This window comes from Pecten maximus, chromosome 12 (assembly GCF_902652985.1).
Source record: "Pecten maximus chromosome 12, xPecMax1.1, whole genome shotgun sequence".
Lineage (NCBI taxonomy): Eukaryota > Metazoa > Mollusca > Bivalvia > Pectinida > Pectinidae > Pecten > Pecten maximus.
Genome location: NC_047026.1, coordinates 7,851,053 through 7,913,671, shown reverse-complemented (window position 1 = coordinate 7,913,671; position 62,619 = coordinate 7,851,053). Strand labels below are relative to the sequence as shown.

General features: G+C 37.0%; 1 protein-coding gene across 2 annotated transcripts; it reads right to left on the bottom strand.

Moving 5' to 3' along the window:
• Window positions 1-19,072: 19,072 nt before the first annotated feature.
• Window positions 19,073-28,404, bottom strand: LOC117340033 (uracil-DNA glycosylase-like). Of its 2 annotated transcripts, none has more exons than XM_033901782.1 (7): window positions 28,121-28,404; window positions 25,737-25,985; window positions 25,443-25,538; window positions 22,725-22,779; window positions 21,571-21,613; window positions 20,875-20,963; window positions 19,073-19,769 (listed from the first exon to the last, which is right to left on the bottom strand). In XM_033901782.1, the coding sequence occupies exons 2-7, from the start codon at window positions 25,959-25,961 to the stop codon at window positions 19,426-19,428; spliced, it is 852 nt and encodes a 283-aa protein (XP_033757673.1). In that variant the 5' UTR covers window positions 25,962-25,985; window positions 28,121-28,404; the 3' UTR covers window positions 19,073-19,425. The 2 variants fall into 2 exon arrangements, with proteins under 2 accessions (XP_033757673.1, XP_033757672.1); XM_033901781.1 differs by having other exon boundaries at window positions 19,074-19,769; window positions 28,086-28,403.
• Window positions 28,405-62,619: the final 34,215 nt, after the last annotated feature.

Here is a 62,619-nt window from a genome sequence, read left to right as displayed (position 1 = left end):
GTTATATGAATAAACACGATGTTTTGGAAATATTTATCAAAAGAAATTTATAATATGTTGCGAATTACAATTTCGAGATAGCCTTCTTTTATTTACGACCTTATGTCTTTGATGCTCAAAATGACAACTTTATAAAAATGCATTTTCACTGACATTATGAAATCAGGGTGTCGGAAAGGTGTAAAATTATTTTTCGGAAAAGAAACAAGAGGCCAATGGGCCTTAACGGTCATCTGACAAACACTTACACTTACAGCAGGGACACACCCCTCAATCCAGCATTATTATCATAAATTATTTATCGCAGCCAGTTATGTTTTAGATCAAATTTGGTTTTTATCCATTTAGCTTGTCCAGGAAGAGCAGCATCATAAAGCAAAATTTTAGCCAAGTTCCCATTTTTGGGGCATGCCCCTCTGTCCCAATGGGTCAGACAAGACTCATTTATATCAATTAGGATTGCCTTTCCCCAATGATGTTTCATACTAAATATGGTTCTAATCAATTAAGGCATTAAGGAGGAATTGCATTTTTAAGAAATGTTTAACCTAAGCGCTTCTTTTGCCCCATCTTTTTTTCCCCAGGGGTCAAACCTGTCTCATTAAAAAATATGATTGCCGTCACCTTATGTTTCACATCAAATTAGGTTGTAATCCACCAAAAGGTTAGGGAGGATTAGGATTTAAAAGTAAATATTCACCAAAGTTCCCCTTTTGGGGCCCTGCCCCTCAGGCCCCAGGGGGTCACACTAGCCTCGTTTATATAAAATATGACCACCCTTCCCAAAGGATGTTTCACACCATATTTCGTATTAATCCACCCAAGGGTTAGAGAGAAGTAGGATTTATAGCAAAAATTCACGAAAAGTTCCCCTTTTGGGGACCCGCCCCTCTGGCCCTAGGGGTCAAACCAGCCTCATTTATATAAAATATGATTGTCCTCCCCAAATGATGTTTGACACAATATCTGGTTGAAATCCACTAAAGGGTAAAGGATGAGTAGGATTTTATAGCAAATATCCACCAAAGTTCCCTTTTTTGGGCCCGTCACTCTGGCCCCAGGGCTCACACCAGCCTCATTTATATAAAATATGACCACCCTCCCCCAATGATGTTTCACACCAAATTTAGTTGTTATCCACCAAAGGGTAAAGGAGGAGTAGGATTTTATAGCAAATATCCACCAAAGTTCCCTATTTGGGGCCCGGCCCCTCTGGCCCCAGGGCTCACATCAGCCTCGATTATATAAAATATGATTGTCCTCCTCCAACGATGTTCCACACCAAATTTTGTAATAATCTATTTTTGGGTTTGGGGGGGAGTAGTATTTTAAAGCAAAATTTCATCAAAGTTGCCCTTTTGGGGCCCCGCACCTCTGGCCCCAGGGGTCACACTAGCCTCATTTATATAAAATATGACCGCCCTCCCCAAATGATGTTTCACAACATATCTAGTTGAAATCCACTAAAGGGTTAAGGAGGAGTAGGATTTTATAGCAAAATTTCATCAAAGTTCCCCTTTGGGGCCCGGCCCCTCAGGCCCTACGGGTCACACCAGCCTCATTTATATAAAATATGACTGCCCTCCCCAAATGATGTTTCACAACATATCTGGTTGAAATCCACTAAAGGGTTAAGGAGGAGTAGTATTTTATAGCAAAATTTCATCAAAGTTCCCCTTTTGGGGCCCCGCCCCTCAGGCCCCAGGGGTCACACTAGCTTCATTTATATAAAATATGACCGCCCTCCCCAAATGATGTTTCACAACATATCTGGTTGAAATCCACTAAAGGGTTAGGAAGAGTAGGATTTTATAGCAAAATTTCATCAAAGTTCCCCTTTGGGGCCCCGCCCCTCAGGCCCCAGGGGTCACACTAGCCTCATTTATATAAAATATGACCGCCCTCCCCAAATGATGTTTCACAACATATCTGGTTGAAATCCACTAAAGGGTTAAGGAGGAGTAGGATTTCATAGCAAAATTTCATCAAAGTTCCCCATTTGGGGCCCCGCCCCTCAGGCCCCAGGGGTCACACTAGCTTCATTTATATAAAATATGACCGCCCTCCCCAAATGATGTTTCACAACATATCTGGCTGAAATCCACTAAAGGGTTAGGAAGAGTAGGATTTTATAGCAAAATTTCATCAAAGTTCCCCTTTGGGGCCCCGCCCCTCAGGCCCCAGGGGTCACACTAGCCTCATTTATATAAAATATGACCGCCCTCCCCAAATGATGTTTCACAACATATCTGGTTGAAATCCACTAAAGGGTTAAGGAGGAGTAGGATTTCATAGCAAATATCCACCAAAGTTCCCTTTTTTGGGCCCGTCACTCTGGCCCCAGGGCTCACACCAGCCTCATTTATATAAAATATGACCACCCTCCCCCAATGATGTTTCACACCAAATTTAGTTGTTATCCACCAAAGGGTAAAGGAGGAGTAGGATTTTATAGCAAATATCCACCAAAGTTCCCTATTTGGGGCCCGGCCCCTCTGGCCCCAGGGCTCACATCAGCCTCGATTATATAAAATATGATTGTCCTCCTCCAACGATGTTCCACACCAAATTTTGTAATAATCTATTTTTGGGTTTGGGGGGGAGTAGTATTTTAAAGCAAAATTTCATCAAAGTTGCCCTTTTGGGGCCCCGCACCTCTGGCCCCAGGGGTCACACTAGCCTCATTTATATAAAATATGACCGCCCTCCCCAAATGATGTTTCACAACATATCTAGTTGAAATCCACTAAAGGGTTAAGGAGGAGTAGGATTTTATAGCAAAATTTCATCAAAGTTCCCCTTTGGGGCCCGGCCCCTCAGGCCCTACGGGTCACACCAGCCTCATTTATATAAAATATGACTGCCCTCCCCAAATGATGTTTCACAACATATCTGGTTGAAATCCACTAAAGGGTTAAGGAGGAGTAGTATTTTATAGCAAAATTTCATCAAAGTTCCCCTTTTGGGGCCCCGCCCCTCAGGCCCCAGGGGTCACACTAGCTTCATTTATATAAAATATGACCGCCCTCCCCAAATGATGTTTCACAACATATCTGGTTGAAATCCACTAAAGGGTTAGGAAGAGTAGGATTTTATAGCAAAATTTCATCAAAGTTCCCCTTTGGGGCCCCGCCCCTCAGGCCCCAGGGGTCACACTAGCCTCATTTATATAAAATATGACCGCCCTCCCCAAATGATGTTTCACAACATATCTGGTTGAAATCCACTAAAGGGTTAAGGAGGAGTAGGATTTCATAGCAAAATTTCATCAAAGTTCCCCATTTGGGGCCCCGCCCCTCAGGCCCCAGGGGTCACACTAGCTTCATTTATATAAAATATGACCGCCCTCCCCAAATGATGTTTCACAACATATCTGGCTGAAATCCACTAAAGGGTTAGGAAGAGTAGGATTTTATAGCAAAATTTCATCAAAGTTCCCCTTTGGGGCCCCGCCCCTCAGGCCCCAGGGGTCACACTAGCCTCATTTATATAAAATATGACCGCCCTCCCCAAATGATGTTTCACAACATATCTGGTTGAAATCCACTAAAGGGTTAAGGAGGAGTAGGATTTCATAGCAAAATTTCATCAAAGTTCCCCATTTGGGGCCCCGCCCCTCAGGCCCTAGGGGTCACACCAGCCTCATTTATATAAGATATGATCACCCTCCCCAAATGATGTTTCACATCAAATTTAGTTGTAATCCACCAGAGGGTAAAGGAGGAGTAGGATTTTATAGCAATATTCACCTAAGTTCCCTTTTTGGCGCCCCGCCCTTCTGGCCCCAGGGGTCAGACCAGCCTCATTTATATAAAATATGATTGCCCTCCCCCAATAATGCTTCAAACCAAATTTGGAAGTAATCCACCCAAGTGTTAAGGAGGAGTAGAATTTTGAAAGAAAAAGTTTACGGACGGCGCACGACGCACGATGCACGACGCACGGCGGACGACGACGGACGGAGCACGATGACTATAAAAAACTGTAGTTGAGCTAGATAAGAAATTATACGGGGGCAGGCTCCTAAGGAGAATTAACATTACTGGAAACAGGCCCTTTGCACAAATAGTGCATGCACATTTTCTTTGACTGTGCCCTATAGCAGATACAAACATTTGCCAGTCAGATACATATGCCATGAAAGTTATTAGAGATTTGGTATTTCCTTGAAATCATATATCTATTTATCAGCAATTATAAGAATTTATATTTGTCAGTATTCAAAATCAGTTTGTCAATGTTTTCTCCCAAATTCACAATGGCATGTTTTAGAGTTTTCATTCCTTTTGTCCTTGTTGCACATGAATCAAGCAATGTATGTATTTAATTTGCTATTGATTGAATTTGCCAAATTAGCTAACTCTGAATCTTAAATCAAAGCTACCTCAGGGGTAGAAATTAAGATGAATACTATGGTGTTTCAGATGGAATACCATAATACAATGACCTGGTATTCAGTCTGAAAATTTAGTGTTCCGTCTGTGTTCAATTATCAGTTCTGAAGAATTAACTTTCCCTTCCAAATACCAGTAGATTAATGTACATTTGAAATTTGATTTAATTTTATTTACAATAATTGATTGTATTTGAATTAAATGTTAAGTTGAAATTAATTAAGAAATAATCAAAATTCATTTCAACATTTCATGGAATTATTTGGATTTCAAATTTCATTTTCCCTACTGGGTACCTCGATCTTTAACAAATCAAACAAATATTAATTTATCTGAATCAATATGATGCATCACTTGTTTACTTATTTTCCTCCTATACAGCCATTACCAAAGCAATGAAATGATTTTCACTTTCGCAAAAATACCCAGAATTAGCCTGCCGTATAACTTACTGTAGGAGCTATATGTACACTGTGTAAGGTAGTTATATATAGATCAATGTACCCTTATTATACACCGGGACACAATATCAGTGCATGTTTATACACACCTACACACGACACGTGTGGACTAGGTCAAATTCGTCACGGTTGATCAACAGACAGGTAAGACATTGTATCTCTTTTAATGGTGACAGGGACACCAGTATCATGACTACCCTGTAATAGTTTGAAGCTGCATTTCAATGCTGTATACCGGTGTCATGTGGGATTTGTATCCCCCATAGGATAAGTACCCGGATACCAAAAAAGGCCATAGGATTAGTATCCGGGTACAATATTTGGCCATAGGATAAGTATCCGGATACAATAAATGGCCATAGGATAAGTATCCCCCCCATAGGAATTGTATCCCCCCCTAAAATTTATCATAAGGTAACAATGTAAGAATTTTGGAAATGTTTTTTTTTACCGTTAAATTGCTTTAAAAGGTTGGACAATAAAGTATTATCATATAATTTCATTTTTTTTTCTCTTTCACTATTCAATAAAATTGATGAATTATTTCAAAACTGTTAAAAATCATTTGAATTGTTGATCAACCCTGATATAGTCACTGAAGCAGTAATAATTGAAACTTATACTGAATATAAAGTCTGCCCTGTACGTGTCACCTGGGGAAAGGTAAACCTGTTAGATGGCCCCAGGGAATATCTGTCATAGTGGACAGAGTGTTGTTTTAATCATTATTACCTATCACCTGTTCACCTATGTAGATGTTGGAGTGGGGTAAAAGAATATATCATTAAGTCATTCTTAAAAAGAACCTAAAACAACCAACATGAATTTGAATTCATCAACCAAATCACAGATTTTCTTCTGGGTCCCACTGAAAAGAGGAAATAAATCATGATCTATGTGCTGTATAAAGATGTGTGCTTTTAAATCACTCAAGTGATCATTACTTTAAATTTTGAGTTTCATTTCTAGTGAATTAAAGAATTGACTTGTTATTATGTATTTAGGACATTTTCAAATGACACAAATATAGGTTCTATCCAAAATTGTTAAAAATGTTCAAAGTCTGAAGAATTGCATATAGATGCAATATGAAATAGTGATAACACATGTTATCAAGTTTTTCTTTTTCTTTAAGTATTACTTCGTTCGTTAGGATCGTATTCAACAATTTCATCATATATGTAATAATGAATCAAAGTTAAACATACATTGCACACTTTATTTGTTTCATTGTGCTGACTGTTGAATTTATCTAGAAAAAAATAAATGAAAAGTCGGTGATAGGAACAGAAATCATCAAAAACTGCATTAACAGCTGATTTCTGTCTTCAAATGGAATAGTTTATTGTTTTCAATCAGACAATCATCAGTTAGAACAAAGATTTTATCAACATATATGTGAATGAATAAGTGTGTCTGAATACATACAGTTAATATTCAACCTAATCAATATTTTATTAGAATTTGTATCACCCCAACTTTATGTCATTTAGGCTGATTTCTATAGCCGTAGGATTTGTATCACCCCAACTTTATGTCATTTAGGCTGATTTCTATAGCCGTAGGATTTGTATCCCCCCATACTTTATGTCATTTAATCTGTTTTTCTATAGCCGTAGGACTTGTATTCCCCCTACTTTATGTCATTTAATCTGATTTCTATAGCCGCAGGATTTGTATCCCCCCTACTTTATGTCAGTTAAGCTGATTTCTATAGCCGTAGGATTTGTATCCCCCCTACTTTATGTCATTTAAGCTGATTTCTATAGCCGTAGGATTTGTATCCCCCCTACTTTATGGCATTTAAGCTGATTTCTATAGCCATAGGATTTGTATCCCCCCCCTACTTTATGTCAGTTAAGCTGATTTCTATAGCCGTAGGAATTGTATCCCCCCTACTTTATGTCATTTAATCTGATTTCTATAGCCGTAGGAATTGTATCCCCCCCCCTACTTTATGTCAGTTAAGCTGATTTCTATAGCCGTAGGATTTGTATCCCCCCTACTTTATGTCATTTAAGCTGATTTCTATAGCCGTAGGATTTGTATCCCCCCTACTTTATGGCATTTAAGCTGATTTCTATAGCCATAGGATTTGTATCCCCCCCACATTTATGTCATTTAGGCTGATTTCTATAGCCGTAGGAATTGTATCCCCCCTACTTTATGTCATTTAATCTGATTTCTATAGCCGTAGGAATTGTATCCCCCCTAATTTATGTCATATTAGTTGATTTCTATACCGTAGGATTTGTATCCCCCCTACTTTATGTCATTTAATCTGATTTCTATAGCCATAGGAATTGTATCCCCCCCTACTTTATGTCATTTAATCTGATTTCTATAGCCATAGAATTTGTATCCCCCCTACTTTATGTCATTTAATCTGATTTCTATAGCCGTACGAATTGTATCCCCCCTACTTTATGTCATTTAAGCTGATTTCTATAGCCATAGGATTTGTATCCCCCCACATTTATGTCATTTAGGCTGATTTCTGTAGCCATAGGATTTGTATCCCCAATTATGTCATTTAATCTGATTTCTATAGCCGTAGGATTTGTATCCCCCCCCCCCCTACTTTATGTCAGTTAAGCTGATTTCTATAGCCGTAGGATTTGTATCCCCCAAACTTTATGTCCGTCCGTCCGTTGTCTGTAGACGCATTTTGTCTGGACAACTCCTCCTAAACCGATGGGCCGATTTCATTGAAACTTCACACAAATATAGAGGACCATGTATAGATGTGCATGCCACTTTATTTTTCTCAAAATTACGGTTGCTATGGCAACTGGTCACTATAAACAGGTTTTCTGATAAGAACCATAACTTTAAGTGTGTCCGGACAACTCCTCCTAAACTAAATGGCCAATTTCAATGAATCTTCACACAAATATAGAGGACCATGTGTAGATGTGCATGCCAATTTATTTTTCTCAAAATTATGGTTGCTATGGCAACTGGTCACTATAAACAGGTTTTCCGATATAAGAACCATATCTTTAAGTTTGTCCAGACAACTCCTCCTAACCGATAGGCCAATTCAATGAAACTTCACACAAATATAGAGGACCATGTGTAGATGTGCATGCCACTTTTTTTTTTTTTTTTTTTTAATTATGGTTGCTATGGCAACTGGTCACTATATTACTGGGTTATCTTAATAAGCCTCTAATTAACAGTTCCAATTCACCAGTGACTTGTGCAGATTGCGGGGGTATTAATCAGCCATTCTGGAGACAGTTCTAGTTCAAATTCTGTTTCCCTTCTTCCAAGGATGTTCCTGACCAAATTTGGTTCAAATTCATTTATAACTTTATGACTAGTAGCGATTTAAAGGATTAACCCTATTTTCCCTATTTGCCCCGCCCCTCAGGCCCCTGGGGGTTCATAGTAAAAATTTATACAAACTCTATTCCCCTTCCCACAAGGATGTTCCTGACAGAATCTGGTTAAAATCCATTAAAAACTTTATGACTAGTAGCAATTTAAAGACTAATCTCTATTTCCCCTATTGGGCCCCTGGGGGGGCTAGACCAACCGTTTATACAAAATTGGTTCCCCTTCACCCAAGGATGTTTCAGACCAAATATGGATCAATTCCCTTTATTCCTACAGAAGAAGAAGGATTTCAAAGAATTTGCTATATTTCCCCTATTGGGCCCCGCCCCTTAGGCCCCTGGGAGGCCAGACCCACCGTTTATACAAAATTGGTTCCCCTTCACCCAAAGATGCTTCAGACCAAATATGGATCAAAATCCACCGAGTAGTTTAGGACTAGTAGCGATTTAAAGGAAAAGTTGACGGACAGACGACGCACCATGCCATAAGCTCACTGGCACTTCGGGCCAGGTGAGCTAAAAATAGTAACCAAAGATAATTTGCCAGTCCCAATTACAGAAACAGTGAACAAACATGTAGAATCAAGTGATGTGAAGTACAAAATACATGTATGTAAGCAAGTACGACGTCTTCCGGGTGATTATCCAGGATCTTCGGGATCAGACCTTCTGCGCTTAAATTAACTAAATCGTCGTCTAGAAGGTATTGTTAATAAGTCCGAGTTCAACTACAATATTAGTGTTCAGCGGGTTTTTTGTGTGTGAAATGTTGGTGTTTTGTGATATAAAAATACACTCTAGATATATACTTTAATGGCGATGTCTGTTCACCAAATAAAGATTACGATAGATTCAAAATGGACACCACTTATTATTGTCATTCTTATATAAATATTCGTGAGGGATTTGAATTTGCGTTTGACTCTCCTCGCGAATTAACAGGAAAATAAATCCCACGCAAAATGTAAGTGATTTACAGTACTCATATTGCCAATATTCCATGTATAATTCTATACTGAAACCACGTAAGGGTCACATCTTTTGTTGTGCAAAAAATAACATTTTGTTATCTTTATCTATAATATTATCTATATTGCCTTTTGTTATACTAATACTATCAAAACATGTAAACTAGCTATCTTGTTACTTCGATAGAATATGAGTTTACCCACCCGTTACTGTTAGACCTTGTTTGTACCTATCTTGTTACTTTGATAGAACATGAGTATGCCCAACCGTTACTGTTAGACCATGTTTGTACCTATCTTGTTACTTTGATAGAACATGAGTATGCCCACCCGTTACTGTTAGACCATGTTTGTACCTATCTTGTTACTTTGATAGAACATGAGTATGCCCACCCGTTACTGTTAGACCATGTTTGTACCTATCTTGTTACTTTGATAGAACATGAGTATGCCCACCAGTTACTGTTAGACCATGTTTGTACCTATCTTGTTACTTTGATAGAACATGAGTATGCCCACCCGTTACTGTTAGACCTTGTTTGTACCTATCTTGTTACTTTGATAGAACATGAGTATGCCCAACCGTTACTGTTAGACCATGTTTGTACCTATCTTGTTACTTTGATAGAACATGAGTATGCCCACCCGTTACTGTTAGACCATGTTTGTACCTATCTTGTTACTTTGATAGAACATGAGTATGCCCACCCGTTACTGTTAGACCTTGTTTGTACCTATCTTGTTACTTTGATAGAACATGAGTATGCCCACCAGTTACTGTTAGACCATGTTTGTACCTATCTTGTTACTTTGATAGAACATGAGTATGCCCACCCGTTACTGTTAGACCATGTTTGTACCTATCTTGTTACTTTGATAGAACATGAGTATGTCCACCCGTTACTGTTAGACCATGTTTGTACCTATCTTGTTACTTTGATAGAACATGAGTATGCCCACCAGTTACTGTTAGACCATGTTTGTACCTATCTTGTTACTTCGATAGAATATGAGTATACCCCGTATAGACCATGTGTAGATGTGCATGCCTCTTTCTTTTTCTCAAAATTATGGTTGCTATGGCAACCGGTCACTATAAACAGGTTTTCCAATAAGAACCATAATTTTAATGACATACTTAAGTTGGGGGGATACAATTCCTACGACTATAGAAATCAGCTTAAATGCCATAATGTAGGGGGATACAAATCCTACGGCTATAGAAATCAACTAATATGACATAAAGTAGAGGGGGATACAAATCCTATGGCTATAGAAATCAGATTAAATGACATAAAGTAGGGGGGATACAATTCCTATGGCTATAGAAATCAACTTACCCTGGTATATGACATAAAGTTGGGAGATACAATTCCTACGGCTATAGAAATAAGCCTTAATGACATAAAGTAGGGGGGATACAAATCCTATGGCTATAGAAATCAGCCTAAATGACATAAAGTAGGGGGGATGCAATTCCTACGGCTATAGAAAACAGATTAAATGACATAAAGTAGGGGGGATACAAATCCTATGGCTATAGAAATCAGCTTTAATGACAAAGTAGGGGGGATACAATTCTTATGGCTATAGAAATCAGCTTAAATGACATAAAGTAGGGGGATACAAATCCTACGGCTATAAAAATAAGCTTAACTGACATAAAGTAGGGGGGGATACAAATCCTATGGCTATAGAAATCAGCTTTAATGACATAAAGTAGGGGAGCTACAAATCCTACTGTTATAGAAATTAACTTAATTAATTAACAAATGAGGGGATACAAATGCTATGGCTATAGAAAGCATACTGAAATGACATAAGTTGGGGGGGATACAATTCCTATGGCTATAGAAATCAACTTACCCTGGTATATGACATGGGAGATACAAATCCTATGGCTATAGAAATAAGCCTTAATGACATAAAGTAGGGGGGATACAAATCCTATGGCTATATAAATAAGCCTTATTGACATAAAGTAGGGGGGATACAATTCCTATGGCTATAGAAATCAACTTACCCTGGTATATGACATAAAGTTGGGAGATACAAATCCTATGGCTATAGAAATAAGCTTAACTGACATAAAGTAGGGGGGGGGAATACAAATCCTATGGCTATAGAAATCAGCTTTAATGACATAAAGTAGGGGAGCTACAAATCCTACTGTTATAGAAATTAACTTAATTAATTAGCAAATGAGGGGATACAAATACTATGGCTATAGAAATCATACTGAAATGACATAAGTTGGGGGGGATACAATTCCTATGGCTATAGAAATCAACTTACCCTGGTATATGACATGGGAGATACAAATCCTATGGCTATAGAAATAAGCCTTAATGACATAAAGTAGGGAGGATACAAATCCTATGGCTATAGAAATAAGCCTTATTGACATAAAGTAGGGGGGATACAATTCCTATGGCTATAGAAATCAACTTACCCTGGTATATGACATAAAGTTGGGAGATACAAATCCTATGGCTATAGAAATAAGCCTCAATGACATAAAGTTGGGGGGGATACAATTCCTACGGCTATATAAATCAGATTAAATGACATAAAGTAGGGGGGATACAATTCCTACGGCTATAGAAAACAGATTAAATGACATAAAGTAGGGGGGATACAAATCCTATGGCTATAGAAATCAGCTTTAATGACATAAAGTAGGGGGGATACAAATCCTATGGCTATAGAAATCAACTAATATGACATAAAGTAGGGGGGGGGATACAAATCCTATGGCTATAGAAATCAGCTTAAATGCCATAAAGTAGGGGGGATACAAATCCTATGGCTATAGAAATCAACTAATATGACATAAAGTAGGGGGGGGATACAAATCCTATGGCTATAGAAATCATACTGAAATGACATTAGTTGGGGGGATACAATTCCTATGGCTATACAAATCAACTTACCCTGGTATATGATATAAAGTAGGGGGGATACAAATCACATGGCTATAGAAATAAGCCTTAATGACATAAAGTTGGGGGATACAATTCCTACGGCTATAGAAATCAGATAAAATGACATAAAGTAGGGGGGATACAAATCCTATGGTATAGAAATCAACTAATATGACATAAATTAGGGGGGGTACAATTCCTACGGCTATAGAAAACAGATTAAATGACATAAAGTAGGGGGGATACAAATCCTATGGCTATAGAAATCAGCTTTAATGACATAAAGTAGGGGGGTACAATTCCTATGGCTATAGAAATCAGATTAAATGACATTAAGTAGAGGGGATACAATTCCTATGGCTATAGAAATCAGCCTAAATGACATAAAGTGGGGGGATACAATTCCTACGGCTATATAAATCAATATGACATAAAGTAGGGGGGGGGGGGTGGGGGGGGGATACAAATCCTATGGCTATAGAAATCAACTAATATGACATAAAGTAGGGGGGGATACAAATCCTATGGCTATAGAAATCATACTGAAATGACATTAGTTGGGGGGATACAATTCCTATGGCTATACAAATCAACTTACCCTGGTATATGATATAAAGTAGGGGGGATACAAATCCTATGGCTATAGAAATAAGCCTTAATGACATAAAGTTGGGGGATACAATTCCTACGGCTATAGAAATCAGATAAAATGACATAAAGTAGGGGGGATACAAATCCTATGGTATAGTAATCAACTAATATGACATAAATTAGGGGGGATACAATTCCTACGGCTATAGAAAACAGATTAAATGACATAAAGTAGGGGGGATACAAATCATATGGCTATAGAAATCAGCTTTAATGACATAAAGTAGGGGGGTACAATTCCTATGGCTATAGAAATCAGATTAAATGACATTAAGTAGGGGGGATACAAATCCTATGGCTATAGAAATCAGATTAAATGACATAAAGTAGGGGGGATACAATTCCTATGGCTATAGAAATCAGATTAAATGACATAAAGTAGGGGAGCTACAAATCCTACTGTTATAGAAATTAACTTAATTAATTAAGAAATGAGGGGATACAAATGCTATGGCTATAGAAATCAGCATATTTATGTTAAAGAAAGGATGTTAAAAGATAGATTATATTTGTTTTGTTAATATTGTATGTCAAGTTGTGAATGGAGAAAACCATATTGAAACGAACCAGCAAAAACTTAATTTTTTTTTAATTGTTAATGTAAAAATCCATGTCTTTCTGGAAATTGGAAAAAATGGTATGTATATATATATATACCTTTTATAAATCAAAGCCATTATTAAATATTCATTTATATCACACAGTACTAGGTAATAACTTATAATTATAGATTATATATAATAATAATTAATACTAAAGAAATATGGACAATATAATAATAGTAACAAATGTTTAAATAAAAAAAAAAAACCTAAATCTCTATGAGCTATTTTCTTTAAACCAAACCAAATCCTAATATTTGTAAGTTTAAGAATTAAAAAAAAAAAATGCTTGTCATAACACACATCATCCACAATAAATTCACACCTGTCAAGTCCATGGCCATCCTGCTGATTGTGTGTACATCACACCCTGACCCCATGCATGACTGCTCACCACCCCCTCCCTAATTGTCTTTGATGACAACCATTATATACACCTAGGTTAAGAGTCACCAGTTATGCAGAGATGAACACATATATAAAAGTGAACAGGGAACCACTGCAAATTGTTTATATCATATTTGCTGTCACTTAAATTGACATGTCATGATTAAATAGATAAGTCTGTATATAAAACATACACCCCTGCAGTCCATTCTCCCAATATCTTAAAAACTCCTTTAATCCTCCAATTATCAAAAAAAGAGTTCATTAATACTTTCTAGTATATAAATTCATTGTATTGAACACCCGTATACAGATAAGGTTTCGTATGAATAGGGGGGATACTTTTCCTATGGGGGGGATACAAATCCTATGGCCAGTTTTAGTATCCGGATACAAATCCTATGGGGGATACTAATCTTATATGACACCGGTACTTTATTTTGTACATGTAGTTGTCACAGGTAGTTGCTGTTTAACATATAAATATAATTACTTCCTTATAATGGCTGATGACAGATCACTACTTAACCAGTTTATAAGAAACTGTACATGTACATGATAATGCAGGATGCATGGCCGACCTACAAATCTAATGATCTGTCTTTAAGGATTGTTTAATGTAAAACTGTAAAGGATGGCAAATAGAACATGCTAGGTGATACTATGGAATTTAACTAGCTTAGTTGTAGGAGTAGAATGAAAATACTGGAATTTTTGTTTTGAATCTAATTCCATTTTGTTGCAGATTATTTTTAGAAAGTGACAATTATGGCACAGAGTTCGTGGCCGGACAACATTGAGAAGATCTCCATACTGCTATCTATCTACCTGGACAGAAAGGTGACTGGGAGTCGGGACGAAATCAACAACAGGAGACAAGTTATGGTCACCGAGGAACGGATACACAATAGGGGCCAAAACAACAGTACGTTTCTGTACGGGAGTGCTTCCGAGGGATTCAACCTGCCAGATTCGGACACAGACATTGTGATAATTGACAATCGTGTCATGGTTACGTACCCTGGACAGAGAGTTCCGTCAGTAGACAGGACTGTGTTGTATATAAATGAGGCAGGCTGCCGACCTGGTCATGTGACCTTAAAACTCATCCAAACTGGACCATTGTGCAGCACAGTGCTACACAATTCAATCATACCAGTGGGGGATGATCAGTTTGTGTCCAGCGACATCTTCCAAGAATTAATGGAGAAGAAATACAGAGAGATGGGATTACCGAGTCAATCTATCGGGCCGAGATATAATTTTGATAAATTTAACTTTGTACACAGCTTCCACTGTGACAGTTGGCCTAGGGAGGCTAGTGAATGGGCGAGCCGGACACGACTTCATGGATGACCGCCACAAACATTGGTAGCAAAAATCGTACAAAAAGGTTGTCATCTTGTCCCAATTAAAGATCGAAGTTAAAAGGAAAAATCACAACAATGGAAGATATCGTTCGCAACAGCAGAAAGAGCCTTAGTTTACTCTTTCAGCCAAGTCCAATTAAAAGTTTATTGCTTGCTGAAATATTTCTTTCAAGAAATCAGAGATGTACTGACAAAAAGCACTGGAGTCGACAATATTTTATCATCAGATTTCTTAAGAACAGTCATGTTTTTCATAATAGAAAACTCGTATCAAAATATTTGGCAAGAACAAAATTTATTTTTCTGTTTCTGGTTTTGCGTCAATACTCTGATAACTCATGTTAAGACAGGGCACTTGCCGAACTACTTCATTCCAGCGAACAACATGTTCCTTGGAGAAGCCATCAACAAATATCGAAAAAGACTTTACCACATTCTAAATTATTTTCATAAAAATAAATTACTTTGCCTATCTTTTGGAAAAATGTTTCAACCATCTTTTTTTGAAAGGATTTGTGATGTAACCATACAAACGGAACTTAAGTACCCACAAACTGCTAGAGAGATTGAGTATCAAAGGGACATGAGCATTATATTTGGGTCGGCATCTATTTGTAATCGGCCCGCTTCCATGACGACATCAATGACTTTACTAATGAAATCGCAATCCGAGGTCGGGCAAGTAATCGGTTACGGATATACATTGAAGAATATTTCCGTATTTGCCCAGCGAAATTATCGACACCATGTGACTAGATCTACAGGTAACAAGAGCAGGTACAAGATGACGAGAAAGTCCAGACACCAGATAAAAATATGCTCCTCCATGGGAACCTGTACTGAAATCTTGTACTTAGCCACCTTTTATTTCCTGACAGGGAGCTACAGTAAGACCCTACAGTTATGTACACTCGTCATGTCACAGCCATCCTATTACACCGAGGGTCTAAACGATCTGCCACCGAAACAAAAAACATCATACCTACACGATTTCTGTGGGAAGGGCTATACATTGATTCACAAGCTGAAGAAAACACAGACAAAATCTATCTGTTTTGTAAAGGAATGTCTATTTCTACCGCAGCTTCAACCAGAGGTGGTAAAAAGCCCGTCCGGTTTGTTTGTTCCTCCGCTTCCGTATGCTGTGTTTCTTTCCTTTCTCTGCTGTCACGAGCTGGGAGATACAAAAGGACGTGAAGCAGCACTGCGTTACCTGATAGTGGTCAAGTATGACGACCTACAGGGGGCACAGAAACACTGGGTCGTTCACAATCTCCTGGGGATATGCTACGAAACTTTAAGTGACAATCGTCGAGCAATCCGAGCTTACTTTGAGTCTGCTCAAACAAAGACGATGTACCATGACTTCAATCCTGCCTTGGAGAGGATTGAGGCTCTACAGAGTTCAGACAGAACTGGAAGTTTAAACTACTAATGATCACTGATCAGATGCCAGTTAGACCCTGTAAGGCTGTAGTTCGTTTTTAGCCGCGACATGGTAGTAAACGTATATATTTATAGCTAGTTTTCCGTACATCAGGATAGTGCCAGTGGTATAATGATTGTTTATTATAAGTACAACTTTTGGAATTGTTGTAAGCAATTAATTTAAAAGCTTCGGCCGTTATCGATAGATGTAGCATTCTGTCAGACTGACGGGGAGGATTTCAGGTTTCATGGTAGGGTAAACATGTAGTTAGTAGACATATAGAAATAACATGAAGTTTATTATATAGGAATTATTTCGGTGGTATTTTAGAGTTTACTCTCCACATTTCATATATAAATATTATAAATTCTAGTGACATTGGTCTCAGTTGTAAAACTTTTTTTTTATATATGCTGTCCATACTCTACAATGGCAACAACGCTTACAATTGTTTTGTTTTCAACGTTGATTTACTATTGTTATTAAATACTGGAACTGTTACTTCCGACTCTGGTTTTCATTCCTCTCACCACCAGCCTGATGGAAAAGAACATGGTGGAAGATCAGAGTGATAATGAGGTGTCTGTACATACGAGATTACAAAATTAAACACAACGCAAAGTACACAATCCAGGGATTTTTCTCTCTGGTTTGGGATGGGGCCATTTTGTCCAATTTTGGGAAGAAAATTGGTGAATTGGGAAAGATATTTTCAAGAAGAAAAGATTAAAATTTGGGGAAATTAGCTTAAATCTAAAAATTTCAATCGGGAATGGGGCCCATTAAAGGCCCCAAAAAGCCTCAGAAAAGCTCTGTAATCACATCTGCTATATCCGGGATCGACACCTATTCAACAGAAATTCCACTTCTACAGTTCATCAAGGAACAGCCAGGAACTTTTACCCTTAATGTACATATTACAACAATAAAGTAGAGAAGATTTCAATATGGCCTTGTACATATGCATTCTAATTATATCTAGATGGTCATTATCACTACCTTAAATGAACATCTAACGACATCGCACAAGAGGTCACGTTCTGGTGACCTTTGTTATCTCAATATTTCACTTAAAGGTTGAATTGTCAATTTTTCGATGTCACTGATCTCACCCATTCGCCATATCATGCATCTGAAGCTAACCATTTCGGTACAGCATGTATATAGCTATATGCTTTGTTAGACAAAATGCCTTGAAACAGATTGACAGATTATGTAAGCTGTACACTCTAGTCATGCTATTTCTACATACGGAATTCACTTCCAAGATTCTGTAAGTAATAATTTGATTGGTCAATCCAAAAGGTCATCCTGACATGACCCCTTATGCAATGTCGTTAGATGTTCATATAACGTAGTAATAATGACCATCTAGATTTTGATTAGATTGGTACATATAATACAACAAGTAAGATATGACATATCGGATAATATTTATACAGGTTTTTCCTGTCATCAAATCTATTTGTATTTTTTTTATATATGCAACAAGCTTACAGTTAGTGTTGCATGCAACATTTGGCCTCTGCTGTCAATTAAATTTTCTAAGCAACATAGACTTTGATAACAATGAACAGATGCCTCATGTTAACAATCATTTCTAGAAACTCTATCAAAAGTTATCATCTGGAAGCCAAAAAACTGATGATAAAAGTATGTTTTTAGTAAATCCCACTGTGTATTACCCTAAGAGCTAACATTGTAATAAATTTCAACCAAAGCAATCAGTCCTTTCTGTAGAAGTGGGAACTTGAAAATGGTGATAAATATCTATTCTAGTAAGTGACCTTCACAGTTGACCTTTTGACCCCATCTCAATCCCATCCTATATATTTTATAGTAATATTGGATATGTCAAGTTTCAATACAACTGGTCAACTCTATCACAAGTTATTATCTGAAAAGAAAAATTTGATGAAAATATATCTATTTTTAGCAACTAACCTTCATAATTGACCTTTCAACCCCAAACTCAATACCACTCTGTATTACTTCACAACCTAACTTTAAATGAAGTTTCAAATCTGTCCATCTTTTTTTTTAAGTAATCGTCTGGAAATCAACACCCGGACGGACAGACAGACAGACAAATACCATAGCCCCCTCCAGTTTCTTGTTTAATCAAAATCAATACATGCAGATGCAGTTTCTCTCGCATTTCTGTAAACCCATTTAAAACTAAAAATTTGTACATAATTATATCCCCCTAATTAGCTAATAATAACAATATATGTAATATATCATCATAATAATAAATATAACCAGACATACCACATTTGAATACTGTCAAATTTTAATGGGCGCATACAAAGAGGTCCAATGGGCATGCATTGCTTACCTGCTATTCACTGATTTTATCATTCTCTGCCTTTCAGTCAATCAAAAGAAGTTGCTTGAATGTTATCGAAATTGACACTTTAACTTTGATTATGGCTCAAGGTAAATTAATAATTTCACAATGTTTATAGGCTATCATTCCAGGAACCTACCAGCCAAACATCTAGATTTTAGGTCTTTTGGTTAATGAGAAGAAGTCATTCGAGTTCTTTATAACTATTAACATGGGATATGGAATATGGGTCAAGGTCATCATTTTTACAAACTTTGTCATGATTCATAACAGCAACCTGTAGCTACCAGCCAATAATTAGATTCTTAGTTCACCAGAAGAATGTTTTCACACAATGCGAGATGGACACTGGGCAATCAACAAATGGGTGGTCGGGTGACACAGTGGTAACATTCGCCTTTCACCTAGGCGGACGGGGGTTAAAATCCCCGCCTGGACATGAAAAGGTATGGAGTCACCTGCCCGACCACGTGGGTTTTCCCCAACTACTCTGGTTTCCTCCCATAGTAAGACCCCTCGCACGCTTCCATCCAGGCCAACAAGCATGATTAACATAATTTGATATAACTTGTTTTGCACCTGTTGTAAAATAAATAAAGTTTACATTTATAACAAAAGTCCACACCACGGCACAAGATAACTTGATTTTCTGACAGATGAGCCAATAACCACTTACAGTACCTGTGGATTATAGAATTATATTTCCATCTCACCTGATCTATACAAGCTCCCTTTTTCTGTGCGTATGACCCCCACAGTATAAACACCAGTCCCGTTCTGTTTTTGTTGAGATATGATATGACAGCGTCTGTGAGTTTCTCCCAGCCTTTGTCTTTGTGAGAGTTAGCTTGGTGTTGTCTCACCGTGAGACAGGAGTTCAACAAGAGGACACCTAAAACAAATAAATTACTCTGTAACAACACAAAGTTACCGCAATGTCGGCAAGGGCCACAAAATGTGTCCATCTCTGAACTTGAACGTTTCCCGAATTTTACACTGACATTGCATTACAACTTATTAGCTACAAATGTACAAATTACAACTTATATATATATATATAACAACAGAGCACATGATTAATTAAATCTAAACCACCTGCCTCCTCTACGGATCGAACCCGGGACATGTGGCTTACTAGTCTTGAGCTCAACCCATCAAGCTAAAGATCAGAGAAGATCTCCCTAGCCGAGCGGTATGTTGCGGCTAGTATTTATCAGGATAACATACTCTCCCTACAGAGAAGAACTCATCCTCAAGTTCCCAGAGGTTACAACAATGCTTTCTCAAGTAAAACTAAGTATAGTTTCCCAGTCCCTACATGAGCATCAATATGACAGAGAGCATGATTAATTCAATTCCTCTGCCTGGGATCGAACCCATGACCTCTGGCTTACTAGCTTAGTATAGTCTTACACTTAACCAACCTCTGGCTTTCTAGTGTTACGCTTAACCAATCGAGCTGAAGAGAAGATCTCTCTACTAAACCAGAGGTACATTAATATTGCAGCTGGTATTTTACCAGGGTTACATTTTTTTGATATTATGAACATATATATATATTACATTATGATTATGTGCAGGAAATCGATCGAGTTGTTGATGTATCTTGGTCACTTTGGAAATTATGGAATAAATGATAACAAAGCCTGGTTATTTTTACTGTGAAACAGAGCATACAAACCTGAATGTCAAATTTTTGAAGTCATTTCCATAAAGTTCAAAATCATTCAATCCTTTCAAGGGAATTTTTGTACAGAATAAAAGCACTTTTATAGTTTTCACAATGTTTTATTCAACACTTTTCATCTGTGATTTTCTGGGCCGATTCATATTTAAAGACCAGTTCAGACCATGATTCAGAGCTTTTCAAGTTCAAAAGCATTAAAGTAAACTTTTCAAGACTGCAGTCCTGTCAAGTATTTATCAATCAGTAAATTTTGTTAAAGATCCCCGGATTAATATGGTTATGTGTGTTCCACAGTGTCCATCATAATTACCTTGTTCAGCCCAGCCAATCAGTGTGCCATGTCCAGGGTGTTTGAATCCTTCTATATCACTCGACAGCTCCTTGAACATATTCTCTAAACTATAACAAAATGTCAGATTAATCCACTATTTTCATATCTAGTGCTATATATACAGGCCATGGGGGATAATTAGCAGCTTTTAATAATTTCACTATTTGCCACTATGTGACACGACTGTATTGTCAACAAATGTGACGAATGTTGGATATATATCTTATATTCTACTAGTGGAATATGACCTTACAGTCTTTTGATTGGTCAAGAATTTGAACTTTGACCCAAGCTGCAATCATTATTCACATCATCAATAATCGAATGACGTCACATCACCCGGGTCCCGGATGCCACCTGTACACCTTATTTGCATACGCGAAATTAGATTTGGTCATGTTTCCCTTTGATTCAAGCCGATATTATTGCGGTAGAAAAAGGTCACACGACTAGTGATTTTTGGATATGGAGTTTATTTCGTAAGTTATTTTCTAAAAGTTGCCAAAGACTCTCACTAAAGCTCCTGACTTTTGTTACTGTTAAAAAAATAACGTTCTCGTGTGAAGTAAATTCCATACCCAACAACCACCATTGTTTAACCCCTATATCCCATCAGTAGACATCAACATGAGACTGACAACCTTTGTGGTAAACAGGCATTGTCTATATCCTTACCTAGGTGGAGGCTTCACCCCTTTCTGTACACTGAAACACAGACCTGGAAATAAACCGATGATATGGCTGTAACCCTCAATCATACACAAATCAAAGTTATGGAATGTATGTGTGCGTGAGAGAGCGTGTGTTATGATTACGTCTTGTACATACTGTATTGTTTTATGTGTTGAGGAGAGCATCTTGTAGCCCTAGGGCTGTTTGTGATCCTCATTAAACAAATAAAGAATTAGAACAAAGAATTCAGGGCTCAAAGTAGATATTTTTACCAGGTGGCCTATTTGGCTACCAAGTCATAAAATCTTGGCACCAATTGGTAAAGTTAGTTGTCCTGCAATCTTTGAAAGATTAACCAAATCACAAATTTACACAATTTTTTAGTGGCCATGCAGGCGCCTTATACGTCAATAACTGGTCGTCAATGGTAAATTTAAGGCGCCATGGCCACTAAAATAGGCGCAACTTTGAGCCCTGAGAATTTGTATATATGTACCAACAAGCATCTTCTCAAAAGTTACTCATTCTCAAAAAAGATCGGGCAGGTGGTATAGCAACATCTGTACACTTGTAAGCATTTTTGGATATCTGTGTAATTGTCAGTATATTCCCTACATACATATTTGAGGCAGATATTCGACTCCATTCTTGATAGGAAAAGGTAGAGAATTTTTTTCCATATTTAGAAATCAAATTACCAATTTTATTTTTTGAACTTTAAAAGTCTGGCAAGATTGTGCTCATAGCTCTTTTTTTCAATTTCTAATAAACAAACCCTACAAAATTTTCCCCAATCCTATAAGTACCACTGAATTAATTGATAATATTGACATGTTGACGAGTGTGATGTCATTAGAAATGACATTAAACATTAAATAGCCCCCCCCCCCCCCCCCTACGAACTCCGTACTTAGCTTTTTTTTGTCGTATTTGTTACTGAACTACAATAGACAAGCATCAATTTTAATATATCTTCATTGCTGGATATATGATATATAACAAAGTAACAGAAAAGTAAAAAGAAGAAAAATATTTCATGACGTGTGCCCTGACCGGGCCTCAAACTCATGATCTACGATACCTAATCGCCTAGCTAAAAACTCCCCAGCTTCTCCAGGACTTGGACCATTCTTTACATTCTTTTTCTAGACACTCACCATGAGCTTGTTTTGGTCCATGGTATGGATCCTGTCCCAATATCACCACCTTCACCTGTAAAAAAGTATTGTCCATTGAAATAGTTGTGGTGGAAAATTGACACAAAAGGCTTAACTTTGACTGAATCAAACTTGTAAAATTACTTGATAAACTGATGAAAGCACTAAGCAAACTAAAACTATGGCAAAAAAATCCATGTTTTTAGATCTGTATATGCCAACACATTCAATACGAAATTACCTGTGAACAGTCGGGGAGAGGATACTTAATGTCTAATTATGCGAGACACATTTCATCAGACTAACAATCACGTCGTTTCATTAAGCATGCATCACAGGACTTTTTCTCACTAGTTTGGGATGGGGCCTTTATGTCTCATTTTGGGAAGAAAATGCCTGAATTGGGAAAATTAAGGCTTTTCAGGTGTAAACTGCAAATTTTGAGAATTCGGCTTCAAGATGAAACAATTTAATTAGGAATGGAACCTATATTAACAGCCCCAAAGAGCCCTCAGAAAAATTCCTGTTTCAGCACTACAAAAGGCGTGTAGAATAATTACGTGTACCTGTCAACGGTAGTGTTAAATGGACACCGGTCAACGCCTGTGTTAAATGGACAATGGTCAACGCCTGTGTTAAATGTATACCGTTCAACGGTAGTGTTAAATGTATACCGGTCAAAGGTTGTGTTAAATGTATACTGGTCAACGGTTGTGTTAAATGTATACCGGTCAATGGTAGTGTTAAATGTATACCCGCCAGCTCTAGTGTTAAATGTATATATACCCGTCAGCGCTAGTGTTAAATGTATATCGGTCAACGGTAGTGTTAAATGTATACCGGTCAACGGTGGTGTTAAATGTATACCGTTCAACGGTAGTGTAAAATGTATATCGGTCAACGGTAGTGTAAAATGTCTACCGGTCAACGGTGGTGTTAAATGCACAATTAGCATTTAAATGGATAACAGTAAAAGGTTTCGTCAAATTTAATATTACGCATTTTCATAACGCAATTAATTTGATCATTGAATGCAACATCTATGTGTTTGTATACTTCATTGGTTATCAGCAAACTACTCCCCTGTTAAGTTATTGGCTCGTTCTGGTTAATTACAACACAAGACCCGTATCCAACTATTATTGTCATGTTATCATATGACATAATTCCTGACTAACAATTTTGATTCATGTTTTGTATATACAACCAAATGGTGACGCACAAAATAAGGCCTACTTTCAGAGAAAGCATCAATTCTAACTTAAATGTGAACAAACGAAAAACTCAAAAAGAATGGAGGTAGGGAAGATGAGAGGGAAATGGTGACACACCTGTCACAGGAGAATGAATTCCTCAGTAGGCTAGCTTCAATTTCTACAAAACTTTATTGACTTTCAATATGTCAAATGGATTGGCCATCAGGTTAAACCTATGTATTAAGTCATTTCTAAATCATTACTAAATTACTAAATATTGAAATTTGCATTTACGTACATTATTCTGCAGGCCAGTGGTATTCACGTTTACAAGTGAAGGGAGATAACTCAAATTTATTTTAGAATGTTAAGAAATTATCAATTTTCGCCATACCATTGATGCAGATTTACTGATGAGCTGCCACGCACTAATTCTGTGGGAAACACGTCATAAAGTACATGTGTACGAGGACTGATTGACAAGTTGCGAGAATCGTATTAAAGGATTTGAATTTTGCCAGACATATTGTATCATTTTTCAACATAATCCCATTCAGTATCTATACACTTTTGCCAGCAGTGTTTAAGGGCCTCAATGCCACTTTTATTGAACTCATTTTCTTGGCAGTTCAGAATGTTATCCACTGTATGTTAGGGTTAGGGTGTCTGAAATAGCTGTTTTCAGTTTTGGAAATAGATGAAAGTCTGATGGAGCAGGCTTAGGTGAATAAGGCGGATGCTCCATCAATTTAATGCCACAATCATGAATGGCAGCCATGGCAATGACACTTTTTCACCATAACCCTAACCAATTTTGTCCATTTTGCAAAAGCTGCTTGCATTTGTCTTGTTTATTTTAGAGTGCTACCTCGTCGATATAAACTAACCAAATGAGACCAGTCCTTGGGTACACAGCCCTATATAGTCAAAGAATAGCAAGACTTAAAAAAATATCCTTGAGTACCTCCTTCAATGCGAGGCTCACAACTTATCAATCATCCCTTGTAAAAATACACTGACAGCTATCCAACTGGTACACGGTAAATGATAGGCTAGCTTCCGGCACAGAGATGTCCCCTTCATGTACAATTATTATATTAATCTGAAATAAAATTCTATAGATTTTACACACCTAACCATGAACTTACAAATGTCTGCCTTACCACTGTGTTTTGTTTAGCGTTTCAGTCTTGTCACTTTGTTTATAATTTTCTTTGTTATCAGGGGCCACGGTGGCCGAGTGGTTAAGGTGTCATGGCACTTTATCACTAGCCCTCCACCTCTGGGTTGCGGGTTCGAAACCTATGTGGGGCAGTTGCCAGGGACTGACTGTAGGCCGGTGGTTTTTCTCCCGGTACTCCGGCTTTCCTCCACCTCCAAAACCTGGTACGTCCTTAAATGACCCTGGCTGTTAATGGGACGTTAAGCAAAAATAAACCAAACCAAACCCCTTCATGTACAATTATCATATATGATCTGAAATAAAATTCTACAGACTTTACACACCTAACCCTGAACTTACTGAGTCCAGAGAACAGTACTGTGTCCACGAAAACACCTGATGAGCTGGTGGATATATTGTCCCTTTTGCTCTCTCAGCCTCCACAAATTTGGTCAGCTGAAAAGACAAAATATAAAATTATGTCTATGATTTCGAAGCATGTATATTTATATTAATTTTACTAATTATTTGTTCATGCAGATGTTCTACAATGTGTAATTGATTATCATTTCTGTGAGATGACCCTGAAAAAGGGCTTCATTGTATGGCAAATTGCCACTAGACGTATCCAAATTTGATTTCTATTAAAATTACCCCCTGGAAATAATCCTTTGAAAATTCTTTCTCCAGTGCCTTTTTCCATGTGTCTCCAAAGTTGACTACAAGCCCTTCAGAGTTCGAGTTGTTAGAGTGAAGTTTTGCCATGGCCTTCATTCGGTTTTGTTCCATTCGTGCTTTCTGTTCAGGCGACAAAGCTGAGGAGACCGTCAAACCGTCTGTATTACATTTAGTTTCTGGAGTTAATTCTTGCTTATCCATTCTGGCCTTCTTGGGTGGTGTATTCTAAAATTCAAACATTTTGCAATTACATAATATATTGTAGCGGTGTAACGATTCACTGATGTATTGGATCGCAGTGTGGTGCATCAATGCATCATTTATCTTTGATTTATATCTCGATATTTGAAAATGTGTAGCTATATCACTTGACCAACGTTAGATTACATTTTGTAGTAAACAACGTGGCGGAAAAGGCCTTTCTAGCGGCTTATAAAGCTGCCTGTTAAGAGCTCTTTCAAATCCAAATTATCTAAATTCAAGAACGCTTTGAGGGACGAGATGTAAAAGAGAGATGTAAACTTTATCTATTTTACAACCATTGCGAAACAAGTTATATTAACTTATATTAATCACGCTTGTTGGCCCGGATAGAAGTGCGAGGGGTCTTACTGTGGGAGGAAACCGGAGTACCCGGGGAAAAACCCACGTGGTCGGGCAGGTGACCCCATACATTTTCACGTCCGATCGGGGAATCGAACCCTGGCCGCCTAAGTGAAAGGCAATGTGTTACCACTGTGCCACCCGACCACCTACCACATTTCATTTTAGCTATATAGCTGGAAATTTAAGTATTATACGACAGTCTGGCAGAGGGTAACATGTAGCTGGCCAGCTCGTCTTTCTCTTTTATAGAGTCAGGTATGTAATATATTTCGGACTTAGACCTCTAAATTATCCAGGGTTGGGTGGTATTTTTCTCTCGATTATGTGCATGATATACTCAGTAATTCTGTTGTTATTTCGGGTGGTCTTTTCCCGTTGTAGGCATGTTATAGTCGTGGTATTTTTGTGTACTTTTATCCCTAGGGAGGGACAGGGGTGGATATTTTTCATACGAGATATGGACCGGACGCAAGGTTAGATTACGTGAGCATTGTGTATATTTTCAGTCATCATGTTTCATCACTTCTACATTCTCAATATAATAAAATGTTGCACTTTATAAAGTGTGTTGTCATTTCATTGATCTGTAGCCATCCATAAAAGTCGAGATAGAACCACAGAGTTGACGAACTTTAAATCACTATACGAGGATACACTGGTCACAGGAGCCAGAACTTTTACATGTATTTGCATGCCTGTAACAGTTTATTGCTTACATGTATTTAATTATAGTTTTCAAAATATAAAAAAGGTATACTGTTTTAATAACTTTAATCCTGATCAATGTTGATAATACTATACTATAAAATTCAAAATTCAAATTTAAATAAAAATGTTGAAATTTTGTATATGCTGGTGTCTTAATTGGTATAATTTAATTCGTCAAATAATTTCTAAAGGTAAAAAATCCTCAGGTAAATAAAGAACATGCTATATATATATATATACAAAGACTATATATAAAATTATCCTCCCTTTGATGTCTCTACCTACTGACCTAACTGAAGGCCTTCGGAGAACCCATTTATCTAATCTTCGAATATATGAATGCAATATCCAATAACATTAATTTTTTATGAGGAATGGAATGATTGTATGTATGATGTATGAAAAAATTGAATTGTAAATGTAGTATGTACTGTTAAAAAACGGAAAAAATAGAAAAAAAAAATGAAGAATTTTTTCTTTATATGTATCAGAGACCTATATACTAAATAGTATATAGGTCTCTGTATGTATCGAACCCTATGTACACCAACAGCAATTAAATCTCCCTGACCCTTATATATATATATATATATTCTAACACCACTTCAACATTATGGATTTTTTTAACACCATGAACACTCACCTTCAAAACGACTCCATTTTATATAGTAATACGAGGCTATAACTTCTTACCCCAAGTACCTGTACTTGTCAATAATGACTCGGGCATGGTCATTCCTATAACTTTTTTATACCGATCGAGTCATGTAAATATATTTTACCCAGCACAATATATAGCCATAATTCACAAATTTTGACATGTTGCCAATTAAAATAAACAATGTACATAACTTGTTACAATCAAGGAAATGAAATCGAGGATTACAGATACAGCATATAGGTCAACATTATTTGATGCTGTGCAGGTAACCGTAAACATTTTCCACTTTGACAGCTCACAATTTACATATTTTTGCCCAGAAATCGCATGTAATTTCATATTACTGATACCTGATCATCATGTGTCACTTCTGTTGAACGCTTACTAGATGTTTGTCCTGCCTTAAAGAATGCAGAAATTTTCGATTGTCCTATCATGTCGTGTATTTTGTTCGGCTTTCCTACAATATGGCAAAATCGACACAAGTTTCTTGTGTACATTAACATGTGGACATCTCCCGCGGTTTCTCCGAACGAGGCATGTCAAACAATGAAACTAACCAATGAAATAGGCTGTTAGACAAGTTCGTGGAATTCAGCCAATGATAACCCCTCTATCAAAATGATAAAATAACACTATCTTAAAGATGCTTTGTCGTTGGCGGCTTACAATTTTGACACATGTTTTTCTCTATTTCAAACATAGGATGATTTTTCTGCACGGCGATTTAAAATGGTTTCAGCAGAGAAAATATATGTGTTATAATATGAATGAAGGCAAAGCCTTAGAAGAGCGCAGCTATAATCACATGACTCGCCGTTAATCAAGAAGGAAACACAGGGACCTGAGAATAACAGTCTAAGAACTTGTACTACATTTTAAGATTTTTAGATTTTGTTTTGTCATTTTTTTAAATTATGACACATTGAGAATATGCTACATAGTAGGCCAATAATAGGTCCTAATCCAATACATATAGAATGTAAATTATACATCCCCCATTCCAAAAAACAAACAAACAAACAAACAAAAACAAAACATGTAAACACCTTGTAAAATTAACAATGTATTGCATCTATACGTATATCGGCTGAAATTCTTATTGTTTGTCCTGATGTGACTAGCATTGTCACTTTGCATTGTCGGATTCCAGATTATCGCACATACATAAATGTATCATACCCGTGATGACATGTGCACTGCATAATGACATAATTATTCTACTGCCACATTGCATATGCTACTAACAACGTAAAAGTGCAGACGATACAATATTGTCATGATATATATAACAGGAAAGCGAATATAGTGTGCCGCCACAGGGGATCGAACCCGCGACCCTTGCTTACTGGCCCGCCACTCTACCGACTGAGCTAAAGGCAAAATCCCCCATCACCGACACTAGAAGCAAGGCGGCCGTAAATATCGAACACACATTAACCCATATTTTATCCCCAACGAAGCCTTCGGGCGCGATGAGCTGCGCTCTTATAATTAGAACACCTCATTTAAAAGGAGCAAAAGTAATATTGTCTCCCGAATATTCGGAAATATTTTGAAAGAAAAATCTTTAAGATTTTACAATAAGGTAATTAGGTCTACATGGGTTGTTATCACAGTAATCACATTATGGCATCGATGTAAGCCTTAAAAGGCTTGTGTTATGTATTATCGCTATGTCATTACAGAATGAGGTTTGTCAAATAGGAGGTTAGCGACTTCGGATTGGTTTAAATTGTTTCTTCACTAAATAGATGTATATCATGGTAATGTTCATTTTGTACACTTGAAATAATATGCACTTATTTCACATACTATTTACACTTGATAGGCCTATATGTATCTTGACAATTCCTGGTGTAGAACTTTCCTTTATAGTCACCTTGGAGGAACAGATCTTTAAATGTCAGAGATGCAGCGTTCTTGAAACATCAAATGCCTTCTCACATTGCTTTGTTTATCAGTTCTCTCTTGTCACTTTGTTTATCATTTTTGTGTTGTCACTTTATTTATCATTTCTCTCTTGTCATTTTGTTTCTTATTTCTGTGTTGTCACTTTGTTTATCATTTCTTTGTTGTCACTTTGTTTATCATTTCTGTGTTGTCACTTTGTTCATCATTTCTGTGTTGTCACTTTGTTATCATTTCTGTGTTGTGACTTTGTTTATCATTTCTATCTTGTCACTTTGTTTATTATTTCTGTGTGTCACTTTGTTTATAGTTTCTGTCTTGTCCCTTTGTTTATAGTTTCTGTGTTGTCACTTTGTTTATTATTTCTGTGTTGTCACTTTGCTTCTTATTTCTGTGTTGTCACTTTGTTTATTATTTCTGTCTTGTCACTTTGTTCATCATTTCTGTGTTGTCACTTTGCTTATCATTTTTGTGTTGTCACTTTGTTTATCATTTCTGTGTTGTCACTTTGTTGATCATTTCTGTGATGTCACTTTGTTTATCATTTCTGTTTTGTCACTTTGTTTATTATTTCTGTTGTCACTTTGTTTCTTATTTCTGTGTTGTCACTTTGTTTATCATTTCTTTGTTGTCACTTTGTTTATCATTTCTGTGTTGTCACTTTGTTCATCATTTCTGTGTGTCACTTTGTTATCATTTCTGTGTTGTGACTTTGTTTATTATTTCTATCTTGTCACTTTGTTTATTATTTCTGTGTGTCACTTTGTTTATAGTTTCTGTCTTGTCCCTTTGTTTATAGTTTCTGTGTTGTCACTTTGTTTATTATTTCTGTGTTGTCACTTTGCTTCTTATTTCTGTGTTGTCACTTTGTTTATTATTTCTGTCTTGTCACTTTGTTCATCATTTCTGTGTTGTCACTTTGCTTATCATTTTTGTGTTGTCACTTTGTTTATCATTTCTGTGTTGTCACTTTGTTTATCATTTCTGTGATGTCACTTTGTTTATAATTTCTGTTTTGTCACTTTGTTTATTATTTCTGTTGTCACTTTGTTTCTTATTTCTGTGTTGTCACTTTGTTTATCATTTCTTTGTTGTCACTTTGTTGATCATTTCTGTGTTGTCACTTTGTTTATCATTTTTGTGTTGTCACTTTGTTTATCATTTCTGTGTTGTCACTTTGTTTATCATTTCTGTATTGTCACTTTGTTTATCATGTCTATCTTGTCACTTTGCTTATCATTTTTGTGTTGTCACTTTGTTTATCATTTCTGTGTTGTCACTTTGTTTATCATTTCTATCTTGTCACTTTGTTTATCATTTGTGTCTTGTCACTTTGTTCATAAAAAAAAAATGGTGACCCGACATATATTTTTAGATACCCTGTATGTATGCATACACAAATATGTTGTTATATATTCCTAGGTATAAATTATTTTCATTTTGTTGTTATATTTTCGATTGGAACAAGGATGTCTTCTTTAAGGTATAGTGTTTAAGTTAATCAGCATGTTAAGTTACAGTGTTTTTGATACTTATATAATAAAAAAATAGATATTACGTATCAAATTGAAACAGTGCCATGCTGTATTAGAATAATGTTTCTCATTAGCATGTATGACAAATTATATGACAAAAAATTCATAAACAGTACACATCACCATGATGATGCATGAGGTTAACCAAATGGATATTTGCCAAAAGGTACACAATTTAGACCAACATTGTATGTTATGTGATCATGATGCTATATATTGTATACATGCATCACATATTATAGAATTCAAACAACATATAACTTGCAATTGAAAAGAATTGAGAAAACGTCTTTTGATTAGCAATAAGCATATATATACATATTCTTCAAAAATCATGCTCCCACTGAAAAAAATATATACTTAGTTGACCTTGGGTGATACAGTAATTATCTATTATAGTGCACATTACCAGGCCCATGTGTTGGTAAAAATTTAATACATATATCAATGAAAATAAGAATGACCTCAGTTTAAGATTCAGTGTAAAGGAATAGAATGGGTATAGTAATATATTACCCTGTACATTAGATGTTTGTTGCTCAATTGACATTCATATATATATATATATGACAGAGCATGTGTCATCTGACAAAAGTACCCATCATATAGTAGTGTGCCATTTGTACATCTATTACATGAGGTAGCAGGACATGCTGACATAATGAAGAAATAACTTATTTACATACAAACATATGTACATAAAGATTCCAAAGCCTAAAATCTGAAATAAGAGATGGTAGCTATATATAGGTGCTTAATATCTAAGTATATAGTATTTTATCAGTATCACAAGGCACATTAGATGTCATTTTACATGCAAACAGCTAGAAATGTTGACTTATTGGTATTCACATGAAGGAAATTTAATTATAGCTTAAATCAATAAAGAAAATATTGAAACATGAAACTGGAGAAGTTTATAGTCAGTGCTCTGAAGGGACATAATAGACAGTTCGTAAGTCAGTCCCATCACTGACGCACCACATATAAATACTTACATATTACTGTGTAACTTTCTGTCCCACATATGTAATATTGTTCACCTTTGCACTTTGGATATGTTCAGTTATGACAGAGTATGTCATCAAAGAGACTGAACTTAACTCGCCGTTTGGTTTCCTTGCATAGTCCATATACATTGCAGTTGTAGTACCAACTGTATTCAACTTTGTCACTGGCCTTTACTTTGTCCATTAGAAGAAAGTTTTCACTGGTAATGTCTTCTGATATATACTGAAACGAAAAAGAAACGCAACTTCAAATTGTAGGTTTAATAAAATAATACTTGTGAGCATTATGTTTAAATTTCATATGTAATAGTTAATATTGAATATTGATGTAACATCCTTTAAATGTTTAGAGATTTTTAAGAACAGGTCACTTTGCTAGAAGGTCATGATTGGTAGTACCCTACGTGAATCCAAGTTGAAATGGCAGCAGTTTTGAAACCGTGCCCTAATATCGTGTGTGTCCTCCTCGAACAGTTATCACATCTCTAATTCTTTGTTGCATTGAGTTCATCAGGGCATTGACTTTCCGTATTGGAATGTTATTCCATTCTTGGACGAGTGCATTTGCTAACTGAGGGAGGGTATTTGGGGGGTTACGGCGATTTCGAATTCTTCTGTCTAATTCATCCCACAAATGCTCGATTGGGGACAGGTCGGGGCTATATGGAGGCCAATCTATAGGAACAATGTTCTGTGTCGCAAGAAAGTCTCTACAGACTCTTGCAACGTGTGGTCTCGCGTTATCTTGCTGAAAGGTTAGATGATGCTGCCTAACAAACGGCACAACATGGGGCCTAAGGATCTCATCCCGATAGCGTACGGCCGTTAAATTCCCATTGACTATCACCAAAGGCGTCTTCAAACCATGGGAGATTCCCGCCCAAACCATAACTGATCCACCCCCAAATCGGTCGTGTTCCAAAACACAGGCGTCAGCAAAACGTTCGCCTCGACGCCGGTACACACGTTGACGGCCATCTGCTCGAAATAACGTGAATCGAGATTCATCGGTGAAGAGCATAGACCTCCAACGTTTCATAGGAAAACGTCTGGGCATATGTGCCGTTGCCCATTGCATACGACGTGCTCGACGTTGCGGTGTTAGTGGTAAACCAACGTACTGTCGCCTTGCACGCAAATTAGCCTCACGCAGTCTGTTGATCACTGTTTGGGGATGAATTCGACGGTTATGATTACCAATCGTATTCCTTGCCGTTTCAGCGGCCGTTAATCTCCTGTTACGCAGGTGTGCCAACCTAAGAACCCGGTCTTGACGTCGCGACGTTACGCGTGGACGTCCTGATCTCGGCTGGTCATCGACTCTTCCTGTTGCGTTAAGACGTGAAACTAATCGACTAATAGTCGATTTGTGAACTCTGAATTGTCGAGCGACGTGAAGTTGCGTGTTCCCTGCCAGAAGCATCGCTATAGCACGTCCTCTATCAACCTTTGATAACCGTGGCATAATTGTAAAAGGAATTATTGTTTGCAAAAGTATTGGCGATGATGTGGCTCAATGTTAGTGATGAATTGATACTGGTTTGAATGAAAAAAGAACGCATATGTTTGTACAGGCACGGTTTTTGATGTTTTTACCGCGCCGGAAGTGCATAGGTCTCTAGTCACACTTGGGTGATTTTGAAGATTGGTATGGGTGTTAGGCAGGGTGCATGTTTATTTCCGCGATTTTTATACAGATATGTATATTTAATACAAAATTAATCACAATTTTCCATGTTGCGTTTCTTTTTCGTTTCAGTATATATATAGTCCTGCTTTTCTCAACAATTGCTTGTTTTTTTTTGTCACAAGTATTTTGATGTCACTTTTGAAGAATTTTACAATAACCGGACATGGTGAGCGAGTACCACTGGGTATGAGATGTACCTCTACAATGTCAGATATAGTACCCACTCAGCATGACACCAGTTATTTCCATTATTCTTCGTGAAAGCGCCTCCCTTAGGTTTTCTCCTGTCTGCTCGGGTATTCCTCGAATACGAATGTTGTTTTTGCGAGAGTACTGCTCATTTCGGTTGGCTATTTCCATGGCCTTATTTATTCGCCTCTGCTGACTCACAAGGACACTCTTCATCTCGGCAATAGTGTCATCTTGTTTCTCCACTTCGTCCTTTAGTTTATCAACATCTATTTCCATATTGGCTAGACGGTCGCCAATGTCTGAGGTTTGACAGTCAGCATATTTCTTAACTTCTGATACAATTTCTTCTTTTACATCCTCCTTAATAGTTTGGACTGTCTTTTTCAGGGTCACCTCCAAAGCTTTATTAACCGTATCTTGTACGTCTTTCACACTGATAGTGTTCTGTTTACAGCTGACTTTCAAGTCCTGGATCTCTCTTTTCAGGTCACTTATTTCCTTAATGAGAATGTCTGTGTTAGGATCCATACTAAGTCTCATCTGTTGTCTGTCCTTTTCCTTACTTTTTTTTACTAGCTCTAGTTTGTGTAGAAGTCATTGTCACTGGGTACACAAGTACAGGTAGAGTATAATAGCCAAAACATGTACAGGTAAATCACAGGTAAGGTCCTTGCCACTGCTGATCACCACTCACATTCCAGTGTAAGCCTCTGACAAAATATTCAGCTGAATAAAGTCTTCTTTTTCCAACATTTCCGTTTCATAATTTCCATATATAAGTGTTCTTCGTCTAATTCTTCACAGTATGATATAAGTTTTATAATTGTTTTCTTCTTCTTAATCATGTAATAGACCAAAACATCAAGAGCAGATTTACATGTGACTGGTCTGTTCAGTGAACATAGTTCATCCCGATTTATATTATATTTGGTAAAGAACATTGTCATGATTTATATTATATTTGGTAAAGAACATTGTCATGATTTATATTATATTTGATAAAGAACATTGTCATGATTTATATTGTACTTGGTAAAGAACATTGTCATGATTTATATTATATTTGGTAAAGAACATTGTCATGATTTATATTATATTTGGTAAAGAACATTGTCATGATTTATATTATATTTGGTAAAGAACATTGTCATGATTTATATTGTACTTGGTAAAGAACATTGTCATGATTTATATTATATTTGGTAAAGAACATTGTCATGATTTATATTGAACTTGGTAAAGAACATTGTCATGATTTATATTGTATTTGGTGAAGAACATTATCATGATTTATATTGTACTTGGTAAAGAACATTGTCATGATTTATATTATATTTGGTAAAGAACATTGTCATGATTTATATTGTACTTGGTAAAGAACATTGTCATGATTTATATTATATTTGGTAAAGAACATTGTCATGATTTATATTGTACTTGGTAAAGAACATTGTCATGATTTATATTGTATTTGGTGAAGAACATTATCATGATTTATATTGTACTTGGTAAAGAACATTGTCATGATTTATATTATATTTGGTAAAGAACATTGTCATGATTTATATTGTACTTGGTAAAGAACATTGTCATGATTTATATTATATTTGGTAAAGAACATTGTCATGACTGGTTAAGTGTTTTAAGTGTTAAGTGATTTATATTGTACTGGATGAAGAACATTGTCATGATTTATATTGTACTTAATTGGTAAAGAACATTGTCATGATTTATATTGTACATGGTGAAGAACATTGTCATGATTTATATTATACTTGGTAAAGAACATTGTCATGACTGGTTAAGTGTTATTTCTGTTTTTCTTTTGAGACCATATGTGCAACTTGATCAATATGTTTAAAGTAACTGACCAGTAAAGATGAAATAAAATGAACAATGTGATGAACAATGTTTATTTGTTATCAAATATAGTCACGAACTATTTATATCCTGTGGCCTTATAATATATTTTAATTAAAACAAGCATCCCAATGGGCCTGTATCATTTGCATGCTTCTGATGATATAGAACCGATTTTAAATGTAACCGTAGGGTATAAGGTAATATATATTAATAAATTTTGTAGCCCTTTATGTCGGCATACAACTGGCCAAATATTGGTGCTCTTGGTTTTTGAAAAGAATTTATTTGAAAATTTAAGCATATCTGAACCCCCGGACCTGGAATGAAGATCAAGTTCATTCATTAAAACAAACCCCAGCACGCTTAAAGCCCAATATCGGGATCTTTTGTCTTTTTTTGAAAAGATTCCAGTATATTTAACAAATGGCCCATAGGCCTTAACGGTCATCTGAAAAACACTTACAGTAGGGACACATCCCTCAATCACGCATCATTACCATAAATTATCTATACGCAGCCAGTTATGTTTCAGATCAAATCCGTTTTTATCCATTTTGGCTTAAAGGAGGAGCAGCATCTTAAAGCAGCCAAGTTCTCATTTTTGGGGTATGTCCCTCTGTCCCAATGGTTGGGACAATCCTCATTTATATCAATAAGGGATTTCCCCAATGATGTTTCATATTAAATATTGTTGTAATCAATTAAGGCACTAATGAGGAGTAGCATTTTAAAGCAATATTTAATCTAAGTTCTCCTTCAAATTCTGGATACAGCGAGAACTTGATTTCTCATCAGAGAACAGTTCATTCAATATATCATGTGGAATGAAGGTAGTAATGTACCATTCTGCAGGATGCTAAGACCTGTAACATAAACAAACACATTAAGGAGGAACATTCAATTTCTGTCTGAGCCATGCCATATTATTTATCTTTTTAGAAGAACCTTCTTATATGCTAACATATGATAGGCATAATCGGGACGACCACGGTTTCTCGGCGCGGCTCAACCGATCGAGGGGCCGTTGACAATAGGCATGCCCGCAATCCGCGTCGTGCCCGAGTAGAAAACCGTCGTGCCGACTCATCGGATAGTGAACCATCTGACGTTGATTTATCGAGTCAGGAGGAGCCTAATGTGGAGTCATCCAGTGACATCTCCAACCGACATCGGAGAGATGGACACCGCCACCACCGACATCGCAGTAAAAGCCCGCAGCGCCACAAGATGCCAACATTTACTGGTAAGGATAGATGGGAACCCTTCATCCTAAAATTTGACCGCATAGTAGCTGACAACGCATGGTCAGAGCATTAGACAATTAACCGGTTCGTTGATTGTCTGAGCGGGGACGCGTTAGAATATGCAGACAAACTACCCGCCGCGCTCTCCTTTCATCGGCTAAACAAGAAGATGAAGGAGAAGTTTAGCGACAAGGATGTACCTAGCTAGGCGCGAGCTTCACTATGCCAAACAAGAGGAATTAGAGAGCTTGGCCGAATACGCGCAGCGCATTCAAACGCTTACCAATGACGGGTATGCATATGCGGACGAAACCACCCAAGACCAAATCGCGACAAAGTCCTTCTTAAAAGGATGCCGAGAAAAGGTGGCAGCCCAAAAAGCTATGGAGAAGAACCCTAAAACAGTTCATAAGGCCCTTAAGTAGATAAAAGCTTCGGTAGCGAATCAGCACGCTTTATTTGGTACACGCTCGTTCCATTTTCCTTGCAGACAAGTGGAGTTTGCCGAGGGCACCAAAGCTGGAGACGGGGAATCACAGCAGGAGGTTATTGAAATGATACGTGATGAGGTAAGCGATCTCAAACGATCGCTCATGCATGGTGGAACAACCAGAACACCGTACTATCAGCCACATCCCCCACCTGCGTACCACAATCCGGATGGAGGTGATCATGAGGTGTTTCCTTATTACCCGCCTGTGGGGGACCCACGTTGGTACCCTCCTTGTCACGAAGGGAAGCGTAACACCAATAGGAGACAGCCGTCAGGTAATGAAGGTCGACAATTTCCCCCTAGGAACCGAGATTGTTTCCCTACTGCTGAACGGAAGACGTGGTACCGAGGACGTAACTCCACGCCACCAGGAGAGGGTAATGGTAAGATCCAGGACAGCACGGACAACAGCCGCGTCCAGGTGAACAGGTCTATGTCCCAAGACCGTCAGAAGGTTTTTCCTAATAGGTCCCGGGATCCATCCCCCCATAGGGAAATAAAGTTGGTGGTTAGGAACCACGGTGACCCCCTGGACGATATGTGAAGCACCCATCACAGATGACATGTTGCTGGGCGTAGATTTCCTAGCCAGGAACAGCTGTATCCTGGACATGAACTCTGGGAGGCTACTAATGGGAGATAAAGTAATCACTCTCACATCTTACAGGGAGAACCCACAGGAACCACCCATGGTGTCCACTGCTCGAACAACTATTCCCTCAAACTCAATAGGATTTTGTGATGTCAGCTAGAACGAGACCACCCGGCAGCCGGTCATGGTCCAGCCCAATTCCAGTGTGGTGCGGTCATTATTTGGCAACACAACAGTATCCTCTGGGGTGGATCATGCCATTATGAAGGTGGGCAGTGACTTCACAAGCAACATGAAGCCTTTCCTCAGATAGGGGAATGTAAATGTTGTATATATCAGTTGCACAAATAGTTATTCCTCATCTCGGCAGATATAATTTCATGAAGTATGTAAGCATTAATCCTCAATAAAAAGCCCTCCACATTAAACTATAAATGGTTGTTCAAGGAACCCCTGGGTTTTCTCAGGTTGGGGCCTTCGGAACAACCCCAACTCCCTTAAGTTTGGATATTTAAATATATACTCAGAGTTAAATGTTAGTTAGGAAGCCTGAGGATAAAACCCTTCTGACCGTCGTCTAACACAGCAGTTATATACATAGCTGCTAATAGGAAAACAAAAATAGAATTTTAGAAATTAGGATCTCGGCTATTCTGAAAGAATCTCCCATGTGAGTAACGGTTCCAAAGTGCACCGCTTCCAGTAATAGGAGTAAGACAACAAACATAGGATTATATTTAGCTTAAGGAGGCCCACAACCCTCGTCGTCCCTCGGAAGATCATCAACCCTGGAATCTAGAGCCCTCCATGCCATCGGATCCATGAATGCTAGGACGCCCACCAATTCTTCCCAGGGAGTGTACATAGTCCAGGAGGGGGCCTTCATAAAACAGGGAGGAGTGTAGTGAAAATCGGGGGAGTTGTCTCCCTTGGTTGGAAATCATATCACACGTGAGCTAGTATTTAATCCCGAGGGGAAGGAATTAATTTTATTTGATCCTGAACCCCGCAATGTATACATACAGCCACTACACGTGAGTACTTGTCACTACATGGTATGGGTTTTGGGATACGGGAGCATTCATTAGTCTTCTAGAGAAGGCTGGTGATACCCTACACCAGTTTTCTGTACAATATCATTTTCGATTTCGCCATCGTTGTAAATTACGTTATCTTGATAGGCATCTTATTATTTACTAATAAGCCTAATCATAAAACCAACATTCGACTTCACAATCCACACCGGTAAAAATATCAAGAGACAGTAGATCTACTGTGTTTTATACAACACACATTCTTGACAAATAAGTTAAACTGAATTTGAAAAAAAAAAAATGTTAAATATATACCGGATATTAACTATATGATAGTGGACTATAATAATGAATAGGTCTACTTACAAAGCTTATTCACAGCTCCACAGCTTAGTCAGCATTTTCTGCCAGAAATGTCGGTAGTAATATAACAAAAAGAAACCCCGGTGAAAAGTTCCGTTTACTTCGGTTTCGCGAAGACGCTTGTCAGGATCGTATCTAACATATAATGAAGTTGTGCAATAATATAATGAAGTTGTACAATAATATAATGGTATGTTGAAATCATATCGTGATATGCGTGAATAATATAATGACGGAATGGTGTATGGATAATAAAGAATAATATAACGATTAAACAAAATAATACAATGACGAGAGTAAATAATATAATGATAAAAGGTAATAATATAATGATGAAATCAAACAATATAACGACAACAGCGTATAATATAATGGTGTAACGTAATCATATGATGCTAACATCTTATACTACAATGATAAAATCAAATAATATAATGACAACATATCGTAATATAACGAGAAAATCGAATAATATGATGATAAAAACGAATAATATATTGATAAAGTCTAATGATAAAATGAAAATGTCAATTAATATAATATTTTAAGGTCTTGTGTGACAGCTATGGCGTTCCATATATCTTTGTATTTATTGTTTACTGTTTCATAATTAAATCATATTTCCATCTTTGTTAATTTTCATGCTTTAAGGATATGAGTTGGACAGTGTGGTAGTATAATAGGAAAATTTCTCCATCCATAAAATTTTGTTACAGGCGGAGAAAAAAGGAATTTCGCACAAAATTCTTCATAATGTACAATAAATTCTCAATGGTCATTACACTTGACATGAATAAACCCAAAACCCTTTTCAGACAATTTATTGAAAAAAACTGAATTGTGGCAAATTCTTATATTATTTTTAAACCATAGAGATTGGTAAGAATAGACTCTTCATTTGAAGGAAGAGTGGCAAAATTGATTTAAAGCTTCTTTCCAAAGCAATTTCTTTATTGCTTTAGCTTTTTTCCTATCGAAACAAGACCCCTAATTTGTAAGTGAATGCTTTCATTAATAAAGTGTTTTTTTCAAAAGTGTAAGACCACAAATCATCGCCTTTCAGAAATCTCTGAATCCAGGAAAGTTTCATTTACTTGGCGAAGGCATCAACTTGTACCATTTTGAGACCATCTGCATGTAGCTTTTGACCAGTTTGTTTCTAGATTTTTTATCTGTCTAACCACTCCATACACATTTTTTCTAGTTCTTTCACTATATCCTTATTTGCATTTGTGGTGTTTATATGTAAGCATGTCTCAATTTAAACAGTGTCTAATACTGATTTGGGTTATAAACTTTATCACTTTATTTTTGAAACAACGCCGTGAGCCGCCATCTTGGATCTGTGTAGACCTTCTCTCTCGCTCGAAGCGAGCCACATGAGCCATCGGAAGTAGTAAGGTACGAATCTGGACTGCGTAGTTCGTTTATTGGTCCGACCAAGTTACAGTTAATAGGCAGCAATATCAAGTCAGTAGGAGACACATTCCGATCAAATAGCAGCATGATCCGGTCAATAGGCAGGCAATTCCAGTCAATAGCTGGTCAGTTCCAGTTACGTTGTAAATGCAGCATATGGCCAATCGGCCGCCGATATCGGTGAATAGGCAGCAAATTCCCGTCATTAGGCGGCCAATTCTGGTTGAATGACAGGCAATTCAGGTCAATAGGCAGCCTATTCTGGTTGAATGTTAGGCAATTCAGGTAAATAGGCAGCCTATTGTGGTTGAATGGTAGGCAATTCAGGTCAATAGGCAGCCTATTTTGGATGAATGGCAGGAAATTCAGGTCAATAGGCCGGTTCGTAGGTCGCAGTTCCAAGTCAAAAGGTAGCCAATTCCAGTCAATAGGCCGCCCATTCTAGTAAATCGGCAGCCAATTCCAGTCAATAGGCCGCCCATTCTAGTAAATCGGCAGCCAATTCCAGTCAATAGGCCGCCCATTCTAGTAAATCGGCAGCCAATTCCAGTCAATAGGCCGCCCATTCTAGTAAATCGGCCGCCAATTCCAGTCAATAGGCCGCCCATTCTAGTAAATCGGCCGCCGATTCCAGTCAATAGGCACCCCATTCCAGTAAATCTGCCGCCAATTCCAGTCAATAGGCAGCCAATTCCAGTCAATAGGCCTCTCATCCCAGTAAATCGGCAGCCAATTCCAGTCAATAGGCAGCCAATTCCAGTTGATAGGCAGCCAATTCTGGTTGAATGGCAGCAACTTCCGGTTGAATGGCAGACAGCTCTGGTCCAAGGATAGCCGATGCTGGTCAATAAGCAGCCACTGCTGGTTGAATAACAGCCAATTCTGGTTGCATGACAGCCAATTCCGGTCAACAGGCAGCAAATTCCAGTTTTCAGGCAGCCACTTCTGGTCACTAGGCAGCCAACTCCAGTCAATAGGGACCTTGTCCTGCCCTATTAAGTATTCATCACATGTGGAGAAGTACTCACCGCCCTTGAATTTCAACTTAGATATAGGTCTAACTATGGATGATAGATGGGCACCCGTCAGAACACGGTGATTCGGGTTCTGAAAAGGAATTCATATGTGATCATTAATAACAGACGTTTGCTAGTTTTTGGAATTGGTTGGAAAATCATCAACAATAATTACTTTAAACGAATCAACTACAGTCGAACCCGGTTATATTGAAATCCTCGAGGAATGGGAAAATACTTCAAATTAACCGGTTTTCAATATAACAGGGCCCAACATGTTGCCAATATATTTTAGACGCCGTTACGTCAAACAACACAACATCGTATATTTAATCAACATTTTGTTTAGTCACTACATATATTTACCATTTGTTCAAGATTATCATGTTTCCACAGTTTCTTACAAAGAAAGTTTCTTTGATTTGAAGATGCCTTCCACTGTTGTTTGTTTTTGTTTATTTCTTTTAACATTGGCTATATATGAATCAAGCTGGCGAATATTTTGTGAACATAGTTTCCGGTACATCCGCGTTGCTCTCCACGAAACTTAGACCGTCTGTATATGGAACGCCGACAGAGTCAAAATTCGAACTGCGTATTTTCTTATCTTCATTTGCTATTCCTCATTCCTAATGCTTATATTTCATTCTAATTTACAGTTATTCTAACGTGATTTTTGTTGTTAGCGATACTGCTTCATTGTAAGTATCTACTTTGTATTTCAGTTTGCCCTAGTCTCTACTTGCTTATGATATAACGCTTCTTTCTTTGTTGCATTCTGAATATTCTAACTTCCAAATGCCATTTGATTGTTGTTCTTTTTCTGTATAATTAGCGTTTAACACAATGTTAACTATTTGATTACTGTTTACGTTTCAGCTGCAGTCGACAAGAAATTGTTGTTGTCAAGACAACATGAATGAGACATAGCACAAAGCACAAGTCTATTGAAATGTAATTACCGATAATTTGCACGTAAAGTGCACACATTTTTCGAAAGTGAAAATAGAAAAAATCGACTGAGTAGCATATACAAACATTTGTCGGTCAGATAATGAAAGTTATTCGAGATTCGTTAACTCCTTGAAATCATATATCTATTTATTAGCAATAATAATAATTCATCTTTGTCGATATGTAACCAGTTTTTCAATGTCACAATTTACAAGTTCCCTCCAATTTCACAATGGCATGTCTTACACTCTTCATTTGTCCGGCTGTGTGAAGTTAGCTCAGCATACGACATTCAGCATTCAAAAAAATCATATCGTATGTTTTCACTGGGCAACGAGGGAATTTTTTTAATGTTCAGCGGCTCGACATACGACATCAGATTTTGAATGTTCAGCAACTCAACATACAATATTCAGATTATGAATGTTCAGCAGCACACCATACGACATATAACATTCAGATTTTAAATGTTCAGCGGCTCGACAAACAACATACACCATTTAGATTTTGAATATTCAGCGTCTTAACAAACGACATAACATTCAACATTCAAAAAATTCATATCGTGCATTTGCACTGGCCAACGAGGTCACTTTTGAATGTTCAGCGGCTCGACATACGACATTCTAATTTTGAATGTTCATCGGCTCAACATACAACATACGACGATCAACATTCGAAAATTTCATATCGTGTGTTTTCACTGGCCAACGAGTGAACTTTTGAATGTTCAGCGTCCCGACATACGACATTCAACATTAAAAAATTCATATCGTGTGTTTTCACTGGCAAACGAGGTAACTTTTGAATGTTTAGTGGTTCGACATACGACATTCAAATTTTAAATGTTTAACGGCTCAGGATACGACATACGACATTTATACGACTTACAAATTTAAAATGTTCCGCGGCTCAACATACGAACTACGACATTCAACATACGACATTCAGATTATGAATGTTCAGCAGCTCAACATACGACATTCAACATTTTAAAATTCATATCGTGTTTTCACTGGCCAACGAAGGAAGTTTGAATTTTCAGCAGCTCGACATACAACATTCAGATTTTGAATGTTCAGCGGGTCGACATACGACATTCAGGTTATGATGTTGAAATTACATTGATTTTCATTAAAAATGTCGATTTAATTATTAATCAATTGATATTCGATATGTTATATCGTTCCATAACAACTATTACATAACTCAAGAATGATTATATCTCATTTTTTTCATGATTTCATATTTGATATGAAAGTTCCCGGAATATTTCTTTTTACATATTTATAAGTATGTATCAATTCATTTATGAATGAATCATACGTATACTTTCGGTGTACATGATGTACTTGCTTGAGTGATTCTTAACTCAGTATTATCATCATGTATTTGAAGCTTACACGACTTCAAGGATACTTTTGAACATGGACTCTAGTAAGTAACAAAGAGTGCACCTGGTGACAGTCGATTATATAATCGCATGACCTTTAAACCCCGTATGTAAATGAAGAATCTGGACAGACTGAGGGAGCAGTTTGAAAAATGGCGTTCTGAGCGAGGAATTCGGCGATGTTTTCACGGATTGTTGTGTTTTGGATGTAACAATTCGTATTGATTGACACGGTAGGTTAAAGATGAATGTTTCCTGATGACGGTCGCATATAGTGTGCACCGTGTCAGTTTGAATAAATGTGTTTTTTAGTCGATTGAAGTGAGATGGGGTGCTGTTTCGCTCTTGACGGAGTTTCCGGCCTTCCGTATTACACAGTACACATACCACTGATATCATTTTTTTTTCTCATTTTCTATGCAAGCGCCTGTGGATGTTACCATTTTCCGGAATGAGTCCAAAAACGACTGTTACAACGTCATACACTATAATAAAGATTGTTTCACCGCCATACTCTTTTATTACGATTGTTGCACTGTCATTGTCATACATGATATTAGTATTCAACCTCTGCGATCAATTTTTAGCTGACCTGGACCGAAGGTCGAGTGAGCTTATGCCATGGCGCGACGTCCATTGTCCGACCGTCGGCCATAAACATTTTTTCACAAAAAAAACACCCTTGGGGAAGGGGAACAGATTTAGCATAAATGGTTACTTTATCTCCCAAGGGGCCAGAGTGTATAGCCCAATAGAGGAAATAGACGTTATTCCTTTAAATCGCTACTAGTCATAAAAAAAACTGAATGGATTTTAACCAAATTTGGTCAGAAACATTCTTTTGGGAAGGGAAACATATTTTGCATGAATGATGAATTGAGCACTTAGGGGCCAGAGGGGCCGGATCCAATATAGACGTATTTCCTTTAATTTGCTACTTATCATAAAGTACGGAATGTTTTTAAGCAAATTTGGTCAAAATGTACTTTGGAAAAGACGAACATATTTTTGCATATTTACATTTGGTGTGACAATGCCCTTATATATTACTAGTAAATCCCTACCAAAAGCAGCTTCATCTATGAGAGTATAACTGAAGTTGCCCTGTAAACAAAGATGGCCGCCATACATTGTAAAGTCACATTGACATGAGATTTTAATATTAATATTTTAGATTCATTAATAGAACGTAAATATAAGCGATAAACTGCCTAGATGCGGCAGACCTACTGGTATAACTGCCACATGTGTCACAGACAAACAATCATGGTGCGCTAGCGCGCACCATTCAGTTTGTCTGTGACACATGTGGCAGTTATACCAGTAGGTCTGCCGCATCTAGGCAGTTTATTGCTTAAATAATTGGGGACTCTGACCCTCAAGGAGCCAGAGAATCAGTCTTACAAACTTTAACCATTTCTATTATGGGGAATTAAGCGCTGGTTTCCTGTAAGTATATATATATCTGTATATTCACTTTGATGGATTACGGTATCGCTCTCAAATTTAACGATTTTTTTTGGTTCCTTTGTTGACACAATGTCATTATACACACAATCTGATAGATGATATTGAGAAAGATTTCCTATTTTTCATTTGTCCCTTATACTGGTACTCTGTTATATTCGTCAGAATTCAGGTATTAGAATACCCTTTAGGTTTACGTTTTGGTTAGTCGTGAAGTACCAAAATTGGGCAGAATCATTATATGGGAAGGGAAACAAATTTTGGATAAATGTTGACGCTGACTACCTAAGGACCAGAAGGACTGTGCCCATTCGGGGAAATTGAGGTAAATTCTTTAAATCGCTACACTTGTCATAAATACTATATGGATTTGAACCAAATTTTTCCAGAAACATTTTTGGGGTTTTGGGAACAGATTTTGCATAAATGGTAAATTAAGCTACCCCCGGAGCTAGAGGGGAGGGGCCTTAAAGGGGAAGTAGGGTAAATTGCTATGAATCGTCCCTAATAATGGTATATCCAGGTAAGCGATTCAGGTCCCGTGTGCCTCTTGTTGAACTTGTGCTGAGCGAGTTTTATTTGAAACTATTGAAAACCTGTGTAACATATGAATTCAACAAACAGTTATTGTTGTACAGGAAAACATCTTGCATGATATTTATACATTCTGTACATAATGTCTTCAAATCACACAAAAACGGAAAATGTCAGAGTGTTCAAGGTCTTCGGAAACTGTCTATTATTTCCATTGTTCACAAAGCAGACAAATCAATGCATCAGATGCCTATATGTACAGTTTGATAACCTCTGATGAGAGATCACTCTATTTTCACCATCGCCTTCCCACGTTGTGCAATACTAGTAGGAACAACCTAACACTATTAATAACTGATACAAAGACATACAGAAAAATCGTGCAAAATTTTAGTATGAAATGTGTTATCCTGTGATACAAAGTCACCGAGTGTTGTTGATTACACTTACGAGGGCTGATTGATATGTTGTGAGTCTCATATTGAAGGATTCGAATTTTGCCGGACATATTGTATTATTTTCCACATAATCCCCTTCGGTATCTATAGAACTCCTTTTCTAAGCTATTCCGAAAGTCCTCCACTGCATGTATGACATCATCATCGGACTGAAAGTGGGTGCCTGTAATAGCTGTCTTCAGTTTTAGAAAAATAGATGAAAGTTTGATGGAGCGAGATCAGGTGAATAAGGCGGATGTTCAATCAATCTAAAGCCACAATCATGAATGGCAGCCATCATGTGAACAGGAGCAATGTCCTGATGGAATAACACTATCCGCGGCGTTTCAGTTTAATATTTACACGTAACTGCCTCAGAAGTGAAGCATAGTAGGTACTATTGCTTGTTTGTCCATTTTGGAGATAATCTTCCAGCAGAATACCATCTGCATCCCAAGAAACAGAGGCCATAATCTTCCAAGACGATGGAACAGTCCTTGCCTTCCTTGGCGGGGGAAAGCCATGCTACTTTCATTGTTTCGATTGTTGTTTGGCCTCTTGGGTAAAATGATTGACCCATGTTTCATCCATAATGACAAATCTCTGAAAAAAATTGGCAGGATCTTCCTCAAAGAGGTTAAAATTAGCACGTTGTAATGTGCGCCTGGTGTGCTTCTGATCAACTGTCTGAAGTCTTGGTACATATATACTTCTGTGACTCGTCTGTCAGTCAATATCATGACCATTTCTTGGGTTGTAATACTGACAGGCCTTCCGGGACGGGGATCATCCTCAGGCTCTGTCAGTCGCACTTAACTTCCGCCACCCACATTTTCACAATAGCATATCAAGGGACATCATACCCTAGTGTCATCTTATCATTATGGATATCTTTAGGTGTTAAATTTTTGTGTGCCAATATTTGGTGACTGCTCTTTCACAATCAATGTCTTTTACTTAAAACATGTTGCTGGATTTGATGAAAATGTGCACGTGTCGGAAAACTTCTGTATTAATGTATATTAAGGACAGATTTTCATTTCCAAATTAAAATATTTACATTTTCACTTCGCTCCGCCTCAATGAACATAGTAAACTCAGATCACTTCATTTCCCGTTGAAGATTTTGGGTCGCGTGCTTCTGTTCTGAGAGACGAATCACTTTCTTGCCGGCGTGTGAAAACATTCACTCAGTTTACAATGGCGATCGAGTTCTGTACCGCCTCAGACTTGAATGCACTTTCACTTTGTGAATTGTGTAACATTGTTATAAACGTATATGAACACAAGTGGAATAGCCGCTTTATGTGCTAATAAAAATGCCAGTATAATGCAGACAGTTTTGAAAACAGGATCTGACAGAACACTGACACTCTCGATAGCACCGAGCTCATGACCTACGTAGTGCAGTAGGTCTAACGTTAGCTGTATCTCGAATGCAATGCTTAATACCATTTCAGTGGTCACAGGAAATAAAGCTCAATGTAAACACTATTTAACAACACAAAACGTAGCCGAAGTATGCTATATCGAGAACAGGGACACATTATTGTCGTAATTTGACCCAATCTAAACATGGAGGACACAAGTTTCCGGCCATCGAATACTACCAATTTCCAAATCAATGTTTCTTTACTTACTATTATCAGAATTTACATCCCAAAACGCCAGTGCGACAATGAAATCGAATATTTCAAGAACACCATGTATATCACCAGCTAACCTGCGACTAAAATCCACATTGTTACACTTTTTCTCGAGCTCTGAATATCCCGGCTATTAGACTGCATCACATCATTTTTTTTTACCGAGTCCCTGTGTCTCGAGTGACCAACTCACACACATAATATACTGTCAACACTGCACTTTAAATTCGTATTTATATGGGTATTGCCAAGTTTTTATTATACAATATCATAAATATTTGTTATAAATGAATATTTTACCTTGAAAATATCGTATCTATGTGTATCAACATCGTTAATAATCAAAACGTGTATGGCACTATATTTTGTGTTGCCTTGGCGACGAGAATAGTTGACTGTCTGCTGTTCCACTACTGTGCACACATGTACGATAAGTATAACAATGTTACAAAGTGACGCACTTACGTCACACTGTTGCGACCGAATTTTGCAATCTGGTGGCGAAGTTTTAAATTTGGTTAACGTAAATATAAGGATTGATTGTCAATTTTGTTGCTTGCATGGACTGATGAAGGGAAGTGAACCTCGTGCAAATGGTACATGAACTGCTTCGCAGTTCACTTCATTTGCACGAGGTTTACTTCCCTTCATCAGTCCATGCAAGCAACAAAATTGACAATCAATCCTTAAATAAAAGTAATAGATTTACTGGGTGCATTTCTAACGACGTAGTATTTTGAAAAAGTGTTCTTAATGCTGCATAATAGAATTTACATTCTAAAAAAATATGTTGCATCCTCATGGGAATGTCCTCAGTTACATGAAAGGTTATCAACAATCTTAACATGGAACAAGTCATATTTCAAAGAGCTGCACTGATGCCTGAGTCTAGTATGTAACATATTTACATTCCTGTTTCCAAAATTAAAATAAGGTGGTGGAGGCGAGTTAGCTTCATCGGATATAGCAGATTTAAAATCATTTCAAGAAAAGAAAGTGCTTTTATTTCATTAGCTAACGAATTCCAAAGACGTTAACTCGGTGGCAGAAAGGATGAATTACTTGAAGAAAGTCTAAAAGAAGGAATATTATATAACATTATATCCCCGTGAGATTTTATTATATAATGACCCTCTGTATAACGTCTACCTGTCTAATGTGACTAACGACCGGTGATTTTGGAATGGCGTTGGCTCGTTGACACTGGCCTGATTATATAAACAAAAGACCGCTACTACCCTGGCCTGTTTATATTAACAAAAGACCCCTACCACCTGTTAGCCTATAATTACTGTAGTTGTACTGGCCTTGGGCTCAGTATGTATCTTAAACTATGTTCGCCATGATTACTGAAATATCCAAGTGATCGATACAGCCCCTCTAGACGGGACCGCGGTTGCCGAGCGGTTAAAGTGTCCCGCCACTTTATCACTAGCCCTCCACATCTGGGTTGCGAGTTCGCAACCTACGTGGGGCAGTTGCCAGGTACTGACCGTAGGCCGGTGGTTTGTCTCCGGGTACTCCGGCTTTCCTCCATCTCCAAAACCGTTCTTAAATGAACCTGACTGTTAATGGGACGTTAAACAAAATTAACCCAACCAAAGCAAAGCCCCTGTAGATCTCTTGTTTCAGATAGCAACTTGTTTTTTATTTCTTTTCATTGCGTTTCATTTCGTTTTGCTTTCGTTTCGCACTTTACAGGTACCCGACATACACACATTGTTGATAGTGATGTAACATTCTAGCAAATATATTTTACACATTTAAATAAAATCGGTGACTAAGATATATATGTTTCTGAGTATGTGTTTGGAAGCGAATGTTTAAACGTCACCCGTCTTGGATTGAACACGGAAGTACATTGTAGTATTATAGATGGCGTCATGGTGAAATATGTTTTTATAAGGAAATAACACTCATTATACTCCTGATTCTAACAATGAATGATATGATATGGAATTGGGGTTAAAGTAATTTCTTTTTGCAAACTTTGTCATTATTCATATCAGGAACCTACTAGCAATATCTTGATTATTGGCCTTTTAGTTCACTAGAAGAATGTTTTCGCATAATGTTAGACGGAAACTTGACAACTAACGCCCATACCACGGCATAAGCTTATTTGACCTTCTTGCAGATAAGCTAATAACCACTTACTGGATTGTAGAATTTTTTTCTAGTCTCACCCCGTATATTCCAGCAACTTTCCCCTTTGTTTCAGCTTGTTTCCCCCACAGTATAAACACCAGTCCTTTTCTGTTTTCGTTGAGATGTAATAAGACAGCGTCTGTGAGTTTCTCCCAGCCTTTTTTTTGATGAGAGTTAGCTATGCCTTGCTGCACTGTGAGACAGGTGTTCAACAAGAGGACACCTAAAACAGATAAATTACTCCATAACAACACAAAGTAGCAGACATATTTCAGGAATATGCTGTCCATACTCGAAACTACAGATTACTAGACTTTCAGTGAGGGCCACGAAATGTGTCCGTCTCCAAACCTGAATGTATCCCGAAACTGACATTGGTTTACTACATATAAGCTGCAAATGTGTAAATTACTACATCTGTACTCTACTTCAGATACATATAATTTTCATATTATGAAACTACGGTGAAGGAAATCGATCGAGAGGCTGATGTAGTAACGTGGTCTCTTTTAAAATTATGGAACAAACAGTAACAAAGCCTGGTTACATTTACTATAAAATAAAGATCTGGACTGATTAAATTTCTGAAGTCCTTTCATTGTATCTTAAAGTACCGATTTTTTATTATTTTTTTTTTTTTGCTTTGTTTTTTTTAATGGAATTTTCGTACAGAATGAAAGATATTTTACTTTTATGGCTTTCACAATGTTTTAAGCAACACTTTTCATCTGTGATTTCCTGATCAATATCTATATATGGGTATTTGTGTTCCAAGGTGTCTATCATAATTACCTTGTCGAGCCCAGCCAATCAGTGAGCCATGTCCAGGGTGTCTGAATACTACTCTATCGCTTTCCAGCTCCTTGAATATATTCTTTAAACTGTAACAAAAACATAAAATTTCAGAGTAAACCCACCATTATTTCACGGGTATTTAGGAGGAATAATTAAAGAACATCCATGGTGGATGGTCACAGAGAAGGACTAAGCCATAAAAACAGGTAGTCATGACCATCCAGTTGGTCCAGATGGTCCAGTTCATTAATGTTCAATGAATGGTACTTTGTCACCAAAAAACAAAAATGTTTTAATTATTTAGAGACTCGAGAAAGTGATCACTGAAATCATTAAGGTGATTGTAAAGCTTACACCAAGATATGGTAACCTTAACTCCAAACACATCGCATACATGTACATAAGGATGCCATTCTTAAATGGCAATATGTTTTATAAAGGTAGGCTGAAATATTTTGAAAAGTTTAAGTTTAGCATCTTTTCTATTATGAATCGCAGGGGTAGCGTCATTTTTTATTTTTCCCCTTTTTTAGAAATGTAGTCCACAGTGACATAATTTTGAAAAAAATACGTTGAACATCGATTGTATTCATCTTAAATTCTAATATTCAATGTCCTATGGCAATTATTTTTGAAAAAAAACATCTTATGTTACAGTAACCTTATTTTGCATTGAGCATCTATTGCATCTAAGATATCAATTTTCGTTTTGATTGTTATCTATTTGTTTTTTATTCATTTTTTTTTTTACAAAAGTAGGTCACCTCTACAGAATTTTACAAAATTCAGGTTCAACGTAAGTTTTCATCCCAGATGTCAATTTTCATTGTATGGCAATTCTTAAAAAGATATGACATTGTCACAATGACCTAATTTTAAAGTGCAACATCAATTGTTCGTTTAGATTTTAGTTTTAGAAAGGTAGGTCACAGTGACCTAAGCTTGCAAAATTCAAGTTCAGCATACACTATTCATCCAAGATATGAATGTTCATTGTTCTATGACAATTTTTATGATATTAGGTCAAAGTGACCTTATTTTACAAGTTCAGCATCTACTGCTCATTCCAGGTGTCAATTTGCTGACGTATTTCTTAGAAAAGTATGTCATGTAGTTATCCATTTTCACAATATTCAATCAAGTCCAGCATCTGTTGCTCATCCTAGGAGCCAATTTTTATTGTACTGTGACATTTTTTGAAAAGTAGGTCACAATGTCCTAATTTTTCAAAATTCAAGTTCAGCATCTATTTCTGATCCCAGATGACAATGTTCATTGTCCTGCAGTAATTTTTACAGAAGTAAGCCACATTGATTAAATTTGACAAACCTATGTTTAGCAGGTAGAATAAGGACATAACAATCCATAAATATGAAATTCTAAATAGATGAATACTAGTAGTTGTCAAAAACCATTTGTTTCATTAACAGCAACACCAATTGAATATCAGCGTTTTGCATTTAGTTTTCAAACACTGTTCACATTTACTACTTTCAAATTTCAATAATCTCCACCATTGTGTTCTAGAATCGGTATCTATTGATAATCATAGCATTTGTTTCATTGATAGCAATGCAAACTTGATATCAAGTTATTACATGTTTTGCATTTTGACGTTTTCATTTTTTTTCACATTTACTACATTTATAAAAAAAAAAAATTTGCTAGGCCTCATGTATCTACACATTTGTTAACAACCTAATTTCATCAGCAACACAAAGCTCTGGAATGTAAATACCAATAAACAGGTATATGTAGGCCATGTAAATTGTCTCCATAGAAGAATACACGAATTCAACATATCTATAGTTGAAATAGCCTTTTTTGACACCTTCCACATTAGTAACATATCAGAAGAAACCAGGGCATCTGATCAGTCCTAACAGTCGACTGAGATACTAAGGAATATAAAACATCTGACATATGTATCAATATAATGCCAAAGCACTTGGCGTATCATAAATAAATTTGGAAAAGTAAAAAGAAATCATTTCAAATTTCAAATGTAAAACTCAAAGATGGCCGCCTGTCGGCAATGTTGTTTTCCAATCAGTTCCAAAATGCAATATGTACAATAATAAGGACCAATGGGAACCTATATATGAAAATTGAGAAAGATCCTTCAGTACTTTAGGAGAAATAGTGATAACAAACTTCAATTGTCCATATCCAAGTTGGTCAATGTCAGCCATGTCGTTTTCTGATCGGTTCCAAAAAGCTTCCGCTTTGAAAAAACAACAAAAAAAAAAAAAAAAAAACAGAAAAAAACATCATTTTTGAAATGGTTTGGAGATGTTCCCTGTGATAAATAGATATCTTCCGGTCACCATTTCCAAGGAAGTGGCGGACATTTTAGTTGAAGTCTGCATGGATTGCTGGGGACCAGTGCCTATAAAAGCGCGATACCCGTCAAACTGGTTTCCATTGTTACATTGAACGCTTGACGTGCAACTACATACGATGAGTATTGTAAATACGCGTGACCCGACGACCCTCTTCTGAAAATAAAGAATGCACTCATCTGAGAACGTGACAGTGGTGTGAAGATGGTCAGCTAACATCCCAAATTATGTACAAAATAAAATAAAAAGCAAAACAACTATAATACAGCAATTTGCATTACATACATTAATTTCCTCTGTATTTCACGTGGACATATTGATTTCAATCGGAACACCTCGCCTCCGTCTGCGAACATCTATTCGGAAGCTTAGCGATGTGTTACGAATGTCATATACTTGCACGTAATTTTACCTATCAGATATGCACGTGCAAGATATATGTATACTATTGGCATTGAAGGGACATTTTACTACTGAAATTGATTGGAAATGTCAGAGCCTATAACACAGGAATGTATTCGATCCCTGTATAAACCAAGGTAAGGTTTGCATTCTTTCCAATGTGTTGACACGACTATTTTTCTGTGTGCACTTCATTACACTATTCATTGAGAACGCACATGTATATAAATGTGTAAGTGAATTTTTAATTATTTCTTGAAATACTAACACGCATTTATTATATTTACCTCTTCAAAGTCTGTGTCCATGGTCTCTTCTATTCAGAAGAAATTTAAAAAAAAAAAAAACAAGCGTGTGTTTCGCTGTCTTTTCATAGTGTAGCGATGTGACGCGTTACGCTGACATTGTTTATTATTATATATAGTCGATCTCGCGTGCATGTGCGCTTTAATAGGCACATATGCCCATTCTTATATCCAAGCAGAATTCAACTAAAATGTCTGCCGCTGGTAAAAGACATAGATATCATTTCCCTACCAAATATATAGATTCACTTGTGCAGCATGGAAGAATAACATTGACGTTTGATAAATGCATGACAATGCTGATGTGACACGACTTTATTGGCAACGTGATCTCATAGTATAGTTGCTATGACATCATACAACTGTTGAGAAGGTACAAGATGCATGTGTAGCTTGTCTATCCAGGTTTAGATAAAAACAGACCTGGAACACATATACCACAGGTATATATCGGCAATAGTTTCAATTTTAGCCCATCAGTAAATATCAACATGAAATTAACAATCTTGGTGGTAAATAGGCATGTCTATATCCTTACCTGCCTGGAATCTTCATATTTCCCTGTACACTAAAACACAGGCCTGGAAATATAATAGTTAAATGATAAAAAAAGAATATGTGTATATATATATATATATGTCAAGTAGTAATAACGACAGTACAGACAAGTAAATTGTCAAATTTTCGAGGCAATCCGCCCCTTTATCAAGACACAGGTAAATTACATACGATCACATACAGACATAGAACATGGAACAGTTACACAAATATAGTAGGTATAAACAACAAAAAGTATCATAATGTTGTAAAAATGATCCCCCTCGGCCGATACTAAATTCGCCGAGGGCCTATTATGATTAATAAGGAAACATCTTTGGTGGTGTACAGATGCTAAAAGTAAATGAATGAATGAATGAATGAACAAATAAATAAGTAAATAGATAAATGATATAACTTAAAGGTTTAACAGAAAAGCATCGCGGGTCGATTCGATGTGATGGCAGCGCGTGTTATGTCATGTGAAGTTCGTAAGTCAGATGGAAAGTCTTTATAGGACTGCCTGGCTCAGCTCTCCATGACTTGTGGGGTCAAAATGAAAGTCTTTACTAGACCGGTATGGTAGCACTCACTCTCAGTAGTTTTGTATACTATCGTTTATAGTAGGGCCATGTAGCCGCTAGTTTTCTAAACTACTGTCATGTTGTCATATAGTATGTGTGTTGGAGTGTGTGACAGAGTTGTATTTGTTTGTTTGTTTGTTTTTGTTTAACGTCCTATCAACAGCCAGGGTCATTTTAGGACGTGCCAGGTTTTGGAGGTGGATGAAAGCCGGAGTACAACCACCGGCCTTTAGTCAGCACCTGGCAACTGCTCCACGTAGGTTTCAAACTCGCAACCCAGAGGTGGAGGGCTTGTGATAAAGTGTCGGGACATCTTACCACTCGGCCACCGCGGCCCCCAGAGTTTTATAGTTTGTCCCTATGTCTATATATTTCATATAGTGTTGTCTTAATAAAACTACCTGAACTTAATATATCTTGAGTTTGTGTTTATTTGCCTGACTTCACTTACAAATTATTGAAGCGAATGAATTTAGATATTGTGATTAATAAACGATCTACAGCTGTATAGTCTTGCTCAAGCCCTTGCGTAGGTAGGTGTTGGTAAGAGCGATTCTGATTGGTTCCATCTTGGCCGGGGGTATAAATAGAGGGTCCATCGGACGGACAGGCTCACTTGTTCTCCGGCTCGCTCGAACGAAGGAACACACAGCGTTACAGAAAGGTAAATAGTGCCCAAGATGAATAAGTTTGGGCCTAGCTGCATAAGTAAGGGTTCCACTGTTGTACCGGTATCACGTATCGTTACGGGGTATCACAGTACAGGGCGACATACTGTGTTACGGTGACTACAAATCTATCGTGCTCGCTTATTGGTCAATAATAATAGAAAACGAAAGTAGCTTTCAATACAGTTCGGATACACGTAGATTTAATTTCCACCTCATACACAACTTCACTGATAGATATTATTATATTTAACGTTAAGCGTGCAAATTACTAATCTTCCATCTAAAGAAAACACAGCAAACTTTGCGTCCCTGAAACAAAATGTTTTTCTTGTGATCAGACATCGTATATCGCCGCATTGTTTTTCAAGACCACGATCTGTTATTGTTCATTTATTTTGTATGTTCATATTATTGTAACCATTTATTTAGAGACCCCTCCTTACAATTTTTATTAGGATAACAAAAGGATTCGACAACAGGCAGTGCCTATATATTTATAAATATACATTTACACAGTAAAATAATTTGTTCAGAAGCAAAAAAGAAAAAAACAAGGATGGATAGTATTGCAACAGCAATACAAAATTCCTTGCCTGAACCAGGGGTGCAACTATTTATTTCCCATGTTCTAAACTACGTGTTATACTGATCACGTATACCAAGTTTCGTTAAAATTGGAGTAGTACTTTAGGATTGTCCGGACACGCCTCAACCAATGAGAAGCCGGCGGCAATTTTGAAAAATGTTTTTTTCGAGAGGAAAAATTGGGATGCATAACTACATGTTATACTGATCATGTATACCAAGTTTCGTGAAAATCGGAGTAGTACTTTAGGAGGAGTTGTTCGGACAAGTCTCAACCAATGAGAAGTCGGCAGCCATTTTGAAAATTGGGTTTTCGAACAAAAAAAATGTGGGATGCACAACAACATGTTATACTGATCATGTATACCAAGTTTCATTAAAATCGGAGTAGTACTTTAGAAGGAGTTGTCCGGACAACTATTGCGTGACAGACAGACAGACAGACAGACGGACGGACGGACGGAGGGTAAACCTATAGTCCCCCCCGTTTTTCAAACAGCAGGGGACTAAAAAACATTTAACACTTTTACTGCCTTTTCGGAAAACATTCAACAGTTTAAAATGTTTTTCACCAACAAGAGTAGATAATATATACATGAATATTGAAATACAATCAAAACCATTGACTGCTATGTATACGCAGCATCTAGGAACCTTGACCACTGTGTGGACACATTATCTAAGAACCTTGACCACTGTGTAGTCATAACGCCATCTCGGAACATTTACAGCACTGTAGGGACACCGTAACTAAAAAACTTGACCACTTAGTAGACATAGCATTTAAGAACCTTGACCACTGTATTGACATTTAAGAACCTTGACCACTGTATTGACATTTAAGAACCTTGACCACTGTGTAAACAAAGCATTTAAGAACCTCAACCACTATGTAGACATACATGTAGCATCTAATAACATTGACTACTATGTATACATAACATCTAGGAACCTTGACCACTGTGTGGACACATTATCTATGAACCTTAACTACTGTGTGGACAAATTATCTCAGAACCTTGACCACTGTGTGGACACATTATCTAAGAACCGTGTCTATACTGTGTATCTCCCATCTAAGAACCTTGCCTATACTGTATATCTCCTATCTAAGAACCTTGGTAATAATGCATATCTCCAATTTAGGAACCTTATTTATAACGCATATCTCACATCTAAGAACCTTGTCTATACTATGTATCTCCCATCTAAGAACCTTGTTAATAATACATATCTCCCATCTAAAAACCTTGTCTATACTGTATATCTCCCATCTAAAAACCTTGTCTATACTATGTATCTCCTATCTAAGAACCTTGCCTATACCGTGTATCTCCCATCTAAGAACCTTGGCTAAACTGTATATCTCTTATCTAAGAACATTGACTATAATTTGCATCTTCCATCTAAGAACCTTGTCTATACTGTATATCTCCTATCTAAGAACCTTGCCTATACTGTATATCTCCCATCTAAAAACCTTGTCTATACTGTATATCTCCTATCTCTAAGAATCTTGTCTATACAATTTGTCTCCCATCTAAGAACCTTGTGTATAATGCATAACTCCCATTTAAGAACTTGTCTATAATGCATATCTCCCATCTAAAAACCTTGTCTTTACTGTATATCTCCCATCTAAAAACCTTGTGTATAATGCATAACTCCCATTTAAGAACCTTGTCTATAATGCATATCTCCCATTTAAAAACCTTGTCTATACTGTATATCTCCCATCTAAAAACCTTGTCTATACTGTATATCTCCCATCTAAAAACCTTGTCTATACTTATTATCTCCTATCTAAGAATCTTGTCTATACTATGTGTCCCCCATCTAAGAACCTTGTGTATAATGCATATCTCCCATTTAAGAACCTTGTCTATAATGCATATCTCCCATCTGAGAACCTTGCCTATACTATATATCTCCCATCTAAAAACCTTGACTATACCGTGTATCTCCTATCTAAGAACCTTTGCTATAATGCATATCTCCCATCTAAGAACCTTGGTACTAATGCATATCTCCCAGTTACGAACCTTGTGTATAATGCATATCCCCCATCTAAAAACCTTGCCTATACTGTATATCTCCTATTTAAGAACCTTGGCTATACTGTATATCTCCCATTTAAGAACATTGACTATACTGTATATCTCCTATGTTAGAACCTTGCCTTTACTGTATATATCCCTTTTAAGAACCTTGTCTATAACGCATATCTCCCATTTAAGAACCTTGTCTATACTGTGTGTCTCCCATTTAAGAACCTTGTCTATACTGTGTATATCCCATCTAAGAACCTTAACTATACTCCAATCTAAAAATCTTGGCTATAATGCATATCTCACATTTAAGAACCTTGCTTTTACTGAGTATCTTCCATCTAAGAACCTTGTCTATAATGTATATTTTCCATCTAAGAACCTTGTCTATAATGCATATCTCCAATCTAGGAACCTTGTCTATAATGCATATCTCCTATCTAAGAACTTTTGCTATAATGCATATCTCCCATCTAAGAACCTTGTCTATAATGCATATTTCCCATCTGAGAACCTTGTCTATAATGCATATCTCCCATCTAGGAACCTTGTCTATAATGCATATCTTCCATCTAAGAACCTTGGTAATAATGCATATCTCCAATCTAAGAACCTTGTCTATAATGTATATTTCCCATCTAAGAACCTTGTCTGTAATGCATATCTCCCATCTAAGAACCTTGTCTATAATGCATATCTCCCATCTAGGAACCTTGTCTATAACGCATATCTCTCATCTAGGAACCTTGTCTATAATGCATATTTCCCATCTGAGAACCTTGTCTATAATGCATATCTCCCATCTAGGAACCTTGTCTATAATGCATATCTCCTATCTAAGAACCTTGGTAATAATGCATATCTCCCTTCTAAGAACCTTGTCTATAATGTATATTTCCCATCTAAGAACCTTGGTAATAATGCATATCTCCCATCTAAGAACCTTGTCTATAATGCATATTTCCCATCTGAGAACCTTGTTTATAATGCATATCTCCCATCTAGGAACCTTGTCTATAATGCATATCTCCTATCTAAGAACCTTGGTAATAATGCATATCTCCCATCTAAGAACCTTGTCTATAATGTATATTTCCCATCTAAGAACCTTGGTAATAATGCATATCTCCCATCTAAGAACCTTGTCTATAATGAACATTTCCCATCTAAGAACCTTGTCTATAATGCATATCTCCCATCTAGGAACCTTGTCTATAATGCATATCTCCTATCTAAGAACCTTGACTATACTGTATATCTCCCATCTAGGAACCTTGTCTATAATGCATATCTCCTATCTAAGAACTTTTGCTATAATGCATATATCCCATCTAAAAACCTTGTCTATACTGTATATCTCCCATCTAAGAACCTTGACTAAACTGTTGATCTCCTATCTAAGAACCTTTGCTATAATGCATATCTCCTATTTAAAAACCTTGTCTATACTGTATATCTCCCATCTAAAAACCTTGTCTATAATGTATGTCTCCTATCTAAGAATCTTGTCTATACTATGTGTCTCCCATCTAAGAACCTTGGTAATAATACATATCTACCATTTAAGAACCTTTTGTATAATGCTTATCTCCCATCTAAAAGCCTTGTCTATACTGTATATCTCCCATCTAAAAACCTTGTCTATACTATGTATCTCCTATCTAAGAACCTTGCCTATACCGTGTATCTCCCATCTAAGAACCTTGGCTAAACTGTATATCTCTTATCTAAGAACATTGACTATAATTTGCATCTTCCATCTAAGAACCTTGTCTATACTGTATATCTCCTATCTAAGAACCTTGCCTATACTGTATATCTCCCATCTAAAAACCTTGTCTATACTGTATATCTCCTATCTCTAAGAATCTTGTCTATACAATTTGTCTCCTATCTAAGAACCTTGTGTATAATGCATAACTCCCATTTAAGAACCTTGTCTATAATGCATATCTCCCATTTAAAAACCTTGTCTATACTGTATATCTCCCATCTAAAAACCTTGTCTATGCTGTATATCTCCCATCTAAAAACCTTGTCTATACTTATTATCTCCTATTTAAGAATCTTGTCTATACTATGTGTCCCCCATCTAAGAACCTTGTGTATAATGCATATCTCCCATTTAAGAACCTTGTCTATAATGCATATCTCCCATCTGAGAACCTTGCCTATACTATATAACTCCCATCTAAAAACCTTGACTATACCGTGTATCTCCTATCTAAGAACCTTTGCTATAATGGATATCTCCCATCTAAGAACCTTGGTACTAATGCATATCTCCCAGTTAAGAACCTTGTGTATAGTGCATATCCCCCATCTAAAAACCTTGCCTATACTGTATATCTCCTATTTAAGAACCTTGGCTATACTGTATATCTCCCATTTAAGAACATTGACTATACTGTATATCTCCTATGTTAGAACCTTGCCTATACTGTATATATCCCTTTTAAGAACCTTGTCTATAACGCATATCTCCCATTTAAGAACCTTGTCTATACTGTGTGTCTCCCATTTAAGAACCTTGTCTATACTGTGTATCTCCCATCTAAGAACCTTAACTATACTCCAATCTAAAAATCTTGGCTATAATGCATATCTCACATTTAAGAACCTTGCCTTTACTGATTATCTTCCATGTAAGAACCTTGTCTATAATGTATATTTCCCATCTAAGAACCTTGTCTATAATGCATATCTCCAATCTAGGAACCTTGTCTATAATGCATATCTCCTATTTAAGAACTTTTGCTATAATGCATATCTCCCATCTAAAAACCTTGTCTATAATGCATATTTCCCATCTGAGAACCTTGTCTATAATGCATATCTCCCATCTAGGAACCTTGTCTATAATGCATATCTTCCATCTAAGAACCTTGGTAATAATGCATATATCCCATCTAAGAACCTTGTCTATAATGTATATTTCCCATCTAAGAACCTTGTCTGTAATGCATATCTCCAATCTAGGAACCTTGTCTATAATGTATATCTCCCTTCTAAGAACCTTGTCTATAATGTATATTTCCCATCTAAGAACCTTGGTAATAATGCATATCTCCCATCTAAGAACCTTGTCTATAATGCATATTTCCCATCTGAGAACCTTGTCTATAATGCATATCTCCCATCTAGGAACCTTGTCTATAATGCATATCTCCTATCTAAGAACCTTGGTAATAATGCATATCTCCCATCTAAGAACCTTGTCTATAATGTATATTTCCCATCTAAGAACCTTGGTAATAATGCATATCTCCCATCTAAGAACCTTGTCTATAATGTATATTTCCCATCTAAGAACCTTGTCTATAATGCATATCTCCCATCTAGGAACCTTGTCTATAATGCATATCTCCTATCTAAGAACCTTGACTATACTGTATATCTCCCATCTAGGAACCTTGTCTATAATGCATATCTCCTATCTAAGAACTTTTGCTATAATGCATATATCCCATCTAAAAACCTTGTCTATACTGTATATCTCCCATCTAAGAACCTTGACTAAACTGTTGATCTCCTATCTAAGAACCTTTGCTATAATGCATATCTCCTATTTAAAAACCTTGTCTATACTGTATATCTCCCATCTAAAAACCTTGTCTATAATGTATGTCTCCTATCTAAGAATCTTGTCTATACTATGTGTCTCCCATCTAAGA

Bases quoted from the DNA above. Each gene is read 5' to 3' on its own strand.
- LOC117340033 (XM_033901781.1), bottom strand. From the start codon at position 28,241: ATGTTAATGTACACAAGAAACTTGTGTCGATTTTGCCATATTGTAGGA. The intron at 25,986-28,085 runs GTATCAGTAATA...TTTGAATTTTAG, and splicing joins AAGTGACACATGATGATCAG to AATACACCACCCAAGAAGGC. The intron at 22,780-25,442 runs GTAAGTTCAGGG...ACTTTTTTACAG, and splicing joins AGTACTGTTCTCTGGACTCA to GTGAAGGTGGTGATATTGGG.